Raw genomic sequence first — 72,089 nt, forward strand, 5'->3', positions numbered from 1 at the left:
AGGAAAAATCTTTTTGAGCGTGTCTTATGCAATAGATATGTAAATTACATAGATTCTCCCGCTGTGAAATTCCGTGTTTCGCCCACGCTACATGCAGATAGGATTAGACAAAAATACACTACAGAGTTGTTTGCATGTGGATTACAGGACTTTCATCACAATACAAGGCATATTGATGCTTAGAAACATTTTCTCTGATTTCACAGAGCTTTCCAAACGCCAGTTTCGAAACTGAGGCAGTTTTCACGGCAAAAACCTCTTGGAGCGTGTTCAAAACAATAGACATGTAATTTACATGGATTCGCTCACCGTGAAATTCCGTGTTCCGAACACGCTTCATGCATCTCGGATTCAAAAATTTTCACTACAGAGTTGTTAGCAAGTGGATTACTGCACTTTCATCCAACATACATGGCTTACTGACACTTTGAAGACTTTTCTCAGATTTCACAGAGTAGTTTTAATGTCAGGTTTGAAAATGAGGCAGATTTGGCAGGAAAATGCTCTTGGAGCGAGTTCTAACCCAAAGATATGTAATTTACCTAGTTTCACTCACCGTGATATTCCGTGTTCTGAACACGTTACATGCATCACGGATTCGACAAACATTCTTTAATGAGTTGTGAACATGTGTATCACCAAACTTTCATCCACCTTACAATGCATATTTATACATAGAAATTATTTTCTGATTTAGTATATTTCTCCTAGTGTCAGTTTTTAAATCATGCAGTTTTCACAGAAAAATCCTCTTGGAGCGAGTTCTACCCAATAGACATGCAATTTACGTAGAACCCGTCATCGTGAAATTCCGTGATCCGAAAAATATACATGCATCACGGTTTCGAAAAATATTCACTTCAGACTTGTTAGCATAAAGATTACCGAACTTTCATCCACCATAAAAGCCATATTGACACTTTGAAGCATTTTCTCATATTTCAAAAGATTTTCCTAATGCCAGTTTTGAAAATGAGGCAGAATTCGCAGAAAAAGTTCTTGGAACGAGTTCTACCCGAGAGATCTATTTTACATAGATTCGCTTACTGTGATATTCTGTGTTCCGAACACGCTTCATGTGTCTCGGATTCGACAAATATTCACTACAGAGTTGTTAGCATGTGGATTAACGATCTTTCATCCACCATACAAGGCATAAATACACCGAGAATCTATTCATCTGAGTTCGCAGTGTTTCCTAATTCCAGTTTCGAAAATCAGGCAGATTTCTCAGGAAAAATCTCTTGGAGTGTTTTCTAACCAAGAGAAATGTAATTTACATAAACTCTCTGGCCATGAAATTCCGTGTTCCGAACATGCTACTTGCATAATGAATTCGAAAAATATTCACTACAGATTTGTTAGCATGTGGATTACCGAACTTTCATCACAATAGATTGAAAATTGATACTAAGAAGTATTTTATCAGATTTTGCAGTGTTTTCCAAACGCCAGTTTCAAAAATGAAGCATTTACTGCAGAAAAATTCTCTTGGAGAGAGTTCTACCCAATAGAGAAGTAATTTACATTGTTTCAGTCACCGTGAAATTCCATGTTAAAAACACGGTATATGCATCACGGATTAGAAAAAGCTTCTTTAATATGTTGTGAAAATGTGGATTACCGAACTTTCTTCCAACATAAAGGCATATTTACACCTAGAAATATTTACTCTCATTTTGAAGCATTCTCCAAATTTCAGATTCGATAATCATGCAATTTTCGCAGAAAAATTCTATTCTAGCTAGTTCTACCCAATAGAATTTTAATTTAAATTGTGTCATTACGGTGAAATTCCATTTCAAAAAGCGCTACATGAATCACGGTTTGAAAAATCATTACTACACTGTTATTAACATGTGGATTACCGGACTTTCATTCACCAATCAATGCATATTGACACTTAGAAGCATTTTCTAAGATTTCACAGGGTTCTCCTAATGGCAGTTTTGAAAATGAGGCACATTTCGCAGAAAAATCCTCTTCAAGTGAGTTCTATCCAATAGACATGTAATTTACATTGTTTCCTTCAATATGACACACTTTATTCTGTACACGTTACATGCATCACGAATTCGACAAACATTCTCTAATGAGTGTGAGCATGTGGATTACCAAAATTTCATTCACCATACAAGGCATATTTATCCCTAGATGTTGTTATTCTGATTTCGCAGGTTTTCCCTAACATCCACTTCCGAAAATCATGAAATTTTCGCAGAAAAATTCAATTCAAGCGAGTTCTATCCAGTAGAATTGTTATTTTCCGAATTTCACTCACTGAGACATTCCGTGTTCAAAAAAGTTACATTAATCACGGCTTCGACAAACATTATTTATTAACCGTGAGCATGTGGATTACCGATATTTTAACCACAATACAAGGCATATTTACACCTAGAAATATTTACTTAGATTTCACAGATTTTTCCTAAATTCAGTTACGAAAATCAGGCAGTTTTCGCAGAAAAATTCTCTTGCTGCATGTTCGATCCAATACACATCCCATTTCCATAGATACCGTCACCGTAACATTCCGTGTTCCGAAAAAGGTACATGCACCATGGATTCAACAAATATTCACTCCTGAGTTGTTAGAATGTGAATTACACATCTTTAATAAACCATTGAAGACATATTGTCACGTTAAAGCTTTTGCTCAGGTTTTGCAGTGTTTTCATAACACCAGTTTCCAAACAGAGGTAGATTTTACAGTAAAATGCTCCTGGAGTGGGTTCTCACCAATAGATATTTAATTTACCTATTTTCCTTCAACGTGACATTCCTTGTACCGAACAAACTACATACATCACGGATTTGAGAAACATTTTTAATGAGTTGTGTACATGTGTATTACAGATCTTTCATCCACCATACAAGGTATATTTACACCTAGAAACATTAACTCTGAGTTTGCAGCTTTTTTCTAATAGCAGTTTCAAAAATCAGGCAGTTTACTAAGGAAAAATCTTTTTGAGCGTGTCTTATGCAATAGATATGTAAATTACATAGATTTTTCCCGCTGTGAAATTCCGTGTTTCGCCCACGCTACATGCAGATAGGATTCGACAAAAATACACTACAGAGTTGTTTGCATGTGGATTACAGGACTTTCATCACAATACAAGGCATATTGATGCTTAGAAACATTTTCTCTGATTTCACAGAGTTTTCCAAACGCCAGTTTCGAAACTGAGGCAGTTTTCACGGCAAAAACCTCTTGGAGCGTGTTCAAAACAATAGACATGTAATTTACATGGATTCGCTCACCGTGAAATTCCGTGTTCCGAACACGCTTCATGCATCTCGAATTCAAAAATTTTCACTACAGAGTTGTTAGCAAGTGGATTACTGCACTTTCATCCACCATACATGGCTTACTGACACTTTGAAGACTTTTCTCAGATTTCACAGAGTAGTTTTAATGTCAGGTTTGAAAATGAGGCAGATTTGGCAGGAAAATGCTCTTGGAGCGAGTTCTAACCCAAAGATATGTAATTTACCTAGTTTCACTCACCGTGATATTCCGTGTTCTGAATACGTTACATGCATCACGGATTCGACAAACATTCTTTAATGAGTTGTGAACATGTGTATTACCGAACTTGCATCCACCTTACAATGCATATTTATACATAGAAATTATTTTCTGATTTAGTATATTTCTCCTAGTGTCAGTTTTTAAATCATGCAGTTTTCACAGAAAAATCCTCTTGGAGCGAGTTCTACCCAATAGACATGCAATTTACGTAGAACCCGTCATCGTGAAATTCCGTGATCCAAAAAAGATACATGCATCACGGTTTCGAAAAATATTCACTTCAGACTTGTTAGCATAAAGATTACCGAACTTTCATCCACCATAAAAGCCATATTGACACTTTGAAGCATTTTCTCATATTTCAAAAGATTTTCCTAATGCCAGTTTTGAAAATGAGGCAGAATTCGCAGAAAAAGTTCTTGGAACGAGTTCTACCCGAGAGATCTATTTTACATAGATTCGCTTACTGTGATATTCTGTGTTCCGAACACGCTTCATGTGTCTCGGATTCGACAAATATTCACTACAGAGTTGTTAGCATGTGGATTAACGATCTTTCATCCACCATACAAGGCATAAATACACCGAGAATCTATTCATCTGAGTTCGCAGTGTTTCCTAATTCCAGTTTCGAAAATCAGGCAGATTTCTCAGGAAAAATCTCTTGGAGTGTTTTCTAACCAAGAGAAATGTAATTTACATAAATTCTCTGGCCATGAAATTCCGTGTTCCGAACATGCTACTTGCATAATGAATTCGAAAAATATTCACTACAGATTTGTTAGCATGTGGATTACCGAACTTTCATCACAAAAGATTGAAAATTGATACTAAGAAGTATTTTATCAGATTTTGCAGTGTTTTCCAAACGCCAGTTTCAAAAATGAAGCATTTACTGCAGAAAAGTTCTCTTGGAGAGAGTTCTACCCAATAGAGAAGTAATTTACATTGTTTCAGTCACCGTGAAATTCCATGTTAAAAACACGGTATATGCATCACGGATTAGAAAAAGCTTCTTTAATATGTTGTGAAAATGTGGATTACCGTACTTTCTTCCAACATAAAGGCATATTTACACCTAGGAATATTTACTCTCATTTTGAAGCATTCTCCAAATCTCAGATTCGATAATCATGCAATTTTCGCAGAAAAATTCTATTCTAGCTAGTTCTACCCAATAGAATTTTAATTTAAATTGTGTCATTACGGTGAAATTCCATTTCAAAAAGTGCTACATGAATCACGGTTTGAAAAATCATTACTACACTGTTATTAACATGTGGATTACCGGACTTTCATTCACCATTCAATGCATATTGACACTTAGAAGCATTTTCTAAGATTTCACAGGGTTCTCCTAATGGCAGTTTTGAAAATGAGGCACATTTCGCAGAAAAATCCTCTTCAAGCGAGTTCTACCCAATAGACATGTAATTTACATTGTTTCCTTCAATATGACACACTGTATTCCGTACACGTTTCATGCATCACGAATTCGACAAACATTCTCTAATGAGTGTGAGCATGTGGATTACCAAAATTTCATTCACCATACAAGGCATATTTATCCCTAGATGTTGTTATTCTGATTTCGCAGGTTTTCCCTAACATCCACTTCCGAAAATCATGAAATTTTCGCAGAAAAATTCAATTCAAGCGAGTTCTATCCAGTAGAATTGTTATTTTCCGAATTTCACTCACTGAGACATTCCGTGTTCAAAAAAGTTACATTAATCACGGCTTCGACAAACATTATTTATTAACCGTGAGCATGTGGATTACCGATATTTTAACCACAATACGAGGCATATTTACACCTAGAAATATTTACTTAGATTTCACAGATTTTTCCTAAATTCAGTTACGAAAATCAGGCAGTTTTCGCAGAAAAATTCTCTTGCTGCATGTTCGATCCAATACACATCCCATTTCCATAGATACCGTCACCGTAACATTCCGTGTTCCGAAAAAGGTACATGCACCATGGATTCAACAAATATTCACTCCTGAGTTGTTAGAATGTGAATTACACATCTTTAATAAACCATTGAAGACATATTGTCACGTTAAAGCTTTTGCTCAGGTTTTGCAGTGTTTTCATAACACCAGTTTCCAAACAGAGGAGAATTTTACAGTAAAATGCTCCTGGAGTGGGTTCTCACCAATAGATATTTAATTTACCTATTTTCCTTCAACGTGACATTCCGTGTACCGAACAAACTACATACATCACGGATTTGAGAAACATTTTTAATGAGTTGTGTACATGTGTATTACAGATCTTTCATCCACCATACAAGGCATATTTACACCTAGAAACATTAACTCTGAGTTTGCAGCTTTTTTCTAATAGCAGTTTCAAAAATCAGGCAGTTTACTAAGGAAAAATCTTTTTGAGCGTGTCTTATGCAATAGATATGTAAATTACATAGATTCTCCCGCTGTGAAATTCCGTGTTTCGCCCACGCTACATGCAGATAGGATTCGACAAAAATACACTACAGAGTTGTTTGCATGTGGATTACAGGACTTTCATCACAATACAAGGCATATTGATGCTTAGAAACATTTTCTCTGATTTCACAGAGTTTTCCAAACGCCAGTTTCGAAACTGAGGCAGTTTTCACGGCAAAAACCTCTTGGAGCGTGTTCAAAACAATAGACATGTAATTTACATGGATTCGCTCACCGTGAAATTCCGTGTTCCGAACACGCTTCATGCATCTCGGATTCAAAAATTTTCACTACAGAGTTGTTAGCAAGTGGATTAATGCACTTTCATCCACCATACATGGCTTACTGACACTTTGAAGACTTTTCTCAGATTTCACAGAGTAGTTTTAATGTCAGGTTTGAAAATGAGGCAGATTTGGCAGGAAAATGCTCTTGGAGCGAGTTCTAACCCAAAGATATGTAATTTACCTAGTTTCACTCACCGTGATATTCCGTGTTCTGAACACGTTACATGCATCACGGATTCGACAAACATTCTTTAATGAGTTGTGAACATGTGTATTACCGAACTTGCATCCACCTTACAATGCATATTTATACATAGAAATTATTTTCTGATTTAGTATATTTCTCCTAGTGTCAGTTTTTAAATCATGCAGTTTTCACAGAAAAATCCTCTTGGAGCGAGTTCTACCCAATAGACATGCAATTTACGTAGAACCCGTCATCGTGAAATTCCGTGATCCGAAAAATATACATGCATCACGGTTTCGAAAAATATTCACTTCAGACTTGTTAGCATAAAGATTACCGAACTTTCATCCACCATAAAAGCCATATTGACACTTTGAAGCATTTTCTCATATTTCAAAAGATTTTCCTAATGCCAGTTTTGAAAATGAGGCAGAATTCGCAGAAAAAGTTCTTGGAACGAGTTCTACCCGAGAGATCTATTTTACATAGATTCGCTTACTGTGATATTCTGTGTTCCGAACACGCTTCATGTGTCTCGGATTCGACAAATATTCACTACAGAGTTGTTAGCATGTGGATTAACGATCTTTCATCCACCATACAAGGCATAAATACACCGAGAATCTATTCATCTGAGTTCGCAGTGTTTCCTAATTCCAGTTTCGAAAATCAGGCAGATTTCTCAGGAAAAATCTCTTGGAGTGTTTTCTAACCAAGAGAAATGTAATTTACATAAATTCTCTGGCCATGAAATTCCGTGTTCCGAACATGCTACTTGCATAATGAATTCGAAAAATATTCACTACAGATTTGTTAGCATGTGGATTACCGAACTTTCATCACAAAAGATTGAAAATTGATACTAAGAAGTATTTTATCAGATTTTGCAGTGTTTTCCAAACGCCAGTTTCAAAAATGAAGCATTTACTGCAGAAAAGTTCTCTTGGAGAGAGTTCTACCCAATAGAGAAGTAATTTACATTGTTTCAGTCACCGTGAAATTCCATGTTAAAAACACGGTATATGCATCACGGATTAGAAAAAGCTTCTTTAATATGTTGTGAAAATGTGGATTACCGTACTTTCTTCCAACATAAAGGCATATTTACACCTAGGAATATTTACTCTCATTTTGAAGCATTCTCCAAATCTCAGATTCGATAATCATGCAATTTTCGCAGAAAAATTCTATTCTAGCTAGTTCTACCCAATAGAATTTTAATTTAAATTGTGTCATTACGGTGAAATTCCATTTCAAAAAGTGCTACATGAATCACGGTTTGAAAAATCATTACTACACTGTTATTAACATGTGGATTACCGGACTTTCATTCACCATTCAATGCATATTGACACTTAGAAGCATTTTCTAAGATTTCACAGGGTTCTCCTAATGGCAGTTTTGAAAATGAGGCACATTTCGCAGAAAAATCCTCTTCAAGCGAGTTCTACCCAATAGACATGTAATTTACATTGTTTCCTTCAATATGACACACTGTATTCCGTACACGTTTCATGCATCACGAATTCGACAAACATTCTCTAATGAGTGTGAGCATGTGGATTACCAAAATTTCATTCACCATACAAGGCATATTTATCCCTAGATGTTGTTATTCTGATTTCGCAGGTTTTCCCTAACATCCACTTCCGAAAATCATGAAATTTTCGCAGAAAAATTCAATTCAAGCGAGTTCTATCCAGTAGAATTGTTATTTTCCGAATTTCACTCACTGAGACATTCCGTGTTCAAAAAAGTTACATTAATCACGGCTTCGACAAACATTATTTATTAACCGTGAGCATGTGGATTACCGATATTTTAACCACAATACAAGGCATATTTACACCTAGAAATATTTACTTAGATTTCACAGATTTTTCCTAAATTCAGTTACGAAAATCAGGCAGTTTTCGCAGAAAAATTCTCTTGCTGCATGTTCGATCCAATACACATCCCATTTCCATAGATACCGTCACCGTAACATTCCGTGTTCCGAAAAAGGTACATGCACCATGGATTCAACAAATATTCACTCCTGAGTTGTTAGAATGTGAATTACACATCTTTAATAAACCATTGAAGACATATTGTCACGTTAAAGCTTTTGCTCAGGTTTTGCAGTGTTTTCATAACACCAGTTTCCAAACAGAGGAGAATTTTACAGTAAAATGCTCCTGGAGTGGGTTCTCACCAATAGATATTTAATTTACCTATTTTCCTTCAACGTGACATTCCGTGTACCGAACAAACTACATACATCACGGATTTGAGAAACATTTTTAATGAGTTGTGTACATGTGTATTACAGATCTTTCATCCACCATACAAGGCATATTTACACCTAGAAACATTAACTCTGAGTTTGCAGCTTTTTTCTAATAGCAGTTTCAAAAATCAGGCAGTTTACTAAGGAAAAATCTTTTTGAGCGTGTCTTATGCAATAGATATGTAAATTACATAGATTCTCCCGCTGTGAAATTCCGTGTTTCGCCCACGCTACATGCAGATAGGATTCGACAAAAATACACTACAGAGTTGTTTGCATGTGGATTACAGGACTTTCATCACAATACAAGGCATATTGATGCTTAGAAACATTTTCTCTGATTTCACAGAGTTTTCCAAACGCCAGTTTCGAAACTGAGGCAGTTTTCACGGCAAAAACCTCTTGGAGCGTGTTCAAAACAATAGACATGTAATTTACATGGATTCGCTCACCGTGAAATTCCGTGTTCCGAACACGCTTCATGCATCTCGGATTCAAAAATTTTCACTACAGAGTTGTTAGCAAGTGGATTACTGCACTTTCATCCACCATACATGGCTTACTGACACTTTGAAGACTTTTCTCAGATTTCACAGAGTAGTTTTAATGTCAGGTTTGAAAATGAGGCAGATTTGGCAGGAAAATGCTCTTGGAGCGAGTTCTAACCCAAAGATATGTAATTTACCTAGTTTCACTCACCGTGATATTCCGTGTTCTGAACACGTTACATGCATCACGGATTCGACAAACATTCTTTAATGAGTTGTGAACATGTGTATTACCGAACTTGCATCCACCTTACAATGCATATTTATACATAGAAATTATTTTCTGATTTAGTATATTTCTCCTAGTGTCAGTTTTTAAATCATGCAGTTTTCACAGAAAAATCCTCTTGGAGCGAGTTCTACCCAATAGACATGCAATTTACGTAGAACCCGTCATCGTGAAATTCCGTGATCCGAAAAATATACATGCATCACGGTTTCGAAAAATATTCACTTCAGACTTGTTAGCATAAAGATTACCGAACTTTCATCCACCATAAAAGCCATATTGACACTTTGAAGCATTTTCTCATATTTCAAAAGATTTTCCTAATGCCAGTTTTGAAAATGAGGCAGAATTCGCAGAAAAAGTTCTTGGAACGAGTTCTACCCGAGAGATCTATTTTACATAGATTCGCTTACTGTGATATTCTGTGTTCCGAACACGCTTCATGTGTCTCGGATTCGACAAATATTCACTACAGAGTTGTTAGCATGTGGATTAACGATCTTTCATCCACCATACAAGGCATAAATACACCGAGAATCTATTCATCTGAGTTCGCAGTGTTTCCTAATTCCAGTTTCGAAAATCAGGCAGATTTCTCAGGAAAAATCTCTTGGAGTGTTTTCTAACCAAGAGAAATGTAATTTACATAAATTCTCTGGCCATGAAATTCCGTGTTCCGAACATGCTACTTGCATAATGAATTCGAAAAATATTCACTACAGATTTGTTAGCATGTGGATTACCGAACTTTCATCACAAAAGATTGAAAATTGATACTAAGAAGTATTTTATCAGATTTTGCAGTGTTTTCCAAACGCCAGTTTCAAAAATGAAGCATTTACTGCAGAAAAGTTCTCTTGGAGAGAGTTCTACCCAATAGAGAAGTAATTTACATTGTTTCAGTCACCGTGAAATTCCATGTTAAAAACACGGTATATGCATCACGGATTAGAAAAAGCTTCTTTAATATGTTGTGAAAATGTGGATTACCGTACTTTCTTCCAACATAAAGGCATATTTACACCTAGGAATATTTACTCTCATTTTGAAGCATTCTCCAAATCTCAGATTCGATAATCATGCAATTTTCGCAGAAAAATTCTATTCTAGCTAGTTCTACCCAATAGAATTTTAATTTAAATTGTGTCATTACGGTGAAATTCCATTTCAAAAAGTGCTACATGAATCACGGTTTGAAAAATCATTACTACACTGTTATTAACATGTGGATTACCGGACTTTCATTCACCATTCAATGCATATTGACACTTAGAAGCATTTTCTAAGATTTCACAGGGTTCTCCTAATGGCAGTTTTGAAAATGAGGCACATTTCGCAGAAAAATCCTCTTCAAGCGAGTTCTACCCAATAGACATGTAATTTATATTGTTTCCTTCAATATGACACACTGTATTCCGTACACGTTTCATGCATCACGAATTCGACAAACATTCTCTAATGAGTGTGAGCATGTGGATTACCAAAATTTCATTCACCATACAAGGCATATTTATCCCTAGATGTTGTTATTCTGATTTCGCAGGTTTTCCCTAACATCCACTTCCGAAAATCATGAAATTTTCGCAGAAAAATTCAATTCAAGCGAGTTCTATCCAGTAGAATTGTTATTTTCCGAATTTCACTCACTGAGACATTCCGTGTTCAAAAAAGTTACATTAATCACGGCTTCGACAAACATTATTTATTAACCGTGAGCATGTGGATTACCGATATTTTAACCAAAATACGAGGCATATTTACACCTAGAAATATTTACTTAGATTTCACAGATTTTTCCTAAATTCAGTTACGAAAATCAGGCAGTTTTCGCAGAAAAATTCTCTTGCTGCATGTTCGATCCAATACACATCCCATTTCCATAGATACCGTCACCGTAACATTCCGTGTTCCGAAAAAGGTACATGCACCATGGATTCAACAAATATTCACTCCTGAGTTGTTAGAATGTGAATTACACATCTTTAATAAACCATTGAAGACATATTGTCACGTTAAAGCTTTTGCTCAGGTTTTGCAGTGTTTTCATAACACCAGTTTCCAAACAGAGGAGAATTTTACAGTAAAATGCTCCTGGAGTGGGTTCTCACCAATAGATATTTAATTTACCTATTTTCCTTCAACGTGACATTCCGTGTACCGAACAAACTACATACATCACGGATTTGAGAAACATTTTTAATGAGTTGTGTACATGTGTATTACAGATCTTTCATCCACCATACAAGGCATATTTACACCTAGAAACATTAACTCTGAGTTTGCAGCTTTTTTCTAATAGCAGTTTCAAAAATCAGGCAGTTTACTAAGGAAAAATCTTTTTGAGCGTGTCTTATGCAATAGATATGTAAATTACATAGATTCTCCCGCTGTGAAATTCCGTGTTTCGCCCACGCTACATGCAGATAGGATTCGACAAAAATACACTACAGAGTTGTTTGCATGTGGATTACAGGACTTTCATCACAATACAAGGCATATTGATGCTTAGAAACATTTTCTCTGATTTCACAGAGTTTTCCAAACGCCAGTTTCGAAACTGAGGCAGTTTTCACGGCAAAAACCTCTTGGAGCGTGTTCAAAACAATAGACATGTAATTTACATGGATTCGCTCACCGTGAAATTCCGTGTTCCGAACACGCTTCATGCATCTCGGATTCAAAAATTTTCACTACAGAGTTGTTAGCAAGTGGATTACTGCACTTTCATCCACCATACATGGCTTACTGACACTTTGAAGACTTTTCTCAGATTTCACAGAGTAGTTTTAATGTCAGGTTTGAAAATGAGGCAGATTTGGCAGGAAAATGCTCTTGGAGCGAGTTCTAACCCAAAGATATGTAATTTACCTAGTTTCACTCACCGTGATATTCCGTGTTCTGAACACGTTACATGCATCACGGATTCGACAAACATTCTTTAATGAGTTGTGAACATGTGTATTACCGAACTTGCATCCACCTTACAATGCATATTTATACATAGAAATTATTTTCTGATTTAGTATATTTCTCCTAGTGTCAGTTTTTAAATCATGCAGTTTTCACAGAAAAATCCTCTTGGAGCGAGTTCTACCCAATAGACATGCAATTTACGTAGAACCCGTCATCGTGAAATTCCGTGATCCGAAAAATATACATGCATCATGGTTTCGAAAAATATTCACTTCAGACTTGTTAGCATAAAGATTACCGAACTTTCATCCACCATAAAAGCCATATTGACACTTTGAAGCATTTTCTCATATTTCAAAAGATTTTCCTAATGCCAGTTTTGAAAATGAGGCAGAATTCGCAGAAAAAGTTCTTGGAACGAGTTCTACCCGAGAGATCTATTTTACATAGATTCGCTTACTGTGATATTCTGTGTTCCGAACACGCTTCATGTGTCTCGGATTCGACAAATATTCACTACAGAGTTGTTAGCATGTGGATTAACGATCTTTCATCCACCATACAAGGCATAAATACACCGAGAATCTATTCATCTGAGTTCGCAGTGTTTCCTAATTCCAGTTTCGAAAATCAGGCAGATTTCTCAGGAAAAATCTCTTGGAGTGTTTTCTAACCAAGAGAAATGTAATTTACATAAATTCTCTGGCCATGAAATTCCGTGTTCCGAACATGCTACTTGCATAATGAATTCGAAAAATATTCACTACAGATTTGTTAGCATGTGGATTACCGAACTTTCATCACAAAAGATTGAAAATTGATACTAAGAAGTATTTTATCAGATTTTGCAGTGTTTTCCAAACGCCAGTTTCAAAAATGAAGCATTTACTGCAGAAAAGTTCTCTTGGAGAGAGTTCTACCCAATAGAGAAGTAATTTACATTGTTTCAGTCACCGTGAAATTCCATGTTAAAAACACGGTATATGCATCACGGATTAGAAAAAGCTTCTTTAATATGTTGTGAAAATGTGGATTACCGTACTTTCTTCCAACATAAAGGCATATTTACACCTAGGAATATTTACTCTCATTTTGAAGCATTCTCCAAATCTCAGATTCGATAATCATGCAATTTTCGCAGAAAAATTCTATTCTAGCTAGTTCTACCCAATAGAATTTTAATTTAAATTGTGTCATTACGGTGAAATTCCATTTCAAAAAGTGCTACATGAATCACGGTTTGAAAAATCATTACTACACTGTTATTAACATGTGGATTACCGGACTTTCATTCACCATTCAATGCATATTGACACTTAGAAGCATTTTCTAAGATTTCACAGGGTTCTCCTAATGGCAGTTTTGAAAATGAGGCACATTTCGCAGAAAAATCCTCTTCAAGCGAGTTCTACCCAATAGACATGTAATTTACATTGTTTCCTTCAATATGACACACTGTATTCCGTACACGTTTCATGCATCACGAATTCGACAAACATTCTCTAATGAGTGTGAGCATGTGGATTACCAAAATTTCATTCACCATACAAGGCATATTTATCCCTAGATGTTGTTATTCTGATTTCGCAGGTTTTCCCTAACATCCACTTCCGAAAATCATGAAATTTTCGCAGAAAAATTCAATTCAAGCGAGTTCTATCCAGTAGAATTGTTATTTTCCGAATTTCACTCACTGAGACATTCCGTGTTCAAAAAAGTTACATTAATCACGGCTTCGACAAACATTATTTATTAACCGTGAGCATGTGGATTACCGATATTTTAACCAAAATACGAGGCATATTTACACCTAGAAATATTTACTTAGATTTCACAGATTTTTCCTAAATTCAGTTACGAAAATCAGGCAGTTTTCGCAGAAAAATTCTCTTGCTGCATGTTCGATCCAATACACATCCCATTTCCATAGATACCGTCACCGTAACATTCCGTGTTCCGAAAAAGGTACATGCACCATGGATTCAACAAATATTCACTCCTGAGTTGTTAGAATGTGAATTACACATCTTTAATAAACCATTGAAGACATATTGTCACGTTAAAGCTTTTGCTCAGGTTTTGCAGTGTTTTCATAACACCAGTTTCCAAACAGAGGAGAATTTTACAGTAAAATGCTCCTGGAGTGGGTTCTCACCAATAGATATTTAATTTACCTATTTTCCTTCAACGTGACATTCCGTGTACCGAACAAACTACATACATCACGGATTTGAGAAACATTTTTAATGAGTTGTGTACATGTGTATTACAGATCTTTCATCCACCATACAAGGCATATTTACACCTAGAAACATTAACTCTGAGTTTGCAGCTTTTTTCTAATAGCAGTTTCAAAAATCAGGCAGTTTACTAAGGAAAAATCTTTTTGAGCGTGTCTTATGCAATAGATATGTAAATTACATAGATTCTCCCGCTGTGAAATTCCGTGTTTCGCCCACGCTACATGCAGATAGGATTCGACAAAAATACACTACAGAGTTGTTTGCATGTGGATTACAGGACTTTCATCACAATACAAGGCATATTGATGCTTAGAAACATTTTCTCTGATTTCACAGAGTTTTCCAAACGCCAGTTTCGAAACTGAGGCAGTTTTCACGGCAAAAACCTCTTGGAGCGTGTTCAAAACAATAGACATGTAATTTACATGGATTCGCTCACCGTGAAATTCCGTGTTCCGAACACGCTTCATGCATCTCGGATTCAAAAATTTTCACTACAGAGTTGTTAGCAAGTGGATTACTGCACTTTCATCCACCATACATGGCTTACTGACACTTTGAAGACTTTTCTCAGATTTCACAGAGTAGTTTTAATGTCAGGTTTGAAAATGAGGCAGATTTGGCAGGAAAATGCTCTTGGAGCGAGTTCTAACCCAAAGATATGTAATTTACCTAGTTTCACTCACCGTGATATTCCGTGTTCTGAACACGTTACATGCATCACGGATTCGACAAACATTCTTTAATGAGTTGTGAACATGTGTATTACCGAACTTGCATCCACCTTACAATGCATATTTATACATAGAAATTATTTTCTGATTTAGTATATTTCTCCTAGTGTCAGTTTTTAAATCATGCAGTTTTCACAGAAAAATCCTCTTGGAGCGAGTTCTACCCAATAGACATGCAATTTACGTAGAACCCGTCATCGTGAAATTCCGTGATCCGAAAAATATACATGCATCACGGTTTCGAAAAATATTCACTTCAGACTTGTTAGCATAAAGATTACCGAACTTTCATCCACCATAAAAGCCATATTGACACTTTGAAGCATTTTCTCATATTTCAAAAGATTTTCCTAATGCCAGTTTTGAAAATGAGGCAGAATTCGCAGAAAAAGTTCTTGGAACGAGTTCTACCCGAGAGATCTATTTTACATAGATTCGCTTACTGTGATATTCTGTGTTCCGAACACGCTTCATGTGTCTCGGATTCGACAAATATTCACTACAGAGTTGTTAGCATGTGGATTAACGATCTTTCATCCACCATACAAGGCATAAATACACCGAGAATCTATTCATCTGAGTTCGCAGTGTTTCCTAATTCCAGTTTCGAAAATCAGGCAGATTTCTCAGGAAAAATCTCTTGGAGTGTTTTCTAACCAAGAGAAATGTAATTTACATAAATTCTCTGGCCATGAAATTCCGTGTTCCGAACATGCTACTTGCATAATGAATTCGAAAAATATTCACTACAGATTTGTTAGCATGTGGATTACCGAACTTTCATCACAAAAGATTGAAAATTGATACTAAGAAGTATTTTATCAGATTTTGCAGTGTTTTCCAAACGCCAGTTTCAAAAATGAAGCATTTACTGCAGAAAAGTTCTCTTGGAGAGAGTTCTACCCAATAGAGAAGTAATTTACATTGTTTCAGTCACCGTGAAATTCCATGTTAAAAACACGGTATATGCATCACGGATTAGAAAAAGCTTCTTTAATATGTTGTGAAAATGTGGATTACCGTACTTTCTTCCAACATAAAGGCATATTTACACCTAGGAATATTTACTCTCATTTTGAAGCATTCTCCAAATCTCAGATTCGATAATCATGCAATTTTCGCAGAAAAATTCTATTCTAGCTAGTTCTACCCAATAGAATTTTAATTTAAATTGTGTCATTACGGTGAAATTCCATTTCAAAAAGCGCTACATGAATCACGGTTTGAAAAATCATTACTACACTGTTATTAACATGTGGATTACCGGACTTTCATTCACCATTCAATGCATATTGACACTTAGAAGCATTTTCTAAGATTTCACAGGGTTCTCCTAATGGCAGTTTTGAAAATGAGGCACATTTCGCAGAAAAATCCTCTTCAAGCGAGTTCTACCCAATAGACATGTAATTTACATTGTTTCCTTCAATATGACACACTGTATTCCGTACACGTTTCATGCATCACGAATTCGACAAACATTCTCTAATGAGTGTGAGCATGTGGATTACCAAAATTTCATTCACCATACAAGGCATATTTATCCCTAGATGTTGTTATTCTGATTTCGCAGGTTTTCCCTAACATCCACTTCCGAAAATCATGAAATTTTCGCAGAAAAATTCAATTCAAGCGAGTTCTATCCAGTAGAATTGTTATTTTCCGAATTTCACTCACTGAGACATTCCGTGTTCAAAAAAGTTACATTAATCACGGCTTCGACAAACATTATTTATTAACCGTGAGCATGTGGATTACCGATATTTTAACCAAAATACGAGGCATATTTACACCTAGAAATATTTACTTAGATTTCACAGATTTTTCCTAAATTCAGTTACGAAAATCAGGCAGTTTTCGCAGAAAAATTCTCTTGCTGCATGTTCGATCCAATACACATCCCATTTCCATAGATACCGTCACCGTAACATTCCGTGTTCCGAAAAAGGTACATGCACCATGGATTCAACAAATATTCACTCCTGAGTTGTTAGAATGTGAATTACACATCTTTAATAAACCATTGAAGACATATTGTCACGTTAAAGCTTTTGCTCAGGTTTTGCAGTGTTTTCATAACACCAGTTTCCAAACAGAGGAGAATTTTACAGTAAAATGCTCCTGGAGTGGGTTCTCACCAATAGATATTTAATTTACCTATTTTCCTTCAACGTGACATTCCGTGTACCGAACAAACTACATACATCACGGATTTGAGAAACATTTTTAATGAGTTGTGTACATGTGTATTACAGATCTTTCATCCACCATACAAGGCATATTTACACCTAGAAACATTAACTCTGAGTTTGCAGCTTTTTTCTAATAGCAGTTTCAAAAATCAGGCAGTTTACTAAGGAAAAATCTTTTTGAGCGTGTCTTATGCAATAGATATGTAAATTACATAGATTCTCCCGCTGTGAAATTCCGTGTTTCGCCCACGCTACATGCAGATAGGATTCGACAAAAATACACTACAGAGTTGTTTGCATGTGGATTACAGGACTTTCATCACAATACAAGGCATATTGATGCTTAGAAACATTTTCTCTGATTTCACAGAGTTTTCCAAACGCCAGTTTCGAAACTGAGGCAGTTTTCACGGCAAAAACCTCTTGGAGCGTGTTCAAAACAATAGACATGTAATTTACATGGATTCGCTCACCGTGAAATTCCGTGTTCCGAACACGCTTCATGCATCTCGGATTCAAAAATTTTCACTACAGAGTTGTTAGCAAGTGGATTACTGCACTTTCATCCACCATACATGGCTTACTGACACTTTGAAGACTTTTCTCAGATTTCACAGAGTAGTTTTAATGTCAGGTTTGAAAATGAGGCAGATTTGGCAGGAAAATGCTCTTGGAGCGAGTTCTAACCCAAAGATATGTAATTTACCTAGTTTCACTCACCGTGATATTCCGTGTTCTGAACACGTTACATGCATCACGGATTCGACAAACATTCTTTAATGAGTTGTGAACATGTGTATTACCGAACTTGCATCCACCTTACAATGCATATTTATACATAGAAATTATTTTCTGATTTAGTATATTTCTCCTAGTGTCAGTTTTTAAATCATGCAGTTTTCACAGAAAAATCCTCTTGGAGCGAGTTCTACCCAATAGACATGCAATTTACGTAGAACCCGTCATCGTGAAATTCCGTGATCCGAAAAATATACATGCATCACGGTTTCGAAAAATATTCACTTCAGACTTGTTAGCATAAAGATTACCGAACTTTCATCCACCATAAAAGCCATATTGACACTTTGAAGCATTTTCTCATATTTCAAAAGATTTTCCTAATGCCAGTTTTGAAAATGAGGCAGAATTCGCAGAAAAAGTTCTTGGAACGAGTTCTACCCGAGAGATCTATTTTACATAGATTCGCTTACTGTGATATTCTGTGTTCCGAACACGCTTCATGTGTCTCGGATTCGACAAATATTCACTACAGAGTTGTTAGCATGTGGATTAACGATCTTTCATCCACCATACAAGGCATAAATACACCGAGAATCTATTCATCTGAGTTCGCAGTGTTTCCTAATTCCAGTTTCGAAAATCAGGCAGATTTCTCAGGAAAAATCTCTTGGAGTGTTTTCTAACCAAGAGAAATGTAATTTACATAAATTCTCTGGCCATGAAATTCCGTGTTCCGAACATGCTACTTGCATAATGAATTCGAAAAATATTCACTACAGATTTGTTAGCATGTGGATTACCGAACTTTCATCACAAAAGATTGAAAATTGATACTAAGAAGTATTTTATCAGATTTTGCAGTGTTTTCCAAACGCCAGTTTCAAAAATGAAGCATTTACTGCAGAAAAGTTCTCTTGGAGAGAGTTCTACCCAATAGAGAAGTAATTTACATTGTTTCAGTCACCGTGAAATTCCATGTTAAAAACACGGTATATGCATCACGGATTAGAAAAAGCTTCTTTAATATGTTGTGAAAATGTGGATTACCGTACTTTCTTCCAACATAAAGGCATATTTACACCTAGAAATATTTACTCTCATTTTGAAGCATTCTCCAAATCTCAGATTCGATAATCATGCAATTTTCGCAGAAAAATTCTATTCTAGCTAGTTCTACCCAATAGAATTTTAATTTAAATTGTGTCATTACGGTGAAATTCCATTTCAAAAAGCGCTACATGAATCACGGTTTGAAAAATCATTACTACACTGTTATTAACATGTGGATTACCGGACTTTCATTCACCATTCAATGCATATTGACACTTAGAAGCATTTTCTAAGATTTCACAGGGTTCTCCTAATGGCAGTTTTGAAAATGAGGCACATTTCGCAGAAAAATCCTCTTCAAGCGAGTTCTACCCAATAGACATGTAATTTACATTGTTTCCTTCAATATGACACTCTGTATTCCGTACACGTTTCATGCATCACGAATTCGACAAACATTCTCTAATGAGTGTGAGCATGTGGATTACCAAAATTTCATTCACCATACAAGGCATATTTATCCCTAGATGTTGTTATTCTGATTTCGCAGGTTTTCCCTAACATCCACTTCCGAAAATCATGAAATTTTCGCAGAAAAATTCAATTCAAGCGAGTTCTATCCAGTAGAATTGTTATTTTCCGAATTTCACTCACTGAGACATTCCGTGTTCAAAAAAGTTACATTAATCACGGCTTCGACAAACATTATTTATTAACCGTGAGCATGTGGATTACCGATATTTTAACCACAATACAAGGCATATTTACACCTAGAAATATTTACTTAGATTTCACAGATTTTTCCTAAATTCAGTTACGAAAATCAGGCAGTTTTCGCAGAAAAATTCTCTTGCTGCATGTTCGATCCAATACACATCCCATTTCCATAGATACCGTCACCGTAACATTCCGTGTTCCGAAAAAGGTACATGCACCATGGATTCAACAAATATTCACTCCTGAGTTGTTAGAATGTGAATTACACATCTTTAATAAACCATTGAAGACATATTGTCACGTTAAAGCTTTTGCTCAGGTTTTGCAGTGTTTTCATAACACCAGTTTCCAAACAGAGGAGAATTTTACAGTAAAATGCTCCTGGAGTGGGTTCTCACCAATAGATATTTAATTTACCTATTTTCCTTCAACGTGACATTCCGTGTACCGAACAAACTACATACATCACGGATTTGAGAAACATTTTTAATGAGTTGTGTACATGTGTATTACAGATCTTTCATCCACCATACAAGGCATATTTACACCTAGAAACATTAACTCTGAGTTTGCAGCTTTTTTCTAATAGCAGTTTCAAAAATCAGGCAGTTTACTAAGGAAAAATCTTTTTGAGCGTGTCTTATGCAATAGATATGTAAATTACATAGATTCTCCCGCTGTGAAATTCCGTGTTTCGCCCACGCTACATGCAGATAGGATTCGACAAAAATACACTACAGAGTTGTTTGCATGTGGATTACAGGACTTTCATCACAATACAAGGCATATTGATGCTTAGAAACATTTTCTCTGATTTCACAGAGTTTTCCAAACGCCAGTTTCGAAACTGAGGCAGTTTTCACGGCAAAAACCTCTTGGAGCGTGTTCAAAACAATAGACATGTAATTTACATGGATTCGCTCACCGTGAAATTCCGTGTTCCGAACACGCTTCATGCATCTCGGATTCAAAAATTTTCACTACAGAGTTGTTAGCAAGTGGATTACTGCACTTTCATCCACCATACATGGCTTACTGACACTTTGAAGACTTTTCTCAGATTTCACAGAGTAGTTTTAATGTCAGGTTTGAAAATGAGGCAGATTTGGCAGGAAAATGCTCTTGGAGCGAGTTCTAACCCAAAGATATGTAATTTACCTAGTTTCACTCACCGTGATATTCCGTGTTCTGAACACGTTACATGCATCACGGATTCGACAAACATTCTTTAATGAGTTGTGAACATGTGTATTACCGAACTTGCATCCACCTTACAATGCATATTTATACATAGAAATTATTTTCTGATTTAGTATATTTCTCCTAGTGTCAGTTTTTAAATCATGCAGTTTTCACAGAAAAATCCTCTTGGAGCGAGTTCTACCCAATAGACATGCAATTTACGTAGAACCCGTCATCGTGAAATTCCGTGATCCGAAAAATATACATGCATCACGGTTTCGAAAAATATTCACTTCAGACTTGTTAGCATAAAGATTACCGAACTTTCATCCACCATAAAAGCCATATTGACACTTTGAAGCATTTTCTCATATTTCAAAAGATTTTCCTAATGCCAGTTTTGAAAATGAGGCAGAATTCGCAGAAAAAGTTCTTGGAACGAGTTCTACCCGAGAGATCTATTTTACATAGATTCGCTTACTGTGATATTCTGTGTTCCGAACACGCTTCATGTGTCTCGGATTCGACAAATATTCACTACAGAGTTGTTAGCATGTGGATTAACGATCTTTCATCCACCATACAAGGCATAAATACACCGAGAAACTATTCATCTGAGTTCGCAGTGTTTCCTAATTCCAGTTTCGAAAATCAGGCAGATTTCTCAGGAAAAATTTCTTGGAGTGTTTTCTAACCAAGAGAAATGTAATTTACATAAACTCTCTGGCCATGAAATTCCGTGTTCCGAACATGCTACTTGCATAATGAATTCGAAAAATATTCACTACAGATTTGTTAGCATGTGGATTACCGAACTTTCATCACAAAAGATTGAAAATTGATACTTAGAAGAATTTTCTCAAATTTTGCAGTGTTTTCCAAACGCCAGTTTCAAAAATGAAGCATTTACTGCAGAAAAATACTCTTGGAGAGAGTTCTACCCAATAGAGAAGTAATTTAAATTGTTTCAGTCACCGTGAAATTCCATGTTAAAAACACGGTATATGCATCACGGATTAGAAAAAGCTTCTTTAATATGTTGTGAAAATGTGGATTACCGAACTTTCTTCCAACATAAAGGCATATTTACACCTAGAAATATTTACTCTCATTTTGAAGCATTCTCCAAATTTCAGATTCGATAATCATGCAATTTTCGCAGAAAAATTCTATTCTAGCTAGTTCTACCCAATAGAATTTTAATTTAAATTGTGTCATTACGGTGAAATTCCATTTCAAAAAGCGCTACATGAATCACGGTTTGAAAAATCAGTACTACACTGTTATTAACATGTGGATTACCGGACTTTCATTCACCATTCAATGCATATTGACACTTAGAAGCATTTTCTAAGATTTCACAGGGTTCTCCTAATGGCAGTTTTGAAAATGAGGCACATTTCGCAGAAAAATTCTCTTCAAGTGAGTTCTATCCAATAGACATGTAATTTACATTGTTTCCTTCAATATGACACACTGTATTCTGTACACGTTACATGCATCACGAATTCGACAAACATTCTCTAATGAGTGTGAGCATGTGGATTACCAAAATTTCATTCACCATACAAGGCATATTTACCCTAGATGTTGTTATTCTGATTTCGCAGCTTTTCCCTAACATCCACTTCTGAAAATCATGAAATTTTCGGAGAAAAATTCAATTCAAGCGAGTTCTATCCAGTAGAATTGTTATTTTCCGAGTTTCACTCACTGAGACATTCCGTGTTCAAAAAACGTTACATTAATCACGGCTTTGACAAACATTATTTAATGACCGTGACCATGTGGATTACCGATATTTTAACCACAATAAAAGACATATTGACACCTAGAAATATTTACTTATATTTCGCAGATTTTTCCTAAATTCTGTTACGAAAATCAGGCAGTTTTCGCAGAAAAATTCTCTTGCTGCATGTTCGATCTAATAGACATCCCATTTTCATAGATACCGTCACCGTAACATCCCGTGTTACGAAAAAGTTACATGCACCATGGATTCAACAAATATTCACTATTGAGTTGTTAGAATGTGAATTACACATCTTTAATAAACCATTGAAGACATATTGTCACCTTAAAGCTTTTGCTCAGGTTTTGCAGTGTTTTCATAACACCAGTTTCCAAACAGAGGTAGATTTTACAGTAAAATGCTCCTGGAGTGGGTTCTCACCAATAGATATTTAATTTACCTATTTTCCTTCAACGTGACATTCCGTGTACCGAACAAACTACATACATCACGGATTTGAGAAACATTTTTAATGAGTTGTGTACATGTGTATTACAGATCTTTCATCCACCATACAAGGCATATTTACACCTAGAAACATTAACTCTGAGTTTGCAGCTTTTTTCTAATAGCAGTTTCAAAAATCAGGCTGTTTACTAAGGAAAAATCTTTTTGAGCGTGTCTTATGCAATAGATATGTAAATTAGATAGATTCTCCCGCTGTGAAATTCCGTGTTTCGCCCACGCTACATGCAGATAGGATTCGACAAAAATACACTACAGAGTTGTTTGCATGTGGATTACAGGACTTTCATCACAATACAAGGCATATTGATGCTTAGAAACATTTTCTCTGATTTCACAGAGTTTTCCAAACGCCAGTTTCGAAACTGAGGCAGTTTTCACGGCAAAAACCTCTTGGAGCGTGTTCAAAACAATAGACATGTAATTTACATGGATTCGCTCACCGTGAAATTCCGTGTTCCGAACACGCTTCATGCATCTCGGATTCAAAAATTTTCACTACAGAGTTGTTAGCAAGTGGATTACTGCACTTTCATCCACCATACATGGCTTACTGACACTTTGAAGACTTTTCTCAGATTTCACAGAGTAGTTTTAATGTCAGGTTTGAAAATGAGGCAGATTTGGCAGGAAAATGCTCTTGGAGCGAGTTCTAACCCAAAGATATGTAATTTACCTAGTTTCACTCACCGTGATATTCCGTGTTCTGAACACGTTACATGCATCACGGATTCGACAAACATTCTTTAATGAGTTGTGAACATGTGTATTACCGAACTTGCATCCACCTTACAATGCATATTTATACATAGAAATTATTTTCTGATTTAGTATATTTCTCCTAGTGTCAGTTTTAAAATCATGCAGTTTTCACAGAAAAATCCTCTTGGAGCGAGTTCTACCCAATAGACATGCAATTTACGTAGAACCCGTCATCGTGAAATTCCGTGATCCAAAAAAGATACATGCATCACGGTTTCGAAAAATATTCACTTCAGACTTCTTAGCATAAAGATTACCGAACTTTCATCCACCATAAAAGCCATATTGACACTTTGAATCATTTTCTCATATTTCGAAAGTTTTTCCTAATGCCAGTTTTGAAAATGAGGCAGAATTCGCAGAAAAAGCTCTTGGAGCGTGTTCTACCCAAGTGACATGCATTTTACATAGATTCACTCACCGTGATATTCTGTGTCCCAAACACGCTTCATGTATCTCGGATTCGACAAATATTCACTACAGAGTTGTTAGCATGCAGATTACCGAACTTTCATCCACCCTACAAGGCATATTTACACCGAGAATCTATTCATCTGAGTTCGCAGTTTTTTCCTAAAGACAGTTTCGAAAATCAGGCAGATTTCACAGGGAAAATCTCTTGGAGTGATTTCTAAGCAAGAGAAATGTAAATTACATAATATCCCTGGCCATGAAATTCCGTGCTCCGAACATGCTACATGAATAATGGATTCGAAAAATATTCTCTACAGATTTGTTAGCATGTGGATTACCGATCTTTCATCACAATAGTTTGAATATTGATACTTAGAAGTATTTTCTCAGATTTTGCTGCGTTTTCCAAACGCCAGTTTAAAAAATAATGCATTTTTAACAGAAAAATACTCTTGGAGCGAGTTCTACCCAATAGAGGAGTAATTTACATTGTTTCAGTCACCGTGAAATTCCACGTTCCAAACACGGTATATGCATCACGGATTAGAAAAAGATTCTTTAATATGTTGTGAAAATATGGATTACAGTACTTTCTTCCACATAAAGTCATATTTACACCTAGAAATATTTACTCTCATTTTGAAGCATTCTCCAAACTTCAGATTCGATAATCATGCAATTTTCGCAGAAAAATTCTATTCTAGCTAGTTCTACCCAATAGAATTTTAATTTAAATTGTGTCATTACGGTGAAATTCCATTTCAAAAAGCGCTACGTGAATCACGGTTTGAAAAATCATTACTACACTGTTATTAACATGTGGATTACCGGACTTTCATTCACCATTCAATGCATATTGACACTTAGAAGCATTTTCTAAGATTTCACAGGGTTCTCCTAATGGCAGTTTTGAAAAAGAGGCACATTTCGCAGAAAAATCCTCTTCAAGCGAGTTCTACCCAATAGACATGTAATTTACATTGTTTCCTTCAATATGACACACTGTATTCCGTACACGTTACATGCATCACGAATTCGACAAACATTCTCTAATGAGTGTGAGCATGTGGATTACCAAAATTTCATTCACCATACAAGGCATATTTATCCCTAGATGTTGTTATTCTGATTTCGCAGGTTTTCCCTAGCATCCACTTCCGAAAATCATGAAATTTTCGCAGAAAAATTCAATTCAAGCGAGTTCTATCCAGTAGAATTTTTATTTTCCGAGTTTCACTCACTGAGACATTCCGTGTTCAAAAAACGTTACATTAATCACGGCTTTGACAAACATTATTTAATGACCGTGACCATGTGGATTACCGATATTTTAACCACAATAAAAGACATATTGACACCTAGAAATATTTACTTATATTTCGCAGATTTTTCCTAAATTCAGTTACGAAAATCAGGCAGTTTTCGCAGAAAAATTCTCCTGCTGCATGTTCGATCTAATAGACATCCCATTTTCATAGATACCGTCACCGTAACATCCCGTGTTCCGAAAAAGTTACATGCACCATGGATTCAACAAATATTCACTGCTGAGTTGTTAGAATGTGAATTACACATCTTTAATAAACCATTGAAGACATATTGTCACCTTAAAATTTTGCTCAGATTTTGCAGTGTTTTCATAACACCAGTTTCCAAACAGAGGTAGATATTACAGTAAAATTCTCCTGGAGCGGTTTCTCACCAATAGATATGTAATTTACATAGTTTCCATCAACGTGACATTCCGTGTACTGAATACACTACATTCATCACGGATTTGAGAAACATTTTTAATGAGTTGTGTACATGTGTATTTCAGAACTTTCATCCACCATACAAGGCATATTTACACCTAGAAACATTAACTCTGAGTTTGCAGCTTTTTCCTAATAGCAGTTTCAAAATCAGGCAGTTTCCTAAGGAAAAAACTGTTGGAGCGTGTTCTACCCAATAGATATGTAAATTACATAGATTCTCCCGCTGTGAAATTCCGTGTTTCGCACACACTACATGCAGATAGGATTCGAAAAAATACACTACAGAGTTGTTTGCATGTGGATTACAGGACTTTCATCACAATACAAGGCATATTGATGCTTAGAAGCATTTTCTCTGATTTCACAGTGATTTACAAATGACAGTTTCGAAACTGAGTCAGATTTCAAGGCAAAAACCTCTTGGAGCGGGTTCAAAACAATAGACATTTAATTTACATGGATTCGCACACCATGAAATTCCGTGTTCCGAACACGCTTCATGCATCTCGAATTCAAAAATTTTCACTGCAGGGTTGTTAGCAAGTGGAATACATCACTTTCATTGACCATAGATTGCTTACTGACTCTTTGAATACTTTTCTCAGATTTCACAGATTAGTTTAAATGCCAGGTTTGAAAATGAGGCAGAATTGGCAGGAAAATGCTCTTGGAGCGAGTTCTAACCAAAAGATATGTAATATACCTAGTTTCACTCACCGTGACATTCCGTGTTCTGAACAAGTTACATGCATCACGGATTCGAAAAACATTCTTTAATGAGTTGTGAACATGTGTATTACCGAACTTTCATCCACCTTACAATGCATAATTATACATATAAAGTTTTTTCTGATTTAGTAGATTTCACCTAATGTCAGTTTTTAAATCATGCAGTTTTCACAGAAAAATCCTCTTGGAGTGAGTTCTACCCAATAGATATTCAATTTACATAGAACCTGTCATCGTGAAATTCCATGTTCCGAAAAAGATACATGCATCACGGATTCGACAAATATTCCCTACAGAGTTGTTAGCATAAGGATTAACGAACTTTCATCCACCATAAAAGCCATATTGACACTTTGAATCATTTTCTCATATTTCGAAAGTTTTTCCTAATGCCAGTTTTGAAAATGAGGCAGAATTCGCAGAAAAAGCTCTTGGAGCGTGTTCTACCCAAATGACATGCATTTTACATAGATTCACTCACCGTGATATTCTGTGTCCCAAACACGCTTCATGTATCTCGGATTCGACAAATATTCACTACAGAATTGTTAGCATGCAGATTATCGAACTTTCATCCACCCTACAAGGCATATTTACACCGAGAATCTATTCATCTGAGTTCGCAGTGTTTTCCTAAAGACAGTTTAGAAAATCAGGCAGATTTCACAGGGAAAATCTCTTGGAGTGATTTCTAACCAAGAGAAATGTAATTTACATAATATCCCTGGCCATGAAATTCCGTGTTCCGAACATGCTACATGCATAATGGATTCGAAAAATATTCTCTACAGATTTGTTAGCATGTGGATTACCGAACTTTCATCACAATAGTTTGAATATTGATACTTAGTAGTATTTTTTCAGATTTTGCTGCGTTTTCCAAACGCCAGTTTAAAAAATAATGCAGTTTTAACAGAAAAATTCTCTTGGAGCGTGTTCTACCCAATAGAGGAGTAATTTACATTGTTTCAGTCACCGTGAAATTCCACGTTCCAAACACGGTATATGCATCACGGATTAGAAAAAGATTATTTAATATGTTGTGAAAATGTGGATTACAGTACTTTCTTCCACATAAAGTCATATTTACACCTAGAAATATTTACTCTCATTTTGAAGCATTCTCCAAACTTCAGATTCGATAATCATGCAATTTTCGCAGAAAAATTCTATTCTAGCTAGTTCTACCCAATAGAATTTTAATTTAAATTGTGTCATTACGGTGAAATTCCATTTCAAAAAGCGCTACATGAATCACGGTTTGAAAAATCATTACTACACTGTTATTAACATGTGGATTACCGGACTTTCATTCACCATTCAATGCATATTGACACTTAGAAGCATTTTCTAAGATTTCACAGGGTTCTCCTAATGGCAGTTTTGAAAATGAGGCACATTTCGCAGAAAAATTCTCTTCAAGCGAGTTCTACCCAATAGACATGTAATTTACATTGTTTCCTTCAATATGACACACTGTATTCCGTACACGTTACATGCATCACGAATTCGACAAACATTCTCTAATGAGTGTGAGCATGTGGATTACCAAAATTTCATTCACCATACAAGGCATATTTATCCCTAGATGTTGTTATTCTGATTTCGCAGGTTTTCCCTAACATCCACTTCCGAAAATCATGAAAATTTCGCAGAAAAATTCAATTCAAGCGAGTTCTATCCAGTAGAATTGTTATTTTCGGTGTTTCACTCACTGAGACATTCCGTGTTCAAAAAACGTTATATTAATCACGGCTTCAACAAAAATTATTTATTAACCATGAGCATGTGGATTACCGATGTTTCAACCACAATACAAGGTATATTCACACCTAGAAATATTTACTTATATTTCGCAGATTTTTCCTAAATTCAGTTACGAAAATCAGGCAGTTTTCGCAGAAAAATTCTCTTGCTGCATGTTCGATCCAATACACATCCCATTTCCATAGATACCGTCACCGTAAAATTCCGTGTTCCGAAAAAGTTACATGCACCATGGATTCAACAAATATTCACTGCTGAGTTGTTAGAATGTGAATTACACATCTTTAGTAAACCATTGAAGACATATTGTCACCTTAAAGCTTTTGCTCAGGTTTTGCAGTGTTTTCATAACACCAGTTTCCAAACAGAGGTAGATTTTACAGTAAAATGCTCCTGGAGCGGGTTCTCACCAATAGATATGTAATTTACCTATTTTCCTTCAACGTGACATTCCGTGTACCGAACAAACTACATACATCACGGATTTGAGAAACATTTTTAATGAGTTGTGTACATGTGTATTACAGACCTTTCATCCACCATACAAGGCATATTTACACCTAGAAACATTAACTCTGAGTTTGCAGCTTTTTCCTAATAGCAGTTTCAAAAATCAGGCAGTTTCCTAAGGAAAAATCTTTCTGAGCGTTTCTTACGCAATACATATGTAAATTACATAGATTCTCCTGCTGTGAAATTCCGTGTTTCGCCCACGCTACATGCAGAAAAGATTCGACAAAAATACACTACAGAGTTGTTTGCATGTGGATTACAGGACTTTCATCACAATACAAGGCATATTGAAGCTTAGGAACATTTTCTCTGATTTCACAGAGCTTTCCAAACGCCAGTTTCGAAACTGAGGCAGTTTTCACGGCAAAAACCTCCTGGAGCGTGTTCAAAACAATAGACATGTAATTTACATGGATTCGCTCACCGTGAAATTCCGTGTTCTGAACACGCTTCATGCATCTCGGATTCAAAAATTTTTACTACAGAGTTGTTAGCAAGTGGATTACTGCACTTTCATCCACCATACATGGCTTACTGACACTTTGAAGACTTTTCTCAGATTTCACAGAGTAGTTTTAATGTCAGGTTTGAAAATGAGGCAGATTTGGCAGGAAAATGCTCTTGGAGCGAGTTCTAACCCAAAGATATGTAATTTACCTAGTTTCACTCACCGTGATATTCCGTGTTCTGAACACGTTACATGCATCACGGATTCGACAAACATTCTTTAATGAGTTGTGAACATGTGTATTACCGAACTTGCATCCACCTTAGAATGCATATTTATACATAGAAATTATTTTCTGATTTAGTATATTTCTCCTAGTGTCAGTTTTTAAATCATGCAGTTTTCACAGAAAAATCCTCTTGGAGCGAGTTCTACCCAATAGACATGCAATTTACGTAGAACCCGTCATCGTGAAATTCCGTGATCCGAAAAAGATACATGCATCACGGTTTCGAAAAATATTCACTTCAGACTTGTTAGCATATAGATTACCGAACTTTCATCCACCATAAAAGCCATATTGACACTTTGAAGCATTTTCTCATATTTCAAAAGATTTTCCTAATGCCAGTTTTGAAAATGAGGCAGAATTCGCAGAAAAAGTTCTTGGAACGAGTTCTACCCGAGAGATCTATTTTACATAGATTCGCTTACTGTGATATTCTGTGTTCCGAACACGCTTCATGTGTCTCGGATTCGACAAATATTCACTACAGAGTTGTTAGCATGTGGATTAACGATCTTTCATCCACCATACAAGGCATAAATACACCGAGAATCTATTCATCTGAGTTCGCAGTGTTTCCTAATTCCAGTTTCGAAAATCAGGCAGATTTCTCAGGAAAAATCTCTTGGAGTGTTTTCTAACCAAGAGAAATGTAATTTACATAAAATCTCTGGCCATGAAATTCCGTGTTCCGAACATGCTACTTGCATAATGAATTCGAAAAATATTCACTACAGATTTGTTAGCATGTGGATTACCGAACTTTCATCAGAATAGATTGAAAATTGATACTTAGAAGTATTTTCTCAAATTTTGCAGTGTTTTCCAAACGCCAGTTTCAAAAATGAAGCATTTACTGCAGAAAAATTCTCTTGGAGAGAGTTCTACCCAATAGAGAAGTAATTTACATTGTTTCAGTCACCGTGAAATTCCACGTTCCAAACACGGTATATGCATCACGGATTAGAAAAAGCTTCTTTAATATGTTGTGAAAATGTGGATTACCGAACTTTCTTCCAACATAAAGGCATATTTACACCTAGAAATATTTACTCTCATTTTGAAGCATTCTCCAAATTTCAGATTCGATAATCATGCAATTTTCGCAGAAAAATTCTATTCTAGCTAGTTCTACCCAATAGAATTTTAATTTAAATTGTGTCATTACAGTGAAATTCCATTTCAAAAAGCGCTACATGAATCACGGTTTGAAAAATCATTACTACGCTGTTATTAACATGTGGATTACTGGACTTTCATTCACCATTCAATGCATATTGACACTTAGAAGCATTTTCTAACATTTCACAGGGTTCTCCTAATGGCAGTTTTGAAAATGAGGCACATTTCGCAGAAAAATTCTCTTCAAGTGAGTTCTGTCCAATAGACATGTAATTTACATTGTTTCCTTCAATATGACACACTGTATTCTGTACACGTTACATGCATCACGAATTCGACAAACATTCTCTAATGAGTGTGAGCATGTGGATTACCAAAATTTCATTCACCATACAAGGCATATTTATCCCTAGATGTTGTTATTCTGATTTCGCAGCTTTTCCCTAACATCCACTTCTGAAAATCATGAAATTTTTGGAGAAAAATTCAATTCAAGCGAGTTCTATCCAGTAGAATTGTTATTTTCTGAGTTTCACTCACTGAGACATTCCGTGTTCAAAAAACGTTACATTAATCACGGCTTTGACAAACATTATTTAATGACCCTGACCATGTGGATTACCGATATTTTAAATACAATAAAAGACATATTGACACCTAGAAATATTTAGTTATATTTCGCAGATTTTTCCTAAATTCAGTTACGAAAATCAGGCAGTTTTCGCAGAAAAATTCTCTTGTTGCATGTTTGATCCAATAGACATCCCATTTTCATAGATACCGTCACCGTAACATCCCGTGTTTCGAAAAAGTTACATGCACCATGGATTCAACAAATATTCACTATTGAGTTGTTAGAATGTGAATTACACATCTTTAATAAACCATTGAAGACATATCATCACCTTAAAATTTTGCCCAGATTTTGCAGTGTTTTCATTACACCAGTTTCCAAACAGAGGTAGATATTACAGTAAAATGCTCCTGGAGCGGGTTCTCACCAATAGATATGTAATTTACATAGTTTCCATGAACGTGACATTCCGTGTACTGAATACACTACATTCATCACGGATTTGAGAAACATTTTTAATGAGTTGTGTACATGTGTATTACAGAACTTTCATCCACCATACAAGGCATATTTACACCTAGAAACATTAACTCTGAGTTTGCAGCTTTTTCCTAATAGCAGTTTCAAAATCAGGCAGTTTCCTAAGGAAAAAACTGTTGGAGCGTGTTCTACCCAATAGATATGTAAATTACATAGATTCTCCCGCTGTGAAATTCCGTGTTTCGCACACGCTACATGCAGATAGGATTCGAAAAATTACACTACAGAGTTGTTTGCATGTGGATTACAGGACTTTCATCACAATACAAGGCATATTGATGCTTAGAAGCATTTTCTCTGATTTCACAGTGATTTACAAACGACAGTTTCGAAACTGAGGCAGATTTCAAGGCAAAAACCTCTTGGAGCGGGTTCAAAACAATAGACATTTAATTTACATGGATTCACACACCATGAAATTCCGTGTTCCGAACACGCTTCATGCATCTCAGATTCAAAAATTTTCACTACAGAGTTGTTAGCAAGTGGAATACATCACTTTCATTGACCATAGATTGCTTACTGACTCTTTGAATACTTTTCTCAGATTTCACAGTTTAGTTTAAATGCCAGGTTTGATAATGAGGCAGATTTGGCAGGAAAATGCTCTTGGAGCGAGTTCTAACCAAAAGATATGTAATATACCTAGTTTCACTCACCGTGACATTCCGTGTTCTGAACAAGTTACATGCATCACGGATTCGAAAAACATTCTTTAATGAGTTGTGAACATGTGTATTACCGAACTTTCATCCACCTTACAATGCATAATTATACATAGAAAGTTTTTTCTGATTTAGTAGATTTCTCCTAATGTCAGTTTTTAAATCATGCAGTTTTCGCAGAAAACTCCTCTTGGAGTGAGTTCTACCCAATAGACATTCAATTTACATAGAACCTGTCATCGTGAAATTCCATGTTCCGAAAAAGATACATGCATCACGGATTCGACAAATATACCCTACAGAGTTGTTAGCATAAGGATTAACGAACTTTCATCCACCATAAAAGCCATATTGACACTTTGAATCATTTTCTCATATTTCGAAAGTTTTCCTAATGCCAGTTTTGAAAATGAGGCAGAATTTGCAGAAAAAGCTCTTGGAGCGTGTTCTACCCAAGTGACATGCATTTTACGTAGATTCACTCACCGTGATATTCTGTGTCCCAAACACGCTTCATGTATCTCGGATTCGACAAATATTCACTACAGAGTTGTTAGCATGCAGATTACCGAACTTTCATCCACCCTACAAGGCATATTTACACCGAGAATCTATTCATCTGAGTTCGCAGTGTTTTCCTAAAGACAGTTTCGAAAATCAGGCAGATTTCACAGGGAAAATCTCTTGGAGTGATTTCTAACCAAGAGAAATGTAATTTACATCAACTCCCTGGCCATGAAATTCCGTGTTCCGAACATGCTACTTGCATAATGAATTCGAAAAATATTCACTACAGATTTGTTAGCATGTGGATTACCGAACTTTCATCACAATAGATTGAAAATTGATACTTAGAAGTATTTTCTCAAATTTTACAGTGTTTTCCAAACGCCAGTTTCAAAAATGAAGCATTTACTGCAGAAAAATTCTCTTGGAGAGAGTTCTACCCAATAGAGAAGTAATTTACATTGTTTCAGTCACCGTGAAATTCCATGTTAAAAACACGGTATATGCATCACGGATTAGAAAAAGCTTCTTTAATATGTTGTGAAAATGTGGATTACCGAACTTTCTTCCAACATAAAGGCATATTTACACCTAGAAATATTTACTCTCATTTTGAAGCATTCTCCAAATTTCAGATTCGATAATCATGCAATTTTCGCAGAAAAATTCTATTCTAGCTAGTTCTACCCAATAGAATTTTAATTTAAATTGTGTCATTACGGTGAAATTCCATTTCAAAAAGCGGTACATGAATCACGGTTTGAAAAATCATTACTACACTGTTATTAACATGTGGATTACCGGACTTTCATTCACCATTCAATGCATATTGACACTTAGAAGCATTTTCTAAGATTTCACAGGGTTCTCCTAATGGCAGTTTTGAAAATGAGGCACATTTTGAAGAAAAATCCTCTTCAAGCGAGTTCTACCCAATAGACATGTAATTTACATTGTTTCCTTCAATATGACACACTGTATTCCGTACACGTTACATGCATCACGAATTCGACAAACATTCTCTAATGAGTGTGAGCATGTGGATTACCAAAATTTCATTCACCATACAAGGCATATTTATCCCTAGATGTTGTTATTCTGATTTCGCAGGTTTTCCCTAACATCCAATTCCGAAAATCATGAAAATTTCGCAGAAAAATTCAATTCAAGCGAGTTCTATCCAGTAGAATTGTTATTTTCCGAGTTTCACTCACTGAGACATTCCGTGTTCAAAAAAGTTACATTAATCACGGCTTCGACAATCATTATTTATTAACCGTGAGCATGTGGATTACCGATATTTTAACCACAATACAAGGCATATTTACACCTAGAAATATTTACTTAGTTTTCACAGATTTTTCCTAAATTCAGTTATGAAAATCAGGCAGTTTTCGCAGAAAAATTCTCTTGCTGCATGTTCGATCCAATACACATCCCATTTCCATAGATACCGTCACCATAACATTCCGTGTTCCGAAAAAGGTACATGCACCATGGATTCAACAAATATTCACTCCTGAGTTGTTAGAATGTGAATTACACATCTTTATTAAACCATTGAAGACATATTGTCACGTTAAAGCTTTTGCTCAGGTTTTGCAGTGTTTTCATAACACCAGTTTCCAAACAGAGGTAGATTTTACAGTAAAATGCTCCTGGAGTGGGTTCTCACCAATAGATATTTAATTTACCTATTTTCCTTCAACGTGACATTCCGTGTACCGAACAAACTACATACATCACGGATTTGAGAAACATTTTTAATGAGTTGTGTACATGTGTATTACAGATCTTTCATCCACCATACAAGGCATATTTACACCTAGAAACATTAACTCTGAGTTTGCAGCTTTTTCCTAATAGCAGTTTCAAAAATCAGGCAGTTTACTAAGGAAAGATCTTTTTCAGCGTGTCTTATGCAATAGATATGTAAATTACATAGATTCTCCCGCTGTGAAATTCCGTGTTTCGCCCACGCTACATGCAGATAGGATTCGACAAAAATACACTACAGAGTTGTTTGCATGTGGATTACAGGACTTTCATCACAATACAAGGCATATTGATGCTTAGAAACATTTTCTCTGATTTCACAGAGTTTTCCAAACGCCAGTTTCGAAACTGAGGCAGTTTTCACGGCAAAAACCTCTTGGAGCGTGTTCAAAACAATAGACATGTAATTTACATGGATTCGCTCACCGTGAAATTCCGTGTTCCGAACACGCTTCATGCATCTCGGATTCAAAAATTTTCACTACAGAGTTGTTAGCAAGTGGATTACTGCACTTTCATCCACCATACATGGCTTACTGACACTTTGAAAACTTTTCTCAGATTTCACAGAGTAGTTTTAATGTCAGGTTTGAAAACGAGGCAGATTTGGCAGGAAAATGCTCTTGGAGCGAGTTCTAACCCAAAGATATGTAATTTACCTAGTTTCACTCACCGTGATATTCCGTGTTCTGAACACGTTACATGCATCACGGATTCGACAAACATTCTTTAATGAGTTGTGAACATGTGTATTACCGAACTTGCATCCACCTTACAATGCATATTTATACATAGAAATTATTTTCTGATTTAGTATATTTCTCCTAGTGTCAGTTTTTAAATCATGCAGTTTTCACAGAAAAATCCTCTTGGAGCGAGTTCTACCCAATAGACATGCAATTTACGTAGAACCCGTCATCGTGAAATTCCGTGATCCGAAAAATATACATGCATCACGGTTTCGAAAAATATTCACTTCAGACTTGTTAGCATAAAGATTACCGAACTTTCATCCACCATAAAAGCCATATTGACACTTTGAAGCATTTTCTCATATTTCAAAAGATTTTCCTAATGCCAGTTTTGAAAATGAGGCAGAATTCGCAGAAAAATTTCTTGGAACGAGTTCTACCCGAGAGATCTATTTTACATAGATTCGCTTCCTGTGATATTCTGTGTTCCGAACACGCTTCCTGTGTCTCGGATTCGACAAATATTCACTACAGAGTTGTTAGCATGTGGATTAACGATCTTTCATCCACCATACAAGGCATAAATACACCGAGAATCTATTCATCTGAGTTCGCAGTGTTTCCTAATTCCAGTTTCGAAAATCAGGCAGATTTCTCAGGAAAAATCTCTTGGAGTGTTTTCTAACCAAGAGAAATGTAATTTACATAAACTCTCTGGCCATGAAATTCCATGTTCCGAACATGCTACTTGCATAATGAATTCGAAAAATATTCACTACAGATTTGTTAGCATGTGGATTACCGAACTTTCATCAGAATAGATTGAAAATTGATACTTAGAAGTATTTTCTCAAATTTTGCAGTGTTTTCCAAACGCCAGTTTCAAAAATGAAGCATTTACTGCAGAAAAATTCTCTTGGAGAGAGTTCTACCCAATAGAGAAGTAATTTACATTGTTTCAGTCACCGTGAAATTCCATGTTAAAAACACGGTATATGCATCACGGATTAGAAAAAGCTTCTTTAATATGTTGTGAAAATGTGGATTACCGAACTTTCTTCCAACATAAAGGCATATTTACTCCTAGAAATATTTACTCTCATTTTGAAGCATTCTCCAAATTTCAGATTCGATAATCATGCAATTTTCGCAGAAAAATTCTATTCTAGCTAGTTCTACCCAATAGAATTTTAATTTAAATTGTGTCATTATGGTGAAATTCCATTTCAAAAAGCGCTACATGAATCACGGTTTGAAAAATCATTACTACGCTGTTATTAACATGTGGATTACCGGACTTTCATTCACCATTCAATGCATATTGACACTTAGAAGCATTTTCTAAGATTTCACAGGGTTCTCCTAATGGCAGTTTTGAAAATGAGGCACATTTCGCAGAAAAATTCTCTTCAAGTGAGTTCTATCCAATAGACATGTAATTTACATTGTTTCCTTCAATATGACACACTGTATTCTGTACACGTTACATGCATCACGAATTTGACAAACATTCTCTAATGAGTGTGAGCATGTGGATTACCAAAATTTCATTCACCATACAAGGCATATTTATCCCTAGATGTTGTTATTCTGATTTCGCAGCTTTTCCCTAACATCCACTTCTGAAAATCATGAAATTTTTGGAGAAAAATTCAATTCAAGCGAGTTCTATCCAGTAGAATTGTTATTTTCTGAGTTTCACTCACTGAGACATTCCGTGTTCAAAAAACGTTACATTAATCACGGCTTTGACAAACATTATTTAATGACCCTGACCATGTGGATTACCGATATTTTAACCACAATAAAAGACATATTGACACCTAGAAATATTTAGTTATATTTCGCAGATTTTTCCTAAATTCAGTTACGAAAATCAGGCAGTTTTCGCAGAAAAATTCTCTTGTTGCATGTTTGATCCAATAGACATCCCATTTTCATAGATACCGTCACCGTAACATCCCGTGTTTCGAAAAAGTTACATGCACCATGGATTCAACAAATATTCACTATTGAGTTGTTAGAATGTGAATTACACATCTTTAATAAACCATTGAAGACATATCGTCACCTTAAAATTTTGCCCAGATTTTGCAGTGTTTTCATTACACCAGTTTTCAAACAGAGGTAGATATTACAGTAAAATGCTCCTGGAGCGGGTTCTCACCAATAGATATGTAATTTACATAGTTTCCATGAACGTGACATTCCGTGTACTGAATACACTACATTCATCACGGATTTGAGAAACATTTTTAATGAGTTGTGTACATGTGTATTACAGAACTTTCATCCACCATACAAGGCATATTTACACCTAGAAACATTAACTCTGAGTTTGCAGCTTTTTCCTAATAGCAGTTTCAAAATCAGGCAGTTTCCTAAGGAAAAAACTGTTGGAGCGTGTTCTACCCAATAGATGTTTAAATTACATAGAATCTCCCGCTGTGAAATTCCGTGTTTCGCACACGCTACATGCAGATAGGATTCGAAAAAATACACTACAGAGTTGTTTGCATGTGGATTACAGGACTTTCATCACAATACAAGGCATATTGATGCTTAGAAGCATTTTCTCTGATTTCACAGTGATTTACAAACGACAGTTTCGAAACTGAGGCAGATTTCAAGGCAAAAGCCTCTTGGAGCGGGTTCAAAACAATAGACATTTAATTTACATGGATTCACACACCATGAAATTCCGTGTTCCGAACACGCTTCATGCATCTCAGATTCAAAAATTTTCACTACAGAGTTGTTAGCAAGTGGAATACATCACTTTCATTGACCATAGATTGCTTACTGTCTCTTTGAATACTTTTCTCAGATTTCACAGATTAGTTTAAATGCCAGGTTTGATAATGAGGCAGATTTGGCAGGAAAATGCTCTTGGAGCGAGTTCTAACCAAAAGATATGTAATATACCTAGTTTAACTCACCGTGACATTCCGTGTTCTGAACAAGTTACATGCATCATGGATTCGAAAAACATTCTTTAATGAGTTGTGAACATGTGTATTACCGAACTTTCATCCACCTTACAATGCATAATTATACATAGAAAGTTTTTTCTGATTTAGTAGATTTCTCCTAATGTCAGTTTTTAAATCATGCAGTTTTCGCAGAAAAATCCTCTTGGAGTGAGTTCTACCCAATAGACATTCAATTTACATAGAACCTGTCATCGTGAAATTCCATGTTCCGAAAAAGATACATGCATCACGGATTCGACAAATATTCCCTACAGAGTTGTTAGCATAAGGATTAACGAACTTTCATCCACCATAAAAGCCATATTGACACTTTGAATCATTTTCTCATATTTCGAAAGTTTTCCTAATGCCAGTTTTGAAAATGAGGCAGAATTCGCAGAAAAAGCTCTTGGAGCGTGTTCTACCCAAGTGACATGCATTTTACGTAGATTCACTCACCGTGATATTCTGTGTCCCAAACACGCTTCATGTATCTCGGATTCGACAAATATTCACTACAGAGTTGTTAGCATGCAGATTACCGAACTTTCATCCACCCTACAAGGCATATTTACACCGAGAATCTATTCATCTGAGTTCGCAGTGTTTTCCTAAAGACAGTTTCGAAAATCAGGCAGATTTCTCAGGAAAAATCTCTTGGAGTGATTTCTAACCAAGAGAAATGTAATTTACATAATATCCCTGGCCATGAAATTCCGTGCTCCGAACATGCTACATGCATAATGGATTCGAAAAATATTCTCTACAGATTTGTTAGCATGTGGATTACCGAACTTTCATCACAATAGTTTGAATATTGATACTTAGAAGTATTTTCTCAGATTTTGCTGCGTTTTCCAAACGCCAGTTTAAAAAATAATGCAGTTTTCACAGAAAAATACTCTTGGAGCGAGTTCTACCCAATAGAGGAGTAATTTACATTGTTTCAGTCACCGTGAAATTCCACGTTCCAAACACGGTATATGCATCACGGATTAGAAAAAGATCCTTTAATATGTTGTGAAAATGTGGATTATAGAACTTTCTTCCATATAAAGTCATATTTAAACCTAGAAATATTTACTCTCATTTTGAAGCATTCTCCAAAATTCAGATTCGATAATCATGCAATTTTTGCAGAAAAATTCTATTCTAGCTAGTTCTACCCAATAGAATTTTAATTTAAATTGTTTCATTACAGTGAAATTCCATTTCAAAAAGCGCTACATGAATCACGGTTTGAAAAATCATTACTACACTGTTATTAACATGTGGATTACCGGACTTTCATTCACCATTCAATGCATATTGACACTTAGAAGCATTTTCTAAGATTTCACAGGGTTCTCCTAATGGCAGTTTTGAAAATGAGGCACATTTCGCAGAAAAATCCTCTTCAAGCGTGTTCTACCCAATAGACATGTAATTTACATTGTTTCCTTCAATATGACACACTGTATTCCGTACACGTTACATGCATCACGAATTCGACAAACATTCTCTAATGAGTGTGAGCATGTGGATTACCAAAATTTCATTCACCATACAAGGCATATTTATCCCTAGATGTTGTTATTCTGATTTCGCAGGTTTTCCCTAACATCCACTTCCGAAAATCATGAAAATTTCGCAGAAAAATTCAATTCAAGCGAGTTCTATCCAGTAGAATTGTTATTTTCGGTGTTTCACTCACTGAGACATTCCGTGTTCAAAAAACGTTATATTAATCACGGCTTCAACAAAAATTATTTATTAACCATGAGCATGTGGATTACCGATGTTTCAACCACAATACAAGGTATATTCACACCTAGAAATATTTACTTATATTTCGCAGATTTTTCCTAAATTCAGTTACGAAAATCAGGCAGTTTTCGCAGAAAAATTCTCTTGCTGCATGTTCGATCCAATACACATCCCATTCCCATAGATACCGTCACCGTAAAATTCCGTGTTCCGAAAAAGTTACATGCACCATGGATTCAACAAATATTCACTGCTGAGTTGTTAGAATGTGAATTACACATCTTTAGTAAACCATTGAAGACATATTGTCACCTTAAAGCTTTTGCTCAGGTTTTGCAGTGTTTTCATAACACCAGTTTCCAAACAGAGGTAGATTTTACAGTAAAATGCTCCTGGAGCGGGTTCTCACCAATAGATATGTAATTTACCTATTTTCCTTCAACGTGACATTCCGTGTACCGAACAAACTACATACATCACGGATTTGAGAAACATTTTTAATGAGTTGTGTACATGTGTATTACAGACCTTTCATCCACCATACAAGGCATATTTACACCTAGAAACATTAACTCTGAGTTTGCAGCTTTTTCCTAATAGCAGTTTCAAAAATCAGGCAGTTTCCTAAGGAAAAATCTTTCTGAGCGTTTCTTACGCAATACATATGTAAATTACATAGATTCTCCCGCTGTGAAATTCCGTGTTTCGCCCACGCTACATGCAGATAAGATTCGACAAAAATACACTACAGAGTTGTTTGCATGTGGATTACAGGACTTTCATCACAATACAAGGCATATTGAAGCTTAGGAACATTTTCTCTGATTTCACAGAGCTTTCCAAACGCCAGTTTCGAAACTGAGGCAGTTTTCACGGCAAAAACCTCCTGGAGCGTGTTCAAAACAATAGACATGTAATTTACATGGATTCGCTCACCGTGAAATTCCGTGTTCTGAACACGCTTCATGCATCTCGGATTCAAAAATTTTTACTACAGAGTTGTTAGCAAGTGGATTACTGCACTTTCATCCACCATACATGGCTTACTGACACTTTGAAGACTTTTCTCAGATTTCACAGAGTAGTTTTAATGTCAGGTTTGAAAATGAGGCAGATTTGGCAGGAAAATGCTCTTGGAGCGAGTTCTAACCAAAAGATATGTAATTTACCTAGTTTCACTCACCGTGATATTCCGTGTTCTGAACACGTTACATGCATCACGGATTCGACAAACATTCTTTAATGAGTTGTGAACATGTGTATTACCGAACTTGCATCCACCTTAGAATGCATATTTATACATAGAAATTATTTTCTGATTTAGTATATTTCTCCTAGTGTCAGTTTTTAAATCATGCAGTTTTCACAGAAAAATCCTCTTGGAGCGAGTTCTACCCAATAGACATGCAATTTACGTAGAACCCGTCATCGTGAAATTCCGTGATCCGAAAAAGATACATGCATCACGGTTTCGAAAAATATTCACTTCAGACTTGTTAGCATATAGATTACCGAACTTTCATCCAACATAAAAGCCATATTGACACTTTGAAGCATTTTCTCATATTTCAAAAGATTTTCCTAATGCCAGTTTTGAAAATGAGGCAGAATTCGCAGAAAAAGTTCTTGGAACGAGTTCTACCCGAGAGATCTATTTTACATAGATTCGCTTACTGTGATATTCTGTGTTCCCAACACGCTTCATGTGTCTCGGATTCGACAAATATTCACTACAGAGTTGTTAGCATGTGGATTAACGATCTTTCATCCACCATACAAGGCATAAATACACCGAGAATCTATTCATCTGAGTTCGCAGTGTTTCCTAATTCCAGTTTCGAAAATCAGGCAGATTTCTCAGGAAAAATCTCTTGGAGTGTTTTCTAACCAAGAGAAATGTAATTTACATAAACTCTCTGGCCATGAAATTCCGTGTTCCGAACATGCTACATGCATAATGGATTCGAAAAATATTCACTACAGATTTGTTAGCATGTGGATTACCGAACTTTCATCAGAATAGATTGAAAATTGATACTTAGAAGTATTTTCTCAAATTTTGCAGTGTTTTCCAAACGCCAGTTTCAAAAATGAAGCATTTACTGCAGAAAAATTCTCTTGGAGATAGTTCTACCCAATAGAGAAGTAATTTACATTGTTTCAGTCACCGTGAAATTCCATGTTAAAAACACGGTATATGCATCACGGATTAGAAAAAGCTTCTTTAATATGTTGTGAAAATGTGGATTACCGAACTTTCTTCCAACATAAAGGCATATTTACACCTAGAAATATTTACTCTCATTTTGAAGCATTCTCCAAATTTCAGATTCGATAATCATGCAATTTTCGCAGAAAAATTCTATTCTAGCTAGTTCTACCCAATAGAATTTTAATTTAAATTGTGTCATTACGGTGAAATTCCATTTCAAAAAGCGCTACATGAATCACGGTTTGAAAAATCATTACTACGCTGTTATTAACATGTGGATTACTGGACTTTCATTCACCATTCAATGCATATTGACACTTAGAAGCATTTTCTAAGATTTCACAGGGTTCTCCTAATGGCAGTTTTGAAAATGAGGCACATTTCGCAGAAAAATCCTCTTCAAGTGAGTTCTATCCAATAGACATGTAATTTACATTGTTTCCTTCAATATGACACACTGTATTCCGTACACGTTACATGCATCACGAATTCGACAAACATTCTCTAATGAGTGTGAGCATGTGGATTACCAAAATTTCATTCACCATACAAGGCATATTTATCCCTAGATGTTGTTATTCTGATTTCGCAGGTTTTCCCTAACATCCACTTCCGAAAATCATGAAAATTTCGCAGAAAAATTCAATTCAAGCGAGTTCTATCCAGTAGAATTGTTATTTTCGGTGTTTCACTCACTGAGACATTCCGTGTTCAAAAAACGTTATATTAATCACGGCTTCAACAAAAATTATTTATTAACCATGAGCATGTGGATTACCGATGTTTCAACCACAATACAAGGTATATTCACACCTAGAAATATTTACTTATATTTCGCAGATTTTTCCTAAATTCAGTTACGAAAATCAGGCAGTTTTCGCAGAAAAATTCTCTTGCTGCATGTTCGATCCAATACACATCCCATTCCCATAGATACCGTCACCGTAAAATTCCGTGTTCCGAAAAAGTTACATGCACCATGGATTCAACAAATATTCACTGCTGAGTTGTTAGAATGTGAATTACACATCTTTAGTAAACCATTGAAGACATATTGTCACCTTAAAGCTTTTGCTCAGGTTTTGCAGTGTTTTCATAACACCAGTTTCCAAACAGAGGTAGATTTTACAGTAAAATGCTCCTGGAGCGGGTTCTCACCAATAGATATGTAATTTACCTATTTTCCTTCAACGTGACATTCCGTGTACCGAACAAACTACATACATCACGGATTTGAGAAACATTTTTAATGAGTTGTGTACATGTGTATTACAGACCTTTCATCCACCATACAAGGCATATTTACACCTAGAAACATTAACTCTGAGTTTGCAGCTTTTTCCTAATAGCAGTTTCAAAAATCAGGCAGTTTCCTAAGGAAAAATCTTTCTGAGCGTTTCTTACGCAATACATATGTAAATTACATAGATTCTCCCGCTGTGAAATTCCGTGTTTCGCCCACGCTACATGCAGATAAGATTCGACAAAAATACACTACAGAGTTGTTTGCATGTGGATTACAGGACTTTCATCACAATACAAGGCATATTGAAGCTTAGGAACATTTTCTCTGATTTCACAGAGCTTTCCAAACGCCAGTTTCGAAACTGAGGCAGTTTTCACGGCAAAAACCTCCTGGAGCGTGTTCAAAACAATAGACATGTAATTTACATGGATTCGCTCACCGTGAAATTCCGTGTTCTGAACACGCTTCATGCATCTCGGATTCAAAAATTTTTACTACAGAGTTGTTAGCAAGTGGATTACTGCACTTTCATCCACCATACATGGCTTACTGACACTTTGAAGACTTTTCTCAGATTTCACAGAGTAGTTTTAATGTCAGGTTTGAAAATGAGGCAGATTTGGCAGGAAAATGCTCTTGGAGCGAGTTCTAACCAAAAGATATGTAATTTACCTAGTTTCACTCACCGTGATATTCCGTGTTCTGAACACGTTACATGCATCACGGATTCGACAAACATTCTTTAATGAGTTGTGAACATGTGTATTACCGAACTTGCATCCACCTTAGAATGCATATTTATACATAGAAATTATTTTCTGATTTAGTATATTTCTCCTAGTGTCAGTTTTTAAATCATGCAGTTTTCACAGAAAAATCCTCTTGGAGCGAGTTCTACCCAATAGACATGCAATTTACGTAGAACCCGTCATCGTGAAATTCCGTGATCCGAAAAAGATACATGCATCACGGTTTCGAAAAATATTCACTTCAGACTTGTTAGCATATAGATTACCGAACTTTCATCCACCATAAAAGCCATATTGACACTTTGAAGCATTTTCTCATTTTTCAAAAGATTTTCCTAATGCCAGTTTTGAAAATGAGGCAGAATTCGCAGAAAAAGTTCTTGGAACGAGTTCTACCCGAGAGATCTATTTTACATAGATTCGCTTACTGTGATATTCTGTGTTCCCAACACGCTTCATGTGTCTCGGATTCGACAAATATTCACTACAGAGTTGTTAGCATGTGGATTAACGATCTTTCATCCACCATACAAGGCATAAATACACCGAGAATCTATTCATCTGAGTTCGCAGTGTTTCCTAATTCCAGTTTCGAAAATCAGGCAGATTTCTCAGGAAAAATCTCTTGGAGTGTTTTCTAACCAAGAGAAATGTAATTTACATAAACTCTCTGGCCATGAAATTCCGTGTTCCGAACATGCTACATGCATAATGGATTCGAAAAATATTCACTACAGATTTGTTAGCATGTGGATTACCGAACTTTCATCAGAATAGATTGAAAATTGATACTTAGAAGTATTTTCTCAAATTTTGCAGTGTTTTCCAAACGCCAGTTTCAAAAATGAAGCATTTACTGCAGAAAAATTCTCTTGGAGATAGTTCTACCCAATAGAGAAGTAATTTACATTGTTTCAGTCACCGTGAAATTCCATGTTAAAAACACGGTATATGCATCACGGATTAGAAAAAGCTTCTTTAATATGTTGTGAAAATGTGGATTACCGAACTTTCTTCCAACATAAAGGCATATTTACACCTAGAAATATTTACTCTCATTTTGAAGGATTCTCCAAATTTCAGATTCGATAATCATGCAATTTTCGCAGAAAAATTCTATTCTAGCTAGTTCTACCCAATAGAATTTTAATTTAAATTGTGTCATTACGGTGAAATTCCATTTCAAAAAGCGCTACATGAATCACGGTTTGAAAAATCATTACTACGCTGTTATTAACATGTGGATTACTGGACTTTCATTCACCATTCAATGCATATTGACACTTAGAAGCATTTTCTAAGATTTCACAGGGTTCTCCTAATGGCAGTTTTGAAAATGAGGCACATTTCGCAGAAAAATCCTCTTCAAGTGAGTTCTATCCAATAGACATGTAATTTACATTGTTTCCTTCAATATGACACACTGTATTCTGTACACGTTACATGCATCACGAATTCGACAAACATTCTCTAATGAGTGTGAGCATGTGGATTACCAAAATTTCATTCACCATACAAGGCATATTTATCCCTAGATGTTGTTATTCTGATTTCGCAGCTTTTCCCTAACATCCACTTCTGAAAATCATGAAATTTTTGGAGAAAAATTCAATTCAAGCGAGTTCTATCCAGTAGAATTGTTATTTTCTGAGTTTCACTCACTGAGACATTCCGTGTTCAAAAAACGTTACATTAATCACGGCTTTGACAAACATTATTTAATGACCCTGACCATGTGGATTACCGATATTTTAACCACAATAAAAGACATATTGACACCTAGAAATATTTAGTTATATTTCGCAGATTTTTCCTAAATTCAGTTACGAAAATCAGGCAGTTTTCGCAGAAAAATTCTCTTGTTGCATGTTTGATCCAATAGACATCCCATTTTCATAGATACCGTCACCGTAACATCCCGTGTTTCGAAAAAGTTACATGCACCATGGATTCAACAAATATTCACTATTGAGTTGTTAGAATGTGAATTACACATCTTTAATAAACCATTGAAGACATATCATCACCTTAAAATTTTGCCCAGATTTTGCAGTGTTTTCATTACACCAGTTTCCAAACAGAGGTAGATATTACAGTAAAATGCTCCTGGAGCGGGTTCTCACCAATAGATATGTAATTTACATAGTTTCCATGAACGTGACATTCCGTGTACTGAATACACTACATTCATCACGGATTTGAGAAACATTTTTAATGAGTTGTGTACATGTGTATTACAGAACTTTCATCCACCATACAAGGCATATTTACACCTAGAAACATTAACTCTGAGTTTGCAGCTTTTTCCTAATAGCAGTTTCAAAATCAGGCAGTTTCCTAAGGAAAAAACTGTTGGAGCGTGTTCTACCCAATAGATATTTAAATTACATAGATTCTCCCGCTGTGAAATTCCGTGTTTCGCACACGCTACATGCAGATAGGATTCGAAAAAATACACTACAGAGTTGTTTGCATGTGGATTACAGGACTTTCATCACAATACAAGGCATATTGATGCTTAGAAGCATTTTCTCTGATTTCACAGTGATTTACAAACGACAGTTTCGAAACTGAGGCAGATTTCAAGGCAAAAGCCTCTTGGAGCGGGTTCAAAACAATAGACATTTAATTTACATGGATTCACACACCATGAAATTCCGTGTTCCGAACACGCTTCATGCATCTCAGATTCAAAAATTTTCACTACAGAGTTGTTAGCAAGTGGAATACATCACTTTCATTGACCATAGATTGCTTACTGACTCTTTGAATACTTTTCTCAGATTTCACAGATTAGTTTAAATGCCAGGTTTGATAATGAGGCAGATTTGGCAGGAAAATGCTCTTGGAGCGAGTTCTAACCAAAAGATATGTAATATACCTAGTTTAACTCACCGTGACATTCCGTGTTCTGAACAAGTTACATGCATCACGGATTCGAAAAACATTCTTTAATGAGTTGTGAACATGTGTATTACCGAACTTTCATCCACCTTACAATGCATAATTATACATAGAAAGTTTTTTCTGATTTAGTAGATTTCTCCTAATGTCAGTTTTTAAATCATGCAGTTTTCGCAGAAAAATCCTCTTGGAGTGAGTTCTACCCAATAGACATTCAATTTACATAGAACCTGTCATCGTGAAATTCCATGTTCCGAAAAAGATACATGCATCACGGATTCGACAAATATTCCCTACAGAGTTGTTAGCATAAGGATTAACGAACTTTCATCCACCATAAAAGCCATATTGACACTTTGAATCATTTTCTCATATTTCGAAAGTTTTCCTAATGCCAGTTTTGAAAATGAGGCAGAATTCGCAGAAAAAGCTCTTGGAGCGTGTTCTACCCAAGTGACATGCATTTTACGTAGATTCACTCACCGTGATATTCTGTGTCCCAAACACGCTTCATGTATCTCGGATTCGACAAATATTCACTACAGAGTTGTTAGCATGCAGATTACCGAACTTTCATCCACCCTACAAGGCATATTTACACCGAGAATCTATTCATCTGAGTTCGCAGTGTTTTCCTAAAGACAGTTTCGAAAATCAGGCAGATTTCTCAGGAAAAATCTCTTGGAGTGATTTCTAACCAAGAGAAATGTAATTTACATAATATCCCTGGCCATGAAATTCCGTGCTCCGAACATGCTACATGCATAATGGATTCGAAAAATATTCTCTACAGATTTGTTAGCATGTGGATTACCGAACTTTCATCACAATAGTTTGAATATTGATACTTAGAAGTATTTTCTCAGATTTTGCTGCGTTTTCCAAACGCCAGTTTAAAAAATAATGCAGTTTTCACAGAAAAATACTCTTGGAGCGAGTTCTACCCAATAGAGGAGTAATTTACATTGTTTCAGTCACCGTGAAATTCCACGTTCCAAACACGGTATATGCATCACGGATTAGAAAAAGATCCTTTAATATGTTGTGAAAATGTGGATTATAGAACTTTCTTCCATATAAAGTCATATTTAAACCTAGAAATATTTACTCTCATTTTGAAGCATTCTCCAAAATTCAGATTCGATAATCATGCAATTTTTGCAGAAAAATTCTATTCTAGCTAGTTCTACCCAATAGAATTTTAATTTAAATTGTTTCATTACAGTGAAATTCCATTTCAAAAAGCGCTACATGAATCACGGTTTGAAAAATCATTACTACACTGTTATTAACATGTGGATTACCGGACTTTCATTCACCATTCAATGCATATTGACACTTAGAAGCATTTTCTAAGATTTCACAGGGTTCTCCTAATGGCAGTTTTGAAAATGAGGCACATTTCGCAGAAAAATCCTCTTCAAGCGTGTTCTACCCAATAGACATGTAATTTACATTGTTTCCTTCAATATGACACACTGTATTCCGTACACGTTACATGCATCACGAATTCGACAAACATTCTCTAATGAGTGTGAGCATGTGGATTACCAAAATTTCATTCACCATACAAGGCATATTTATCCCTAGATGTTGTTATTCTGATTTCGCAGGTTTTCCCTAACATCCACTTCCGAAAATCATGAAAATTTCGCAGAAAAATTCAATTCAAGCGAGTTCTATCCAGTAGAATTGTTATTTTGGTGTTTCACTCACTGAGACATTCCGTGTTCAAAAAACGTTATATTAATCACGGCTTCAACAAAAATTATTTATTAACCATGAGCATGTGGATTACCGATGTTTCAACCACAATACAAGGTATATTCACACCTAGAAATATTTACTTATATTTCGCAGATTTTTCCTAAATTCAGTTACGAAAATCAGGCAGTTTTCGCAGAAAAATTCTCTTGCTGCATGTTCGATCCAATACACATCCCATTCCCATAGATACCGTCACCGTAAAATTCCGTGTTCCGAAAAAGTTACATGCACCATGGATTCAACAAATATTCACTGCTGAGTTGTTAGAATGTGAATTACACATCTTTAGTAAACCATTGAAGACATATTGTCACCTTAAAGCTTTTGCTCAGGTTTTGCAGTGTTTTCATAACACCAGTTTCCAAACAGAGGTAGATTTTACAGTAAAATGCTCCTGGAGCGGGTTCTCACCAATAGATATGTAATTTACCTATTTTCCTTCAACGTGACATTCCGTGTACCGAACAAACTACATACATCACGGATTTGAGAAACATTTTTAATGAGTTGTGTACATGTGTATTACAGACCTTTCATCCACCATACAAGGCATATTTACACCTAGAAACATTAACTCTGATTTTGCAGCTTTTTCCTAATAGCAGTTTCAAAAATCAGGCAGTTTCCTAAGGAAAAATCTTTCTGAGCGTTTCTTACGCAATACATATGTAAATTACATAGATTCTCCCGCTGTGAAATTCCGTGTTTCGCCCACGCTACATGCAGATAGGATTCGACAAAAATACACTACAGAGTTGTTTGCATGTGGATTACAGGACTTTCATCACAATACAAGGCATATTGATGCTTAGAAACATTTTCTCTGATTTCACAGACCTTTCCAAACGCCAGTTTCGAAACTGAGGCAGTTTTCACGGCAAAAACCTCCTGGAGCGTGTTCAAAACAATAGACATGTAATTTACATGGATTCGCTCACCGTGAAATTCCGTGTTCCGAACACGCTTCATGCATCTCGGATTCAAAAATTTTCACTACAGAGTTGTTAGCAAGTGGATTACTGCACTTTCATCCACCATACATGGCTTACTGACACTTTGAAGACTTTTCTCAGATTTCACAGAGTAGTTTTAATGTCAGGTTTGAAAATGAGGCAGATTTGGCAGGAAAATGCTCTTGGAGCGAGTTCTAACCAAAAGATATGTAATTTACCTAGTTTCACTCACCGTGATATTCCGTGTTCTGAACACGTTACATGCATCACGGATTCGACAAACATTCTTTAATGAGTTGTGAACATGTGTATTACCGAACTTTCATCCACCTTACAATGCATATTTATACATAGAAATTAATTTCTGATTTAGTATATTTCTCCTAGTGTCAGTTTTTAAATCATGCAGTTTTCACAGAAAAATCCTCTTGGAGCGAGTTCTACCCAATAGACATGCAATTTACGTAGAATCCGTCATCGTGAAATTCCGTGATCCAAAAAATATACATGCATCACGGTTTCGAAAAATATTCACTTCAGACTTGTTAGCATAAAGATTACCGAACTTTCATCCACCATAAAAGCCATATTGACACTTTGAAGCATTTTCTCATATTTCAAAAGATTTTCCTAATGCCAGTTTTGAAAATGAGGCAGAATTCGCAGAAAAAGTTCTTGGAACGAGTTCTACCCGAGAGATCTATTTTACATAGATTCGCTTACTGTGATATTCTGTGTTCCGAACACGCTTCATGTGTCTCGGATTCGACAAATATTCACTACAGAGTTGTTAGCATGTGGATTAACGATCTTTCATCCACCATACAAGGCATAAATACACCGAGAATCTATTCATCTGAGTTCGCAGTGTTTCCTAATTCCAGTTTCGAAAATCAGGCAGATTTCTCAGGAAAAATCTCTTGGAGTGTTTTCTAACCAAGAGAAATGTAATTTACATAAACTCTCTGGCCATGAAATTCCGTGTTCCGAACATGCTACTTGCATAATGAATTCGAAAAATATTCACTACAGATTTGTTAGCATGTGGATTACCGAACTTTCATCACAATAGATTGAAAATTGATACTTAGAAGTATTTTCTCAAATTTTGCAGTGTTTTCCAAACGCCAGTATCAAAAATGAAGCATTTACTGCAGAAAAATTCTCTTGGAGATAGTTCTACCCAATAGAGAAGTAATTTACATTGTTTCAGTCACCGTGAAATTCCATGTTAAAAACACGGTATATGCATCACGGATTAGAAAAAGCTTCTTTAATATGTTGTGAAAATGTGGATTACCGAACTTTCTAACAACATAAAGGCATATTTACACCTAGAAATATTTACTCTCATTTTGAAGCATTCTCCAAATTTCAGATTCGATAATCATGCAATTTTCGCAGAAAAATTCTATTCTAGCTAGTTCTACCCAATAGAATTTTAATTTAAATTGTGTCATTACGGTGAAATTCCATTTCAAAAAGCGCTACATGAATCACGGTTTGAAAAATCATTACTACACTGTTATTAACATGTGGATTACCGGACTTTCATTCACCATTCAATGCATATTGACACTTAGAAGCATTTTCTAAGATTTCACAGGGTTCTCCTAATGGCAGTTTTGAAAATGAGGCACATTTCGCAGAAAAATTCTCTTCAAGTGAGTTCTACCCAATAGACATGTAATTTACATTGTTTCCTTCAATATGACACACTGTATTCTGTACACGTTACATGCATCACGAATTCGACAAACATTCTCTAATGAGTGTGAGCATGTGGATTACCAAAATTTCATTCACCATACAAGGCATATTTATCCCTAGATGTTGTTATTCTGATTTCGCAGCTTTTCCCTAACATCCACTTCTGAAAATCATGAAATTTTTGGAGAAAAATTCAATTCAAGCGAGTTCTATCCAGTAGAATTGTTATTTTCCGAGTTTCACTCACTGAGACATTCCGTGTTCAAAAAACGTTACATTAATCACGGCTTTGACAAACATTATTTAATGACCGTGACCATGTGGATTACCGATATTTTAACCACAATACAAGACATATTGACACCTAGAAATATTTACTTATATTTCGCAGATTTTTCCTAAATTCTGTTACGAAAATCAGGCAGTTTTCGCAGAAAAATTCTCTTGTTGCATGTTCGATCCAATAGACATCCCATTTTCATAGATACCGTCACCGTAACATCCCGTGTTTCGAAAAAGTTACATGCACCATGGATTCAACAAATATTCACTATTGAGTTGTTAGAATGTGAATTACACATCTTTAATAAACCATTGAAGACATATCGTCACCTTAAAATTTTGCCCAGATTTTGCAGTGTTTTCATTACACCAGTTTCCAAACAGAGGTAGATATTACAGTAAAATGCTCCTGGAGCGTGTTCTCACCAATAGATATGTAATTTACATAGTTTCCATGAACGTGACATTCCGTGTACTGAATACACTACATTCATCACGGATTTGAGAAACATTTTTAATGAGATGTGTACATGTGTATTACAGAACTTTCATCCACCATACAAGGCATATTTACACCTAGAAACATTAACTCTGAGTTTGCAGCTTTTTCCTAATAGCAGTTTCAAAATCAGGCAGTTTCCTAAGGAAAAAACTGTTGGAGCGTGTTCTACCCAATAGATATGTAAATTACATAGATTCTCCCGCTGTGAAATTCCGTGTTTCGCACACGCTACATGCAGATAGGATTCGAAAAAATACACTACAGAGTTGTTTGCATGTGGATTACAGGACTTTCATCACAATACAAGGCATATTGATGCTTAGAAGCATTTTCTCTGATTTCACAGTGATTAACAAACGACAGTTTCGAAACTGAGGCAGATTTCAAGGCAAAAACCTCTTGGAGCGGGTTCAAAACAATAGACATTTAATTTACATGGATTCGCACACCATGAAATTCCGTGTTCCGAACACGCTTCATGCATCTCAGATTCAAAAATTTTCACTACAGAGTTGTTAGCAAGTGGAATACATCACTTTCATTGACCATAGATTGCTTACTGACTCTTTGAATACTTTTCTCAGATTTCACAGATTAGTTTAAATGCCAGGTTTGATAATGAGGCAGATTTGGCAGGAAAATGCTCTTGGAGCGAGTTCTAACCAAAAGATATGTAATATACCTAGTTTCACTCACCGTGACATTCTGTGTTCTGAACAAGTTACATGCATCACGGATTCGAAAAACATTCTTTAATGAGTTGTGAACATGTGTATTACCGAACTTTCATCCACCTTACAATGCATAATTATACATAGAAAGTTTTTTCTGATTTAGTAGATTTCTCCTAATGTCAGTTTTTAAATCATGCAGTTTTCGCAGAAAAATCCTCTTGGAGTGAGTTCTACCCAATAGACATTCAATTTACATAGAACCTGTCATCGTGAAATTCCATGTTCCGAAGAAGATACATGCATCACGGATTCGACAAATATTCCCTACAGAGTTGTTAGCATAAGGATTAACGAACTTTCATCCACCATAAAAGCCATATTGACACTTTGAATCATTTTCTCATATTTCGAAAGTTTTTCCTAATGCCAGTTTTGAAAATGAGGCAGAATTCGCAGAAAAAGCTCTTGGAGCGTGTTCTACCCAAGTGACATGCATTTTACATAGATTCACTCACCGTGATATTCTGTGTCCCAAACACGCTTCATGTATCTCGGATTCGACAAATATTCACTACAGAGTTGTTAGCATGCAGATTATCGAACTTTCATCCACCCTACAAGGCATATTTACACCGAGAATCTATTCATCTGAGTTCGCAGTGTTTTCCTAAAGACAGTTTCGAAAATCAGGCAGATTTCACAGGGAAAATCTCTTGGAGTGATTTCTAACCAAGAGAAATGTAATTTACATAATATCCCTGGCCATGAAATTCCGTGTTCCGAACATGCTACATGCATAATGGATTCGAGAAATATTCTCTACAGATTTGTTAGCATGTGGATTACCGAACTTTCATCACAATAGTTTGAATATTGATACTTAGAAGTATTTTTTCAGATTTTGCTGCGTTTTCCAAACGCCAGTTTAAAAAATAATGCAGTTTTCACAGAAAAATACTCTTGGAGCGAGTTCTACCCAATAGAGGAGTAATTTACATTGTTTCAGTCACCGTGAAATTCCACGTTCCAAACACAGTATATGCATCACGGATTAGAAAAAGATTCTTTAATACGTTGTGAAAATGTGGATTACAGTACTTTCTTCCACATAAAGTCATATTTACACCTAGAAATATTTACTCTCATTTTGAAGCATTCTCCAAACTTCAGATTCGATAATCATGCAATTTTCGCAGAAAAATTCTATTCTAGCTAGTTCTACCCAATAGAATTTTAATTTAAATTGTGTCATTACGGTGAAATTCCATTTCAAAAAGCGCTACATGAATCACGGTTTGAAAAATCATTACTACACTGTTATTAACATGTGGATTACCGGACTTTCATTCACCATTCAATGCATATTGACACTTAGAAGCATTTTCTAAGATTTCACAGGGTTCTCCTTATGGCAGTTTTGAAAATGAGGCACATTTCGCAGAAAAATTCTCTTCAAGAGAGTTCTACCCAATAGACATGTAATTTACATTGTTTCCTTCAATATGACACACTGTATTCTGTACACGTTACATGCATCACGAATTCGACAAACATTCTCTAATGAGTGTGAGCATGTGGATTACCAAAATTTCATTCACCATACAAGGCATATTTATCCCTAGATGTTGTTATTCTGATTTCGCAGGTTTTCCCTAACATCCACTTCCGAAAATCATGAAATTTTCGCAGAAAAATTCAATTCAAGCCAGTTGTATCCAGTAGAATTTTTATTTTCCAAGTTTCACTCACTGAGACATTCCGTGTTCAAAAAACGTTACATTAATCACGGCTTTGACAAACATTATTTATTAACCGTGAGCATGTGGATTACCGATGTTTCAACCACAATACAAGGCATATTTACACCTAGAAATATTTACTTAAGTTTTGCAGATTTTACCTAAATTCAGTTACTAAAATCAGGCAGTTTTCGCAGAAAAATTCTCTTGCTGCTTGTTCGATCCTATACACATCCCATTTCCATAGATACCGTCACCGTAACATTCCGTGTTCCGTAAAAGGTACATGCACCATGGATTCAACAAATATTCACTCCTGAGTTGTTAGAATGTGAATTACACATCTTTAATAAACCATTGAAAACATATTGTCAGCTTAAAGCTTTTGCTCAGGTTTTGCAGTGTTTTCATAACACCAGTTTCCAAGCAGAAGTAGATTTTACAGTAAAATGCTCCTGGAGCGGGTTCTCACCAATAGATATGTAATTTATCTATTTTCCTTCAACGTGACATTCCGTGTACTAAACAAACTACATACATCACGGATTTGAGAAACATTTTTAATGAGTTGTGTACATGTGTATTACAGATCTTTCATCCACCATACAAGGCATATTTACACCTAGAAACATTAACTCTGAGTTTGCAGCTTTTTCCTAATAGCAGTTTCAAAAATCAGGCAGTTTACTAAGGAAAAATCTTTTTGAGCGTGTCTTATGCAATAGATATGTAAATTACATAGATTCTCCCGCTGTGAAATTCCGTGTTTCGCCCACGCTACATGCAGATAGGATTCGACAAAATACACTACAGACTTGTTTGCATGTGGATTACAGGACTTTCATCACAATACAAGGCATATTGATGCTTAGAAACATTTTCTCTGATTTCACAGAGCTTTCCAAACGCCAGTTTCGAAACTGAGGCAGTTTTCACGGCAAAAACCTCTTGGAGCGTGTTCAAAACAATAGACATGTAATTTACATGGATTAGCACACCGTGAAATTCCTTGTTCCGAACACTCTTCATGCATCTCGGATTCAAAAATTTTCACTACAGGGTTGTTAGCAAGTGGATTACTGCACTTTCATCCACCATACATGGCTTACTGACACTTTGAAGACTTTTCTCAGATTTCACAGAGTAGTTTTAATGTCAGGTTTGAAAATGAGGCAGATTTGGCAGGAAAATGCTCTTGGAGCGAGTTCTTACCCAAAGATATGTAATTTACCTAGTTTCACTCACCGTGATATTCCGTGTTCTGAACACGTTACATGCATCACGGATTCGACAAACATTCTTTAATGAGTTGTGAACATGTGTATTACCGAACTTTCATCCACCTTACAATGCATATTTATACATAGAAATTAATTTCTGATTTAGTATATTTCTCCTAGTGTCAGTTTTTAAATCATGCAGTTTTCACAGAAAAATCCTCTTGGAGCGAGTTCTACCCAATAGACATGCAATTTACGTAGAACCCGTCATCGTGAAATTCCGTGATCCGAAAAATATACATGCATAACGGTTTCGAAAATTATTCACTTCAGTCTTGTTAGCATAAGGATTACCGAACTTTCATCCACCATAAAAGCCATATTGACACTTTGAAACATTTTCTCATATTTCAAAAGATTTTCCTAATGCCAGTTTTGAAAATGAGGCAGAATTCGCAGAAAAAGTTCTTGGAACGAGTTCTACCCGAGAGATCTATTTTACATAGATTCGCTTACTGTGATATTCTGTGTTCCGAACACGCTTCATGTGTCTCGGATTCGACAAATATTCACTACAGAGTTGTTAGCATGTGGATTAATGATCTTTCATCCACCATACAAGGCATAAATACACCGAGAATCTATTCATCTGTGTTCGCAGTGTTTCCTAATTCCAGTTTCGAAAATCAGGCAGATTTCTCAGGAAAAATCTCTTGGAGTGTTTTCTAACCAAGAGAAATGTAATTTACATAAACTCTCTGGCCATGAAATTCCGTGTTCCGAACATGCTACTTGCATAATGAATTCGAAAAATATTCACTACAGATTTGTTAGCATGTGGATTACCGAACTTTCATCAGAATAGATTGAAAATTGATACTTAGAAATATTTTCTCAAATTTTGCAGTGTTTTCCAAATGCCAGTTTCAAAAATGAAGCATTTACAGCAGAAAAATTCTCTTGGAGAGAGTTCTACCCAATAGAGAAGTAATTTACATTGTTTCAGTCACCGTGAAATTCCATGTTAAAAACACGGTATATGCATCACGGATTAGAAAAAGCTTCTTTAATATGTTGTGAAAATGTGGATTACCGTACTTTCTTCCAACATAAAGGCATATTTACACCTAGAAAGATTTACTCTCATTTTGAAGCATTCTCCAAACTTCAGATTCGATAATCATGCAATTTTCGCAGAAAAATTCTATTCTAGCTAGTTCTACCCAATAGAATTTTAATTTAAATTGTGTCATTACGGTGAAATTCCATTTCAAAAAGCGCTACATGAATCACGGTTTGAAAAATCATTACTACACTGTTATTAACATGTGGATTACCGGACTTTCATTCACCATTCAATGCATATTGACACTTAGAAGCATTTTCTAAGATTTCACAGGGTTCTCCTAATGGCAGTTTTGAAAATGAGGCACATTTCGCAGAAAAATCCTCTTCAAGCGAGTTCTACCCAATAGACATGTAATTTACATTGTTTCCTTCAATATGACACACTGTATTCCGTACACGTTACATGCATCACGAATTCGACAAACATTCTCTAATGAGTGTGAGCATGTGGATTACCAAAATTTCATTCACCATACAAGGCATATTTATCCCTAGATGTTGTTATTCTGATTTCGCAGGTTTTCCCTAACATCCACTTCCGAAAATCATGAAATTTTCACAGAAAAATTCAATTCAAGCGAGTTCTATCCAGTAGAATTGTTATTTTCGGTGTTTCACTCACTGAGACATTCCGTGTTCAAAAAAGTTACATTAATCACGGCTTCGACAAACATTATTTATTAACCGTGAGCATGTGGATTACCGATATTTTAACCACAATACAAGGCATATTTACACCTAGAAATATTTACTTAGATTTCACAGATTTTTCCTAAATTCAGTTACGAAAATCAGGCAGTTTTCGCAGAAAAATTCTCTTGCTGCATGTTCGATCCAATACACATCCCATTTCCATAGATACCGTCACCATAACATTCCGTGTTCCGAAAAAGGTACATGCACCATGGATTCAACAAATATTCACTCCTGAGTTGTTAGAATGTGAATTACACATCTTTAATAAACCATTGAAGACATATTGTCACGTTAAAGCTTTTGCTCAGGTTTTGCAGTGTTTTCATAACACCAGTTTCCAAACAGAGGTAGATTTTACAGTAAAATGCTCCTGGAGTGGTTTCTCACCAATAGATATTTAATTTACCTATTTTCCTTCAACGTGACATTCCGTGTACCGAACAAACTACATACATCACGGATTTGAGAAACATTTTTAATGAGTTGTGTACATGTGTATTACAGATCTTTCATCCACCATACAAGGCATATTTACACCTAGAAACATTAACTCTGAGTTTGCAGCTTTTTCCTAATAGCAGTTTCAAAAATCAGGCAGTTTACTAAGGAAAAATCTTTTTGAGCGTGTCTTATGCAATAGATATGTAAATTACATAGATTCTCCCGCTGTGAAATTCCGTGTTTCGCCCACGCTACATGCAGATAGGATTCGACAAAAATACACTACAGAGTTGTTTGCATGTGGATTACAGGACTTTCATCACAATACAAGGCATATTGATGCTTAGAAACATTTTCTCTGATTTCACAGAGCTTTCCAAACGCCAGTTTCGAAACTGAGGCAGTTTTCACGGCAAAAACCTCTTGGAGCGTGTTCAAAACAATAGACATGTAATTTACATGGATTCACTCACCGTGAAATTCCGTGTTCCGAACACGCTTCATGCATCTCGGATTCAAAAATTTTCACTACAGAGTTGTTAACAAGTGGATTACAGCACTTTCATCCACCATACATGGTTTACTGACACTTTGAAAACTTTTCTCAGATTTCACAGAGTAGTTTTAATGTCAGGTTTGAAAATGAGGCAGATTTGGCAGGAAAATGCTCTTGGAGCGAGTTCTAACCCAAAGATATGTAATTTACCTAGTTTCACTCACCGTGATATTCCGTGTTCTGAACACGTTACATGCATCACGGATTCGACAAACATTCTTTAATGAGTTGTGAACATGTGTATTACCGAACTTGCATCCACCTTACAATGCATATTTATACATAGAAATTATTTTCTGATTTAGTATATTTCTCCTAGTGTCAGTTTTTAAATCATGCAGTTTTCACAGAAAAATCCTCTTGGAGCGAGTTCTACCCAATAGACATGCAATTTACGTAGAACCCGTCATCGTGAAATTCCGTGATCCAAAAAATATACGTGCATCACGGTTTCGAAAAATATTCACTTCAGACTTGTTAGCATAAAGATTACCGAACTTTCATCCACCATAAAAGCCATATTGACACTTTGAAGCATTTTCTCATATTTCAAAAGATTTTCCTAATGCCAGTTTTGAAAATGAGGCAGAATTCGCAGAAAAAGTTCTTGGAACGAGTTCTACCCGAGAGATCTATTTTACATAGATTCGCTTACTGTGATATTCTGTGTTCCGAACACGCTTCCTGTGTCTCGGATTCGACAAATATTCACTACAGAGTTGTTAGCATGTGGATTAACGATCTTTCATCCACCATACAAGGCATAAATACACCGAGAATCTATTCATCTGAGTTCGCAGTGTTTCCTAATTCCAGTTTCGAAAATCAGGCAGATTTCTCAGGAAAAATGTCTTGGAGTGTTTTCTAACCAAGAGAAATGTAATTTACATAAACTCTCTGGCCATGAAATTCCGTGTTCCGAACATGCTACTTGCATAATGAATTCGAAAAATATTCACTACAGATTCGTTAGCATGTGGATTACCGAACTTTCATCAGAATAGATTGAAAATTGATACTTAGAAGTTTTTTCTCAAATTTTGCAGTGTTTTCCAAACGCCAGTTTCAAAAATGAAGCATTTACTGCAGAAAAATTCTCTTGGAGAGAGTTCTACCCAATAGAGAAGTAATTTACATTGTTTCAGTCACCGTGAAATTCCATGTTAAAAACACGGTATATGCATCACGGATTAGAAAAAGCTTCTTTAATATGTTGTGAAAATGTGGATTACCGAACTTTCTTCCAACATAAAGGCATATTTACACCTAGAAATATTTACTCTCATTTTGAAGCATTCTCCAAATTTCAGATTCGGTAATCATGCAATTTTCGCAGAAAAATTCTATTCTAGCTAGTTCTACCCAATAGAATTTTAATTTAAATTGTGTCATTACGGTGAAATTCCATTTCAAAAAGCGCTACATGAATCACGGTTTGAAAAATCATTACTACGCTGTTATTAACATGTGGATTACTGGACTTTCATTCACCATTCAATGCATATTGACACTTAGAAGCATTTTCTAAGATTTCACAGGGTTCTCCTAATGGCAGTTTTGAAAATGAGGCACATTTCGCAGAAAAATTCTCTTCAAGTGAGTTCTATCCAATAGACATGTAATTTACATTGTTTCCTTCAATATGACACACTGTATTCTGTACACGTTACATGCATCACGAATTCGACAAACATTCTCTAATGAGTGTGAGCATGTGGATTACCAAAATTTCATTCACCATACAAGGCATATTTATCCCTAGATGTTGTTATTCTGATTTCGCAGCTTTTCCCTAACATCCACTTCTGAAAATCATGAAATTTTCGGAGAAAAATTCAATTCGAGCGAGTTCTATCCAGTAGAATTGTTATTTTCCGAGTTTCACTCACTGAGACATTCCGTGTTCAAAAAACGTTACATTAATCACGGCTTTGACAAACATTATTTAATGACCGTGACCATGTGGATTACCGATATTTTAACCACAATAAAAGACATATTGACACCTAGAAATATTTACTTATATTTCGCAGATTTTTCCTAAATTCAGTTACGAAAATCAGGCAGTTTTCGCAGAAAAATTCTCTTGTTGCATGTTTGATCCAATAGACATCCCATTTTCATAGATACTGTCACCGTAACATCCCGTGTTTCGAAAAAGTTACATGCACCATGGATTCAACAAATATTCACTATTGAGTTGTTAGAATGTGAATTACACATCTTTAATAAACCATTGAAGACATATCGTCACCTTAAAATTTTGCCCAGATTTTGCAGTGTTTTCATAACACCAGTTTCCAAACAGAGGTAGATATTACAGTAAAATGCTCCTGGAGCGGTTTCTCACCAATAGATATGTAATTTACATAATTTCAATCAACGTGACATTCCGTGTACTGAATACACTACATACATCACGGATTTGAGAAACATTTTTAATGAGTTGTGTACATGTGTATTACAGAACTTTCATCCACCATACAAGGCATATTTGCACCTAGAAACATTAACTCTGAGTTTGCAGCTTTTTCCTAATAGCAGTTTCAAAATCAGGCAGTTTCCTAAGGAAAAAACTGTTGGAGCGTGTTCTACCCAATAGATATTTAAATTACATAGAATCTCCCGCTGTGAAATTCCGTGTTTCGCACACGCTACATGCAGATAGGATTCGAAAAAATACACTACAGAGTTGTTTGCATGTGGATTACAGGACTTTCATCACAATACAAGGCATATTGATGCTTAGAAGCATTTTCTCTGATTTCACAGTGATTTACAAACGACAGTTTCGAAACTGAGGCAGATTTCAAGGCAAAAACCTCTTGGAGCGGGTTCAAAACAATAGACATTTAATTTACATGGATTCGCACACCATGAAATTCCGTGTTCCGAACACGCTTCATGCATCTCAGATTCAAAAATTTTCACTACACAGTTGTTAGCAATTGGAATACATCACTTTCATTGACCATAGATTGCTTACTGACTCTTTGAATACTTTTCTCAGATTTCACAGATTAGTTTAAATGCCAGGTTTGATAATGAGGCAGATTTGGCAGGAAAATGCTCTTGGAGCGAGTTCTAACCAAAAGATATGTAATATACCTAGTTTCACTCACCGTGACATTCCGTGTTCTGAACAAGTTACATGCATCACGGATTCGAAAAACATTCTTTAATGAGTTGTGAACATGTGTATTACCGAACTTTCATCCACCTTACAATGCATAATTATACATAGAAAGTTTTTTCTGATTTAGTAGATTTCTCCTAATGTCAGTTTTTAAATCATGCAGTTTTCGCAGAAAAATCCTCTTGGAGTGAGTTCTACCCAATAGACATTCAATTTACATAGAACCTGTCATCGTGAAATTCCATGTTCCGAAAAAGATACATGCATCACGGATTCGACAAATATTCCCTACAGAGTTGTTAGCATAAGGATTAACGAACTTTCATCCACCATAAAAGCCATATTGACACTTTGAATCATTTTCTCATATTTCGAAAGTTTTCCTAATGCCAGTTTTGAAAATGAGGCAGAATTCGCAGAAAAAGCTCTTGGAGCGTGTTCTACCCAAGTGACATGCATTTTACGTAGATTCACTCACCGTGATATTCTGTGTCCCAAACACGCTTCATGTATCTCGGATTCGACAAATATTCACTACAGAGTTGTTAGCATGCAGATTACCGAACTTTCATCCACCCTACAAGGCATATTTACACCGAGAATCTATTCATCTGAGTTCGCAGTGTTTTCCTAAAGACAGTTTCGAAAATCAGGCAGATTTCTCAGGAAAAATCTCTTGGAGTGATTTCTAACCAAGAGAAATGTAATTTACATAATATCCCTGGCCATGAAATTCCGTGCTCCGAACATGCTACATGCATAATGGATTCGAAAAATATTCTCTACAGATTTGTTAGCATGTGGATTACCGAACTTTCATCACAATAGTTTGAATATTGATACTTAGAAGTATTTTTTCAGATTTTGCTGCGTTTTCCAAACGCCAGTTTAAAAAATAATGCAGTTTTCACAGAAAAATACTCTTGGAGCGAGTTCTACCCAATAGAGGAGTAATTTACATTGTTTCAGTCACCGTGAAATTCCACGTTCCAAACACGGTATATGCATCACGGATTAGAAAAAGATCCTTTAATATGTTGTGAAAATGTGGATTATAGAACTTTCTTCCATATAAAGTCATATTTAAACCTAGAAATATTTACTCTCATTTTGAAGCATTCTCCAAAATTCAGATTCGATAATCATGCAATTTTTGCAGAAAAATTCTATTCTAGCTAGTTCTACCCAATAGAATTTTAATTTAAATTGTTTCATTACAGTGAAATTCCATTTCAAAAAGCGCTACATGAATCACGGTTTGAAAAATCATTACTACACTGTTATTAACATGTGGATTACCGGACTTTCATTCACCATTCAATGCATATTGACACTTAGAAGCATTTTCTAAGATTTCACAGGGTTCTCCTAATGGCAGTTTTGAAAATGAGGCACATTTCGCAGAAAAATCCTCTTCAAGCGTGTTCTACCCAATAGACATGTAATTTACATTGTTTCCTTCAATATGACACACTGTATTCCGTACACGTTACATGCATCACGAATTCGACAAACATTCTCTAATGAGTGTGAGCATGTGGATTACCAAAATTTCATTCACCATACAAGGCATATTTATCCCTAGATGTTGTTATTCTGATTTCGCAGGTTTTCCCTAACATCCACTTCCGAAAATCATGAAAATTTCGCAGAAAAATTCAATTCAAGCGAGTTCTATCCAGTAGAATTGTTATTTTGGTGTTTCACTCACTGAGACATTCCGTGTTCAAAAAACGTTATATTAATCACGGCTTCAACAAAAATTATTTATTAACCATGAGCATGTGGATTACCGATGTTTCAACCACAATACAAGGTATATTCACACCTAGAAATATTTACTTATATTTCGCAGATTTTTCCTAAATTCAGTTACGAAAATCAGGCAGTTTTCGCAGAAAAATTCTCTTGCTGCATGTTCGATCCAATACACATCCCATTCCCATAGATACCGTCACCGTAAAATTCCGTGTTCCGAAAAAGTTACATGCACCATGGATTCAACAAATATTCACTGCTGAGTTGTTAGAATGTGAATTACACATCTTTAGTAAACCATTGAAGACATATTGTCACCTTAAAGCTTTTGCTCAGGTTTTGCAGTGTTTTCATAACACCAGTTTCCAAACAGAGGTAGATTTTACAGTAAAATGCTCCTGGAGCGGGTTCTCACCAATAGATATGTAATTTACCTATTTTCCTTCAACGTGACATTCCGTGTACCGAACAAACTACATACATCACGGATTTGAGAAACATTTTTAATGAGTTGTGTACATGTGTATTACAGACCTTTCATCCACCATACAAGGCATATTTACACCTAGAAACATTAACTCTGATTTTGCAGCTTTTTCCTAATAGCAGTTTCAAAAATCAGGCAGTTTCCTAAGGAAAAATCTTTCTGAGCGTTTCTTACGCAATACATATGTAAATTACATAGATTCTCCCGCTGTGAAATTCCGTGTTTCGCCCACGCTACATGCAGATAGGATTCGACAAAAATACACTACAGAGTTGTTTGCATGTGGATTACAGGACTTTCATCACAATACAAGGCATATTGATGCTTAGAAACATTTTCTCTGATTTCACAGAGCTTTCCAAACGCCAGTTTCGAAACTGAGGCAGTTTTCACGGCAAAAACCTCCTGGAGCGTGTTCAAAACAATAGACATGTAATTTACATGGATTCGCTCACCGTGAAATTCCGTGTTCCGAACACGCTTCATGCATCTCGGATTCAAAAATTTTCACTACAGAGTTGTTAGCAAGTGGATTACTGCACTTTCATCCACCATACATGGCTTACTGACACTTTGAAGACTTTTCTCAGATTTCACAGAGTAGTTTTAATGTCAGGTTTGAAAATGAGGCAGATTTGGCAGGAAAATGCTCTTGGAGCGAGTTCTAACCAAAAGATATGTAATTTACCTAGTTTCACTCACCGTGATATTCCGTGTTCTGAACACGTTACATGCATCACGGATTCGACAAACATTCTTTAATGAGTTGTGAACATGTGTATTACCGAACTTTCATCCACCTTACAATGCATATTTATACATAGAAATTAATTTCTGATTTAGTATATTTCTCCTAGTGTCAGTTTTTAAATCATGCAGTTTTCACAGAAAAATCCTCTTGGAGCGAGTTCTACCCAATAGACATGCAATTTACGTAGAATCCGTCATCGTGAAATTCCGTGATCCAAAAAATATACATGCATCACGGTTTCGAAAAATATTCACTTCAGACTTGTTAGCATAAAGATTACCGAACTTTCATCCACCATAAAAGCCATATTGACACTTTGAAGCATTTTCTCATATTTCAAAAGATTTTCCTAATGCCAGTTTTGAAAATGAGGCAGAATTCGCAGAAAAAGTTCTTGGAACGAGTTCTACCCGAGAGATCTATTTTACATAGATTCGCTTACTGTGATATTCTGTGTTCCGAACACGCTTCATGTGTCTCGGATTCGACAAATATTCACTACAGAGTTGTTAGCATGTGGATTAACGATCTTTCATCCACCATACAAGGCATAAATACACCGAGAATCTATTCATCTGAGTTCGCAGTGTTTCCTAATTCCAGTTTCGAAAATCAGGCAGATTTCTCAGGAAAAATCTCTTGGAGTGTTTTCTAACCAAGAGAAATGTAATTTACATAAACTCTCTGGCCATGAAATTCCGTGTTCCGAACATGCTACTTGCATAATGAATTCGAAAAATATTCACTACAGATTTGTTAGCATGTGGATTACCGAACTTTCATCACAATAGATTGAAAATTGATACTTAGAAGTATTTTCTCAAATTTTGCAGTGTTTTCCAAACGCCAGTATCAAAAATGAAGCATTTACTGCAGAAAAATTCTCTTGGAGATAGTTCTACCCAATAGAGAAGTAATTTACATTGTTTCAGTCACCGTGAAATTCCATGTTAAAAACACGGTATATGCATCACGGATTAGAAAAAGCTTCTTTAATATGTTGTGAAAATGTGGATTACCGAACTTTCTTCCAACATAAAGGCATATTTACACCTAGAAATATTTACTCTCATTTTGAAGCATTCTCCAAATTTCAGATTCGATAATCATGCAATTTTCGCAGAAAAATTCTATTCTAGCTAGTTCTACCCAATAGAATTTTAATTTAAATTGTGTCATTACGGTGAAATTCCATTTCAAAAAGCGCTACATGAATCACGGTTTGAAAAATCATTACTACACTGTTATTAACATGTGGATTACCGGACTTTCATTCACCATTCAATGCATATTGACACTTAGAAGCATTTTCTAAGATTTCACAGGGTTCTCCTAATGGCAGTTTTGAAAATGAGGCACATTTCGCAGAAAAATTCTCTTCAAGTGAGTTCTATCCAATAGACATGTAATTTACATTGTTTCCTTCAATATGACACACTGTATTCTGTACACGTTACATGCATCACGAATTCGACAAACATTCTCTAATGAGTGTGAGCATGTGGATTACCAAAATTTCATTCACCATACAAGGCATATTTATCCCTAGATGTTGTTATTCTGATTTCGCAGCTTTTCCCTAACATCCACTTCTGAAAATCATGAAATTTTTGGAGAAAAATTCAATTCAAGCGAGTTCTATCCAGTAGAATTGTTATTTTCCGAGTTTCACTCACTGAGACATTCCGTGTTCAAAAAACGTTACATTAATCACGGCTTTGACAAACATTATTTAATGACCGTGACCATGTGGATTACCGATATTTTAACCACAATACAAGACATATTGACACCTAGAAATATTTACTTATATTTCGCAGATTTTTCCTAAATTCTGTTACGAAAATCAGGCAGTTTTCGCAGAAAAATTCTCTTGTTGCATGTTCGATCCAATAGACATCCCATTTTCATAGATACCGTCACCGTAACATCCCGTGTTTCGAAAAAGTTACATGCACCATGGATTCAACAAATATTCACTATTGAGTTGTTAGAATGTGAATTACACATCTTTAATAAACCATTGAAGACATATCGTCACCTTAAAATTTTGCCCAGATTTTGCAGTGTTTTCATTACACCAGTTTCCAAACAGAGGTAGATATTACAGTAAAATGCTCCTGGAGCGTGTTCTCACCAATAGATATGTAATTTACATAGTTTCCATGAACGTGACATTCCGTGTACTGAATACACTACATTCATCACGGATTTGAGAAACATTTTTAATGAGATGTGTACATGTGTATTACAGAACTTTCATCCACCATACAAGGCATATTTACACCTAGAAACATTAACTCTGAGTTTGCAGCTTTTTCCTAATAGCAGTTTCAAAATCAGGCAGTTTCCTAAGGAAAAAACTGTTGGAGCGTGTTCTACCCAATAGATATGTAAATTACATAGATTCTCCCGCTGTGAAATTCCGTGTTTCGCACACGCTACATGCAGATAGGATTCGAAAAAATACACTACAGAGTTGTTTGCATGTGGATTACAGGACTTTCATCACAATACAAGGCATATTGATGCTTAGAAGCATTTTCTCTGATTTCACAGTGATTAACAAACGACAGTTTCGAAACTGAGGCAGATTTCAAGGCAAAAACCTCTTGGAGCGGGTTCAAAACAATAGACATTTAATTTACATGGATTTGCACACCATGAAATTCCGTGTTCCGAACACGCTTCATGCATCTCAGATTCAAAAATTTTCACTACAGAGTTGTTAGCAAGTGGAATACATCACTTTCATTGACCATAGATTGCTTACTGACTCTTTGAATACTTTTCTCAGATTTCACAGATTAGTTTAAATGCCAGGTTTGATAATGAGGCAGATTTGGCAGGAAAATGCTCTTGGAGCGAGTTCTAACCAAAAGATATGTAATATACCTAGTTTCACTCACCGTGACATTCTGTGTTCTGAACAAGTTACATGCATCACGGATTCGAAAAACATTCTTTAATGAGTTGTGAACATGTGTATTACCGAACTTTCATCCACCTTACAATGCATAATTATACATAGAAAGTTTTTTCTGATTTAGTAGATTTCTCCTAATGTCAGTTTTTAAATCATGCAGTTTTCGCAGAAAAATCCTCTTGGAGTGAGTTCTACCCAATAGACATTCAATTTACATAGAACCTGTCATCGTGAAATTCCATGTTCCGAAGAAGATACATGCATCACGGATTCGACAAATATTCCCTACAGAGTTGTTAGCATAAGGATTAACGAACTTTCATCCACCATAAAAGCCATATTGACACTTTGAATCATTTTCTCATATTTCGAAAGTTTTTCCTAATGCCAGTTTTGAAAATGAGGCAGAATTCGCAGAAAAAGCTCTTGGAGCGTGTTCTACCCAAGTGACATGCATTTTACATAGATTCACTCACCGTGATATTCTGTGTCCCAAACACGCTTCATGTATCTCGGATTCGACAAATATTCACTACAGAGTTGTTAGCATGCAGATTATCGAACTTTCATCCACCCTACAAGGCATATTTACACCGAGAATCTATTCATCTGAGTTCGCAGTGTTTTCCTAAAGACAGTTTCGAAAATCAGGCAGATTTCACAGGGAAAATCTCTTGGAGTGATTTCTAACCAAGAGAAATGTAATTTACATAATATCCCTGGCCATGAAATTCCGTGTTCCGAACATGCTACATGCATAATGGATTCGAGAAATATTCTCTACAGATTTGTTAGCATGTGGATTACCGAACTTTCATCACAATAGTTTGAATATTGATACTTAGAAGTATTTTTTCAGATTTTGCTGCGTTTTCCAAACGCCAGTTTAAAAAATAATGCAGTTTTCACAGAAAAATACTCTTGGAGCGTGTTCTACCCAATAGAGGAGTAATTTACATTGTTTCAGTCACCGTGAAATTCCACGTTCCAAACACAGTATATGCATCACGGATTAGAAAAAGATTCTTTAATACGTTGTGAAAATGTGGATTACAGTACTTTCTTCCACATAAAGTCATATTTACACCTAGAAATATTTACTCTCATTTTGAAGCATTCTCCAAACTTCAGATTCGATAATCATGCAATTTTCGCAGAAAAATTCTATTCTAGCTAGTTCTACCCAATAGAATTTTAATTTAAATTGTGTCATTACGGTGAAATTCCATTTCAAAAAGCGCTACATGAATCACGGTTTGAAAAATCATTACTACACTGTTATTAACATGTGGATTACCGGACTTTCATTCACCATTCAATGCATATTGACACTTAGAAGCATTTTCTAAGATTTCACAGGGTTCTCCTTATGGCAGTTTTGAAAATGAGGCACATTTCGCAGAAAAATTCTCTTCAAGAGAGTTCTACCCAATAGACATGTAATTTACATTGTTTCCTTCAATATGACACACTGTATTCCGTACACGTTACATGCATCACGAATTCGACAAACATTCTCTAATGAGTGTGAGCATGTGGATTACCAAAATTTCATTCACCATACAAGGCATATTTATCCCTAGATGTTGTTATTCTGATTTCGCAGGTTTTCCCTAACATCCACTTCCGAAAATCATGAAATTTTCGCAGAAAAATTCAATTCAAGCCAGTTGTATCCAGTAGAATTTTTATTTTCCAAGTTTCACTCACTGAGACATTCCGTGTTCAAAAAACGTTACATTAATCACGGCTTTGACAAACATTATTTATTAACCGTGAGCATGTGGATTACCGATGTTTCAACCACAATACAAGGCATATTTACACCTAGAAATATTTACTTAAGTTTTGCAGATTTTACCTAAATTCAGTTACTAAAATCAGGCAGTTTTCGCAGAAAAATTCTCTTGCTGCTTGTTCGATCCTATACACATCCCATTTCCATAGATACCGTCACCGTAACATTCCGTGTTCCGTAAAAGGTACATGCACCATGGATTCAACAAATATTCACTCCTGAGTTGTTAGAATGTGAATTACACATCTTTAATAAACCATTGAAAACATATTGTCAGCTTAAAGCTTTTGCTCAGGTTTTGCAGTGTTTTCATAACACCAGTTTCCAAGCAGAAGTAGATTTTACAGTAAAATGCTCCTGGAGCGGGTTCTCACCAATAGATATGTAATTTATCTATTTTCCTTCAACGTGACATTCCGTGTACTAAACAAACTACATACATCACGGATTTGAGAAACATTTTTAATGAGTTGTGTACATGTGTATTACAGATCTTTCATCCACCATACAAGGCATATTTACACCTAGAAACATTAACTCTGAGTTTGCAGCTTTTTCCTAAAAGCAGTTTCAAAAATCAGGCAGTTTACTAAGGAAAAATCTTTTTGAGCGTGTCTTATGCAATAGATATGTAAATTACATAGATTCTCCCGCTGTGAAATTCCGTGTTTCGCCCACGCTACATGCAGATAGGATTCGACAAAATACACTACAGACTTGTTTGCATGTGGATTACAGGACTTTCATCACAATACAAGGCATATTGATGCTTAGAAACATTTTCTCTGATTTCACAGAGCTTTCCAAACGCCAGTTTCGAAACTGAGGCAGTTTTCACGGCAAAAACCTCTTGGAGCGTGTTCAAAACAATAGACATGTAATTTACATGGATTAGCACACCGTGAAATTCCTTGTTCCGAACACTCTTCATGCATCTCGGATTCAAAAATTTTCACTACAGGGTTGTTAGCAAGTGGATTACTGCACTTTCATCCACCATACATGGCTTACTGACACTTTGAAGACTTTTCTCAGATTTCACAGAGTAGTTTTAATGTCAGGTTTGAAAATGAGGCAGATTTGGCAGGAAAATGCTCTTGGAGCGAGTTCTTACCCAAAGATATGTAATTTACCTAGTTTCACTCACCGTGATATTCCGTGTTCTGAACACGTTACATGCATCACGGATTCGACAAACATTCTTTAATGAGTTGTGAACATGTGTATTACCGAACTTTCATCCACCTTACAATGCATATTTATACATAGAAATTATTTTCTGATTTAGTATATTTCTCCTAGTGTCAGTTTTTAAATCATGCAGTTTTCACAGAAAAATCCTCTTGGAGCGAGTTCTACCCAATAGACATGCAATTTACGTAGAACCCGTCATCGTGAAATTCCGTGATCCGAAAAATATACATGCATAACGGTTTCGAAAATTATTCACTTCAGTCTTGTTAGCATAAGGATTACCGAACTTTCATCCACCATAAAAGCCATATTGACACTTTGAAACATTTTCTCATATTTCAAAAGATTTTCCTAATGCCAGTTTTGAAAATGAGGCAGAATTCGCAGAAAAAGTTCTTGGAACGAGTTCTACCCGAGAGATCTATTTTACATAGATTCTCTTA

This window comes from Camelus bactrianus, chromosome 3 (assembly GCF_048773025.1).
Source record: "Camelus bactrianus isolate YW-2024 breed Bactrian camel chromosome 3, ASM4877302v1, whole genome shotgun sequence".
Taxonomy (NCBI): Eukaryota; Metazoa; Chordata; class Mammalia; order Artiodactyla; family Camelidae; genus Camelus; species Camelus bactrianus.